We start from the raw sequence: 72,089 nt of genomic DNA, 5'->3' as shown, positions 1-72,089 counted from the left end.
GGGGGAACAGTGGATAAGACGCTGAGCTTGTCGATCAGAAAGATCAGCAGTTCAGCGGTTCGAATCCCTAGTGCCGCATAACGGAGTGAGCTCCCGTTACTTGTCCCAGCTTTTGCCAACTTAGCAGTTTGAAAGCATGTAAAAAATGCAAGTAGAAAAATAAGGACCACCTTTGGTGGGAAGGTAACAGTGTTCCATGCGCCTTTGGTGTTTAGTCATGTCAGCCACATGACTACAGAAACGTCTTCGGACTGCGCTGGCTCTTCGGCTTTTAAATCAAGAGGAGCCCCCTAGAATTGGGAATGACTAGCACATATGTACGAGGGGAACCTTTACCTTTTAAATCATTATTCAGATCTGTGAGGATTCTGATACATTTCTGATGGTTTGGGGGCAACTCATTACAGGTAGTCCTTGACTTACAACAGTTCACTTAGTGACCATTTGAAGTTACAGTTGCGCTGTAAAAAGTGACATGACCATTTTTGACATGACTGTTGCAGCATCCCCATGGTCACATGGTTTACATTCGGTTGCTTGACGACTAACATTTATGACGGTTGCAGGTCCTGGGATCATGCAATCACCTTGTGCGACCTTCTGACCAGCAAAATCAATGGGAAAACCAGATTCACTTAACAACCACCTTACCAATTTTAACAACTGCAGTGATTCACTTAACAAATGTGGCAAGAAAAGTCGTAAAATGGGTCAAAACTCTCTTAACACATTTCTCACTTCGCAACATAAAATTCCGGGCTCAATTGTGGTCCTAAGTGAAGGAGTACCAACAATTCCCTCAAGCGTAGCCAAGTTTATCTTCCCTTCAACAGCCTATATCCACGCCACTCTTAATTTACAAAAAATAGAAATGGATGGCCTGATTGTGAAATGGTTATTTGGACTATGCATATAGGTCGTTTATTACTTGCACCCTTGGCGAGTGGCGTTCTCATGGGCGAACAGACAACAACGAACAGCACTTCTGTGACGTTCCCCCGTCACAAAACGAGAGGCGCTCTTATTTGCCTCTATTAATGTCTGCTAAAGCGAGCTAGTTTAGGACTACAGCCTGAAATTGGCAAACGCTGCTGAACCTGCAAGGAAGTCCTCGCCAGAAGAGATTCCTCGCAAAGGGCAGGCCCGGAGGCCAGAGGATTCGGAGTTGCCAAACCCTGCCTCGGCCCGCCCCCGGTTCGGCTGAGAGCGGCGGTGCTTTGTGAAGCCGGTGGTAGAGCGCAGGGCAGCCAAAGCCGGCGGCCCGAGTGCCATCGCCGCTCCACCCCGAGCCCAGGGGAGGTTCACACGCGGCAGCCGCCGCTCATGCACGCCCCGCTCAGCGCCGTCGCCGCCGCCAGCCCCGTTTGGCCGCCAGCCGGGTACAGAGCAACTTTCCCACGGCCGCCCAGCCACGCGTGTGGCTCTGCAAGCGCCCAACTGGCCTCCGGCCCAGCCAATTGCAGAAGAAGAGGCGGCGGGTACACAAGAGAGCGGGGGGAGAGAGAGAGAGAGAGAGAGAGAGAGAGAGGACAGAGGGCTCCCGAATTCGGCCGCGGAGTCAATCCGAACGCTGTCAGCCAATCAGAATCTGGAGTAGGAGAGGGCGTGTCGTTGAGTGACTTTCGGGTTGACGGGGATTGGGCGGCCAAGGCAGGGTTTAACCAATCAGATGAGGCAGGAGAGCGAAGGGCTACACAAGAAGTCGTACGCGGCCGGGAGCGCCTGGCGCGCCTCTCTGACTGCCCACCCCTCCCTCGGGTAAGAAGCGAAGCGTGGGAACGGGATGGGGGAGACGGAGCCGGAGGGAGCGCGGTGGCGGCTGCAAGGAGCGCACTGAGCTGGCACCAGGGAACCGCCACCCACTCGCTCATTCACACGGACGGGAAGCGGAACTCGTCTCCCCCGTCCTAATCTTTCTGTTTGGACTGGCATCTGGAGGGTCCCGGCAGCATGAAGCGGGCACACCCGGACTACAGCTCCTCCGACAGCGAACTGGACGAACCCATTGAAGTGGAGAAGGAGAGCGCGGACGAGAACGGGTGAGGGCGCCGGGAAAAATCGGTCGCACATGTAGGCAGGCTGGCAGGCTGGCAGGCAAGCAAGCAGGGTGGCTCCCTGGTTCTTGGACTTGCCGCCGCCGAGGCATTAGCTCCAAGGTGGCGTGGATGTTGCGTGACACCTCGGCTCCGGGTAGGCAACACCGCCTACACCCATGGAGGCATGCGGAAGAGCCCCCCTCGCTCTGATCATAAAGCTAAAGTTATGCCCACATGCCTTAAACCCAGCCGAACCCAGCGAAACTCGCTTCCGAATCAATCGGTTTCGAGTCGGGTACCTCTACTAGAAAGCCGGCTAGCGCTGTACAGGTTGGAGTTAAGATTTTGTTTCTGAATGAACTTAATATGTAAAGCGAGAAACAGCTGCTTGTGGGTATCCAGTTTCACTTAGAAGTTATCGCCAAGAAAGAGCACTCTGCACATGCTTGAGGCAGCCTTTCTGGGTTTTAAGGCTTTTCCCCAGGACTTAACCGCTGACTAATACATGCTGGTATGTATTATACATACTGGAAAGCAGATCTTGGCTCTCAGAGCAGGAAGAAATGGATGGTGTTGGGTATCAGAGTTACCTGGAAATAACATCAGCATATTCTGCACCCATTTGCACACTTACATGTGGGTCTGGTGTAGGGGTGGGAATTGTGTTCCATTTTCTGGGTTGGATCTGTACTCACTTCTTCCTTCTTGCTGTTTTTAGAAATTTGAGCTCTGCTCCGGGTTCAATGTCACCAAACACCACTTCCCAGATCTTGGCAAGAAAAAGACGTAGAGGCGTAAGTCCCTTTGAATTGCTCTGATATGTGAAAACTCCCCCCCCCCATCCCCACACTGCCCAGTATTGCCTCTGGGTGGGGAAAAATAACACATCCTTTCCTTTCAGATTATTGAGAAGCGTCGGCGTGATCGGATCAACAATAGCCTATCTGAGTTGAGGAGGCTGGTGCCTAGTGCTTTTGAAAAGCAGGTAAGCTTGGGAACCCCAGTGTTGCAATTTAGTCTTATTCTCTGGTTCTTTTTGTGCTTAGCTGGAGCCCAACTCCCTTTGCACTGACATTTGTCTTTGCCTTCTTAGGGCTCAGCCAAATTGGAGAAAGCTGAAATCTTGCAGATGACAGTAGATCATCTGAAAATGCTGCACACAGCAGGAGGGAAAGGTAAGATTTTTTTTTTGGTGTGTGTGTGTGTATAGCATTGAAAGGCTGCCTTGGCGGTTAATTATAGGAACTGCAGATCAACAGGATTAGTTGGAAGCTGAGACTGAGAAAGTAGTTGTGTTCTCCCAAGGGTATCCCTGATATTGTTTAAGCAATGCTATTGTAATTGTGGGAGCTCAAGAGATTTCTCAGAAGTACAATACCTTTTGTATGGAAAGAGGTTGGTGGGAGAACTCCCAAAAGAGGCCAGTGAGGATCGAGTGCTGCCTTTGTGGGTGGGGAGAATGCAAAATTTCAGTAATGAAAAATGAAAATGGAATGGAATCTTCTTTGAAAAGAACATTAATGGTTGGAAACTTGAAAAGAAGAAACCATATTGGAGCATTTTATAGTATGGTTACTTAGTACTGCATTGCACAGTACAATAGGGCTACTTTAGCATAATGTGATGAGAGTCTAAACAGAAACATATGCAGTGTTTGCACTTAACAAGTGAAATATTCATGCTATTCAGTGGCTTTAAGTTCCATTCTAAATAAAGAGACATACTTTCAATTTAATGTGTGTGCGTGTGTGTGGATATAAAATTTACATAAAGTGCCTTTGAAACAAATAGATAATTAGATTGTAGGAAAGGAGAAATCACACACACACAAACATTAAATTGAAAGTATGTCTTTTTATATAGATTGGGGATAGATAGAGAGAGGGGGGGAGGGAAAGAGAGAGAGAAACAGAAACAGAGAAATTTCTCCTTTTCTACAATCTAATAACTTATTTGTGCCAAAGGTACTTTATTTAAATGTACAATTTCTTATTTATTTCTTGGTTACATTTTAGGTAGGGGCAAGTAAGAAAATAAGTGTAGTCATGTAATGATGCAAGTCCTGTGACTTATATACTTGGATCTACTGTTTAGATGCAAGTGTGAAAGAATAAGATTTAGACTCTGATGTCTCAAATACACATTTTGTGGTTTTTACTAAATGCCTTTATTTTAAGTTATCTCTGTGCTGATAACTGCTATAGTTTTATCCTGTGAGTTTCTTAACCAGTCCAAAAAAACCCCCAATGCAGGATACAGATATACAGTAATAGATGTATAGTTACAAATCATAGAAAAGCATGGATACAAGAAAGTGATGTAATTTCTTAACAATAATGTACTGTTTACTGATGCATCCTTATAATAAGGTGGTACACAGTAGTGCAATTTACAGGCTGTAATTTGCATCCTATTAACTGGAGAATACTCTTATTAAAAATCAGAGTTGTTGCTTCAGAGTGTTCGGATGAGAGCCTCTCATTTGGCAACATCCAGAAATGTAAGAGTAAAATTTCCATACAGGTTAGAGTATGGGAATTATAATCCAATTTATTTGAGGCTCTAGATTGTGGATTATAAGTGGTGATTGCATTTTTTTGCTGACCATAAATGTTTGTTAATTATATTGTGATAATACAGTAGCCAGTTCATCATGATTTTCTGAAGATAAAATTGCAGTTACTTGAGGCCCCTTTATCGGAGTGAGGCTGGAATTGAACTGTACATTGTGACTCCTTAGAGATTATGGCCTTTGTGTTGTGTGAACCCAAGGGATAGGGATAATTCAGCAAACAATGATTAATTAAATAGTTGGTGTGCTGGGTGAACTCAAGTTGGGTTTACTCATTTCTGAGTAAACATGGATAGTAAAAATGCATGACATTCAAGGTTCACTTACTTGGACGAAAGATTTATTAGGATCAATGGCCTTTTTTTTCTGGCAGAAGCATGGAATTTCATTAAGACACAGATCAAATTCCTACCTTGAATCTCATCATCACTTAACTGGAAAATTTTAAGCCCTGGCTACTTTTCTTCTTAGCTTTGTTATGTAGCTTATTAGAAATGCACTAAATTACAGGAATTTTTTTTAAAGGGTCATGTGCCATTTTTTAATCTCAGTAATATTCACAGTACTCCTGTAAAGGAATCAAACACTATCATCTTCCACTCACTTCTATAATAAGATAAGATCTGTTCTGCTAATGAGTTTGTTTCTGTGGACATTTAAGTTGGGCTTGGGGTTAAGAGTAGGAAACAGAGAAGAGACAGATGAGATTCATAGTTCAGAAGACACGTTCTATAGTTCGAAGTGGGGAATATTTTTCTTTTCTGTCTTTACCTATAGTTGTTATACTCCAGGTACATGTGCAGCATGTAATTGCTATAACTGCTAAAACCTATTTGTCATGCAGCACATCTGTATGCATTCAGGACTCATTTATTTGGGTGCACAGCAGTTCCTGCAGTTTTATTCTGATTTTTAATGGTATTTTATTTAGGGAAAGCGATTGTTATTTGAATGAAATGAATGTTCAAGAGACAAATGAACCTGTGCCTACGTTGCCCTAAGATGAACGTGATGTGTTAAGGTTTGGGCATAATACAATATGGAAGACAGCTATTGCAACTTATTAATCAATCTGTAGTTAAAACAAAAGCACAGGAGAACGTTAGCTGTGAACCCAGCCAATGGACAGGAACCTCCTTCTAATGACCCCCCTCTTTAATCCTTTCTTCTAGGTTATTTTGACGCCCATGCTCTCGCGATGGACTACCGGAGCCTAGGTTTTCGTGAGTGCTTGGCTGAAGTAGCCCGCTATCTTAGCATTATAGAGGGGCTGGACAGCTCTGATCCTCTTCGTGTCCGCCTTGTGTCTCACCTGAATAATTACGCCTCTCAGCGGGAAGCAGCAAGTAGCTCACACAGTGGGCTTGGACAGATTCCTTGGGGCGGTGCGTTTGGACATCACCCTCACATCTCCCATCCTTTATTGCTGCCTCAGAATGGGCGTACCACTTCAAATGGTGCAGCAGCTTCTTCAGAAGGCCATCACCAGAGCAGAAATGTGCCTCCCCATGCCGAGTCCTCTTCCTTGAGACTGCCCCCTAATGGCTCCATTGGACCAGTGCTCCCTGTGGTCACTTCTACTTCTAAGCTCTCCCCTCCTTTACTTTCTTCCATGGCCTCCTTATCTGCATTCCCCTTTTCCTTTGGTTCGTTCCACCTATTGTCTCCTAATGCTCTCAGCCCGCCAGCCTCAGCACAGTCAGCCAGTCTGGGCAAACCCTACAGACCATGGGGGACTGAGATTGGAGCATTTTAAGAACCAGAGTTATGTATGTGTGTATGGGACTGTAAATATCCATCTGAACTGTGGAGCTTTCAACTTTGAACAAGTTTGAATACTTTTAACAGTTTGGTGTCAAAGGTACAGTTTCAGTTTTAACAGGATGTGTACAAAAAGAGTTTTTCTTTTTCCCTTCATTTATTAGGGCAGACTGAGAGGCTTATCTAAATCTTTGAATTATAATAGATATTAATTTTAAAGAATTATGCTGTCTACTGTATGATGTTAGTCATGTTTTCAAATGATCCTATTTGTCTGAAAACACTGGTTTAAAACAACTAGAATTTCTGTCTATATTATATATTATTTTTCTTTGTCAGGACTTCAACACACCTATGTTGCTCTGCATTGTTTGATAGTAGTTCTGAGATATTTTTAAACAAAATATTTTCTTAGCCATGTTCTGACTTCTATATTTCTGAACAAAACCATTGACAAATTAGATGAAGCCACTGTACTGATTCCAAAATACATGCATTGTTGGCTTGTTGTATTTCCCAGGATAATCCATGCTTTGGACTTTTTTGGTGCTGAATTATTCCACTTTTCATTGGAACAAATTATTGCAAGAGTCACAAAAAGTTTATAGACTGAAGTTTTTATCCTCTGCCCATTTTCTGCTTCTGCAGTTAAAGTCATTAAATGAATCATATTTGGTGCCTAACTTCAAATAATTTATTTTCCATTCGATTTGGTGTGCCTTTTATTCAGTGAGTTGGAATTAAGATCACTAATTTAATTTGAAGCCATTACAGTTACTTTCCTAGTTTTTATAAACAGAATGTTTCTAACGTTAAAGGTCCCCCCCCTTAATTTTGGGTTTTTGAGAAAGACGTTCTGGTGCTGCATTATCTAAGTCCTATTTCCCATTTATTTATGAAAATATCTTAATGAGATATTGCAATTAACATTGCTAGATTCAGCCCAGCTATCTAATGGTTAAGAGATTGGTGGCCACTTCATCATTTTAGTGTGAATAATTTAGGTAGCATCTTACTCCATATGATTATTTTTAACATGTTGATAAAGCAGGACATGAGGTCATTCCAGTAACTTTTTTCTGTTCTTCCCAAATTCCTTTTGTTTGTCTCATATCTTGAAGTCCTACTTATGACTCCCAAAACTAAGATGGTTTGATGAACAGAGAAGAACTCAGTTACTTGGCTCCTGTCTCACTAGTGTAAAAATAAAACATAATCTCTATGTTACAGTGTGTCATATAAAGTCTCGGATATAACAATGGGAACTATGCAAGGATACTGTCATGTTGGCTTCTCTTCAACATGCAATTGATCTCCCTTGGAAAGGATATAAGAAAAAAAATAAGGATTTTCACTGATAGGGTAGTTCTGCTGGTGATGAGAGAAAGTTGGAGACCACCAGTTGTAAATTACAGAACAAAAAAGTTTGAGAGCATCCATGGAAATTTAGTCATTCCTGAAAAAGATAGGATAGGGCATAAGGTATAATTAGCCAGTTTTGAGAAAGTTGAAGACTTTCCTTAATCTTTCAGTAATTCAGAACTAAAGCTTTATTCGGCAGTGTTACAGGGCTTTCCATGTTTATAGTTCATGGTTATTTATACATATAGTGCTCCCTAACATCTTGAATTTGAAGTTTTTAGTCCATAACAAAATATACAGAGAAATGTGACATATATCCATTTAAAAGTACTAGCAAAATGAATACTGTGAATAATTTAAAAGAGATTATTTGTTTAAAGCTGTATAATTTATCCTTTTCACATAACCAAAGCTTTTGCAAAATAGAATTTGAGAATTTTACTTTGGGATCACAAAGCAGATGAACCTTAACATCATCAACAAAAATAGTTACTCTATAGCGCAGATACTTTTTTCTTATACAAAATGTATTCACTGAACTTTGGAAAGAGGAGTTGGAAAGAGGAAACAAAATAAAACTGAGGGTATTAAAAATGATTTTCTCAGTTTGGAAAGGACTGTTGTATATATTTTGGGCTGGTTTTATAAGAATCTATTATGTTCCTTAAAGATGCTCAACAGTTTCACCCAGTTGGACCTGAATACTTTTATACTTGTGTTGTGCCTAAATAAAAGAATAAGAACAATCAAGTTGATGGAAGGTTTATTTCATTAAACAAGGGGAAAAACTTTTCAACCTGTTACACCATTACTGTAATTACTGTTTGGGGTTGCTTTGTGTGTTATTTTCTACTGCATTTTGTGCCCTTACTTCGCCAGAGCTTACAAAGAAAATATGTATCGTGAACCATTTTTAAAGCGATTTGAATTGTTTATGCACCAATGTTTTAATTGTTTGGTTAAGAAGTGTATTTAATGTGAGTTCTCTACAATAACAACAATTTATTTTTTACAGATTGCATATTAAATAATGTAAACTCTAAATCAGATGTGTTCAACCTTGTGTTACTGGGACCTTGGTTAAATAAAATAGTCGTATGCAAGGAGTATTGCAGCAGGCAAGGCAAGCATGCAATTTTTGAGTTGCTAACAAGATTTCAGTTAAAATGTGTAAATTGAGTTCTGAGTTGCTTCCTTTCCAGTACAGGAACTTGGAATGCACATCCATAATTAGAAATAAATGGCATTAATGTCTGCATTAACATTCATTTGAAAGAAAGGGATCACAAGAGAGTAAGAGAGCCGAGGTGGCGCAGTGGTTAAATGCAGCACTGCAGGCTACTGCTAGATCAGCAGTTCAGCGGTTCAAATCTCACCGGCTCAGGGTTGACTCAGCCTTCCATCCTTCCGAGGTGGGTAAAATGAGGACCCGGATTGTTGGGGGCAATATGCTGATTCTCTGTAAACTGCTTAGAGAGGGCTGAAAGCCCTATGAAGCGGTATATAAGTCTACTGCTATTGCTATTGCTATTAAAAGAGGGAAACAGTGAGCCCTACACATGGACCACAATGAGCTGACACTGGTTGTTTACCTAATGTGCTTGCTTCTGGGAACCAGAAGCATGGTAGCAAACAGTCAGCACTAGGTCATATCTTTTCATGTGTATCCATCATAGCGTTCCTACATACTTATTCCCTTTCCTCCTCTCACCACCTCTGCTGGCCAGTCCACATAGCTGAAAAGGTTGGGGACCACTAGCTTAAAGGGATTGTGCTTGTTTAAGCAATCTCTCTGCTCTGGAAAGGGATAAAAAAGATCAGGCCAGGCACAGAAAAATCCATGCTAAATGATTAATGCTGAAGAGAGAGAGGGAGAGAGATTGTGAAGGTTGGAAATGTGTGCATTGGTCACAAAGTTATTTTTTCAGCACCGTTGTAACTGCACAAGGCAGTTGATAAACAAGGTCTATAATTAAAGAAAAACAACAAAACACTAACAAACATCGATCATGTTTGGACAATTGCAATGAATGAGGATAATCTTGTATTGAAACTATTATCTATATCAACTCTATCCTATCATCCATCCAACTCTCTATCATCTCCATCTATCATCTGACAATCTATCTTTTCACCTATCTTGTTACTGCAGTCACTGATGTAATAAAAAAAAGATTCCCAGACAATTAATTGTTCCAGTATTAGATCCCCAATAGTATCTGAAAATTCTAAGCCACTATATTTTATATTTAAGCTTGTATTCTGCCTTTTGTACAGGAGCTCAAGATGACATACTAGCAACACAACAAGAATTCTGTGAGAGAGGGCTGCTATGTGCTGAAAACTACGCTGTTTCCCTGAAAATAAGACCTCCCCAGAAGATAAGCCCTCCCTGAAAATATTGCAACATGGCAGCAGCCATGAGGTGACCACACTCGCCGCCACCTGCACCTCAAAAATAATAAGACCTCCCTAAAAATAAGACCAAGTGCTTATTTCAGGGGTCAAAAGAAAATAAGACTGTCTTGTTTTCAGGGAAACCCGGTAGCAGCATGGTGTTTCACCATTTTTAGGCAGGGAACACATAAAAGATATTGTGTATTAAAATAGCTTTTAAAGGAAATAAAAGTTATAACCTCCCAACTTTCCCTCAAAGCAATCCCGTTTATGTGTTTGAATCAGCCATTGCTACTTCCCATCAATCAATTTATTCCTGTAGCCTGGCTCTGCAAAAACATTGACAATATAATGGTGCATTATAAACTTGTGAAAGATTCACATCTTAAACATCTGGACATTCTTCCTTTATCAATTAAGAAAATAACTTCCTCACAAGTTCACACAGGGTGAATTAAGGGGAGTGAGAAAGCATTAACCTTGGGACCCTGGTGGAGAAATTGGATTCTAAATGGAAAACAATCCATTTGCTGAGATTTCCCGAACCTTAATGTATTTTATAATAGTAAATCTTGTTACAGAAAATTGCTTTATGTAGAAGCAGAAAATCTGGATTATTCCCATCCTTGTTTTAAGAGAAAAAAACTACTATTGAATTCTGATAGTAGGACACAGTAAAATGATATTATGCACATTTCCCAGATTTAATAAATGAGTAGTACTGTAGCAAGTTTTTTGTGTTATATAAGATATAAATTAAGACACTTTCCTATCCCAACATTTATGTTCCCTAAACGTTTATAGAGATTCCCAATCTCCAGGTTATAGTTGTCCCAAAGGTGCTTTTTCAGGAGGCAACTGGATTTTCTTGCTTTTTCTTTGAAGATGTTGCACTTCTCATCCAAGAAGCTTCTTCAGCTGTGGTAGGATAGTGGGGAATGGAAGGATTTATATTCCTTGCAGACAGCTGGTCATTTACATCCTTTTAGAGCAGGGGTGTCAAACTCAAGGCCCATGGGGCCACCCTGGAAACAGCAAAGGACTGGCCCACAGTGCCTCTGCCAGCAAAAACAGAGTTCGGAAGGGCCGTGTGTGGCCCACCTGAGCTCCATTTTTGGCTGCAGCATCCTCTCTCAACCCTCTTCCAGTGAAAACGGAGCTCGGGAGAACCACATGTTGCCCTTCCCAACTCCATTTTCACTGGTAGAGCGCTTGGGCCAACATAGGCACCTCCAACATGAGTAATGTCAAGCTGGCCACATTCCCCCCCCCCCCCGTCAAACACAACCCTTATGTGGCACTCAATGAAATTGAGTTTGACACCGCTGTTTTAAGAAGGTCGTTGAAGCACTTGGAGGTTTATCTGTGTCTTAAGGGTCACCTGAGTAGTGCTCGTGGTTCCTGTAGTCTGCAATTTTTCCTCTGGAAATCCATTCCTACTCCCACCCCTTTCAAAGGGTGTTCATCCCAAATTGTACAGCTAAAAGTCTATAGAGATTCTCAGTCATCCAGGACATGATTGTCCCAAAGGTGCTTTTACAGGAGGCAACCGGACTTTCTTGTTTTATGTTCCTTATATTTCTGTTACAAATGGAAGATGCTCCTGAGGACAAATGAATGGACAGAAGATGTAAGTGATGACTGAAGACAAGAACTGTAAAGTATGGGTATTAATGAAGATTAGTTATTGTTTGGGTAAAATAACCCAATACAGATACGTTTCTGTTTTGCTTAATAGGCCATTGTTAAACAATGGCTAAGAATGATATTTAAATCCAGTCTTAAAGTTGGTTGAAATATGTAAGACTGATTTGGGATTAGTTCAATTACTTCTCTGAGTAACTTAAGTCTCATTGATTTTGGTCTAGTTTTAAACCACTAAGGATAAACTTGTGCTTAGGGGAGATGACAAGTGAAAGGCAGTATACTATACAGATAGTCCTCATCTAACAAATGCTCGTTTAGTGGCCATTTGCAGTTATAATAGTAATGAAAAAAAACACTTTATGACCAATCCTTACATTTATGATCTTCGCAGGTCTGTAAAGCAATGCAAAGTAAAGCTGAAGTAAGGCCATAAGCACAGTTGTAATTTTACTTAGTGATCCGTTTGCTTAATAACCCAGTTGCCAGTCCCAATAGTGATTGTTAAACTAGCTACAACAGTTTTTTTTTAAAGTCACTTTGCTTGAAACTACATTTCTGATAGGTTAAAGGATTAAGGAATTCATCTCCGAAAATAATATGATAAATAGTAGGTAGAAACATGAATTTAGTGACAGAAAGTTGTGCGTTTCATTAGCCCTTTCCTGTTACTTCTTACAAACTTGGCACTAGCAATAATTTTCTGTCTGCTGTTCTTTACGTTTTTTAAAAAAATATTGTCTACCTTTACCACAGGTGAACTCCAAGCATGAAAATTATAGAAAACATACCCAATAATAAAAAGAGAGATTTGATTTATCTGCTACTTGATTTATGGTACCTACCACTTGATTTAGCTACTATTTATAACAATAAGCTGTTTAAAACTATTTCTGTAGTATCAAGTTTTTGTTGAACTGTAAATACCTGAGTTTGATGAATGTCCTTCAAGAAACCAGTCTACAAAATAGAGCCTCTTACTGAAGAGGTTCTGCTTCGTCAGCCACAACTGAACAAGAACTTTATTGAAAGCAAGTGCTACTTTGGAGGAAAAGAATGACATTCTTCCTCTACATAACTGTATTTCAATTAATTATCTAACGTACATCCCTCAGATGCAATTTGCATTTTAAAAGTCCTGCACGGTAAATGCAAATATATATTTATTATCTGAGGCAGATGCTCTAATATCTATGGTGCATTAGTTCATGGACATAGGACATATACAGCAAGGCTGAGGGAAATTGCAAATGTACCAAGCATTCTTTAAACAGTTTAAAAATAGCTGTTCCCTGTATTACTTTGCAAGGAAAACAGCAGTTAAGTTAAACAATGTCCCTCGCCTCATATTGATGCCTTACTGTCTGTAGATTCTCCCTTTGAATTTTCTTTAGGCATTATTGCATCATCGTTTTAAAGGAAACTATCAACAACAAGAGGAAATCCTCTACTAGTCCTGAATAGTCCTTATTCAAAAGGTCCTTCCGTTCTGTTGGGAAGTGTATGTAGTCAGAATAACACTCTATGAAACATGTGAATTACTGCAGCAAGAAAAATAACCATTCCCCACCCAATGGACAATAATTGTGGACAAGAGTAAGCAAAAAATCATTTACCTGGAGACGTTCTAGCTTCTTCCACCTAAAATTAAATTTGATAATGAATATTGCATAGTTTATATATTGTAGTTAGGTTTGTACAGAAACAAAAACTATTTTAATATCTATTGCAGTGGTGGGATTCAACATTTTTTACTGCCGGTTCTATAGGCGTGGCTTGGTGGGTGTGGCTCGGTGGGCGAGGCAAGGGAAGGTTGCTGCAAAATCTCCATTCCCTCCCGATCAGCTGGGACTCGGGAGACAGATAATAGATTGGGGTGGGGCCAGTCAGAGGTGGCATTTACCAGTTCTCTGAACTACTCAAAATTTCCGCTACCGGTTTTCCAAAACTGACTGGTCAGAATCTGCTGAATAGATTACCTCTGATCTATAGCAGAAAATTCCCAAACAATATATGGGAATTGTGAATATTAAAGCAGTGGCATATCTTGATCATGACTGTTTCACAATAAAATGTAAAAAAGAATGGATGAGAATCCATGTCTAACTTGTAAGTTTTCCTCAGATCCAAAACAGTGGCTGTGCTGCAAGCATTGGGGGTTGTAAGTGGGTGATATTCTCATCATCATTAACAATTTCCTATGCAACAATGGTTTTGCATGTTCAAATCTTATATACCATTTAAATGAAATAGTCTGCAATGAAAAAATGTATCACTGGGTATCTGCCCAAAAGCCTCCTTCCTAGAATTGCACTGTCCTGGATACAGAATTTGAATGTTGTTCCTGGATTCTGTTGGAGCTACTCTTCCATCTTAGGAGTTAAAGCCCTAAGTATTTTTACCAGGACCGGGACCACTTTGGCCTTTAATTTACACATCAGTTGAGACACACATACTGTACATGCATACATTCTTATTTCCTTTCCCCACTCATTCCATGTCTCTACTTGATACAGACAACACAATCATTGTTATCCCTCCCAACTGACTGTCCCAAATGTGCTTTTCCAAAAGACAACTGGGCTTTCTTATTTTTTTTTCCTTTGAAGCAACATTTCAAAGGAACTGGAACTAAGAAGCGTCTTGGATGAGAAGTGAAACATTTTCAAAGGAAAAAAAAAACCAAGAAAGTCCAGTTGCTTTTTGGAAAAGCACCTTTGGGACTGGATTCAGTTGGTTGGGATTTCTGGCAATTGTAATCCCAGTTCATCTGTAAGGTACCAGATTGTGAAGTGTATCAATATAACTTTATCAATCTTTGATATGATGATATTCCCAAGAACAGCAGTTATCAATCGGAAATCTAAAGTTTACTACTTCTAGCCTGATGACACTTTCTAGACCCATGATGGCGAACGTATGACACACGTGCCACAGGTGGCATGCGGAGCCATATTTGCTAACACGGCAACTCTCAGCTCCAGACCACATATGTGCGCTGACCAGCTGATTTTCAGCCTTCCAGAGGGCCGCGGGAAGCCATTTTTTGCCCTCCCCAGGCTTCAGGAAAGCCTCCTGAGCATGGTAAGAGTGAAAAACAGGGAGTTCCAGTTGGGCCAACGGGCTGTTGGGCTGTTTTTCACCCTCCCCAAGCTCCAAAGGTTTTCCTGAAGCCTGGGGAGGGCAAAAACCAGCCCAACGGCCCAACTGGAAGTTCAGGAACAAATTTCCAGTTGGCCCATTGTGCCTGTTTTTCACCCTCCCCAGGCTCCAGAGGCTTTCCTGAAGCCTGGGGAGGGCAACCCCCCTATGAGGGTGCGCACACATGTTTAGGAGTCATGTGCGCATGCTCAGGGGTCTTGTGCGCTTTTGCAGGTGGGTGGGCATGCATGCATGCATGATACTGTGCATGTGCACAATTTTGGCATACCTTTAGAAAAAGATTAGCCATCAATGTTCTAGACCATCAAAGCTCTCTATGATCATAACTCCTGAAACTGACTGCACAATTTTCCGTGATTGTTAGATGAGAACGATATGAAAACTAATGTAATAAAATAGCCAAAACAAATTAAGAGAAGATCCTTTAACCCCATCCACTTGTTGGACGATGTACTTCACCAACTTTATGCCCTAAAAGAATGATGTTGAATGAAATCCTTGGTAAATACAGTATCATATGCCATATAGATAATTTCCTATCTCATATATATAATATCTTATTACTTGGGAAGTCCTTATATGGTGCAAATATGAGCCAAGCTTTTATTCAAGTCAAGTTTGAAGCCATTGATGCTGATGTATGTTGAACTAACATACACTGAAATGTTCACCTAGACAATTTTTGTTGTTGTTGTTCTTCAAAGACCCACATGCTACAGGATTGTTTCAGCTTTTGTTAGTGATTTAAATTGGAGATGCAGAGACAGATTGCATGGCAAGTGCTCTTCTTATAAGCTACGCCTGCCTTTTTTTGTTCTCCTGCTTTCCCAGTTCATAATTTGGTGGTTGCTATTAAGCATTCAGTGCAAGTAAAAAGTGTCACAGTTACAGAGTGCAATGCCCTGAAAGATACAGAGGCCAAATGTTCATTTGATTCATTTCTTTTTCTTCTTGTATCCTGGTATGTCAATGTATTTTTTCTTCTTGTTTAAACATGTTCTAAGGATGAGTTTCACCAAACACATAGCTTAAATTTTTGTTCTTCATTCCTTCATTCAATTACTATTGGATATCGGACTCTTATATTGAACATTAAAGTAGTTGTGGTAAAGAATAGTTTTCTCCTAGTTACCCATTAACCCATAACCTAGATCAGGTCTACTCCCTTCACATTCTTGGAAAAACACGTTGGTTGGACAAGCTGAAAGTCTGTGTAACATTTATACAGAATTTTATGGTCAGTTCCCACCAATTAAATACATGATGTCCATTTTTAGAAACAATAGTCTTTAGGAACAATAGTTCAGCATGGAAAAAGAATGGATTCTAAAATGTTTGTTTTGCAAAGCAGGATTTTTCACCCAAAGAATGACATAAAATATTTGTGCTCAGTTTCACAAGAATTGGCTATTGTACAATTTTGTCTGTGTGGCTTACACATATTTAATAATACATGTAGTGTAGTTTTAAAGAATAACTCAAGCTGCAGAGAAAAATAAACTATTACTCCTGACATGATCATTTGCATTATTCCCATATAAATTTCAGTGCTGAAGTAGCCCCTCCTAATGTGACATTTGGTGGTCTTTAAAATAGACAATGCTAAATGGTAACTGAATAAAAAAATAATTATTTTCAATGCCAACTTCTTTTTCTTTTCTTCCACTTTCCTTTCTATCAGCTTTAAGCCCCTTTTGGTCCCCAAAAATCTTCTTATAAAAGAAATACGTTTCTTACGAGCAGATTGCTTACAGCTCTTCAAATAAAAACAAACGGGCTATTTTACAGCAGTTACAAAAAGGTCGATAAGCACCAAGATTCATAAAGTGACTACTTCTTATTGGCACAGTAGTTCAGTTGGGGATGGAAGTTGCATTGTGGGTTTTTCTTTTTTTCTTTTCCTCGCCTTACAGTAAATAGTATCACCGTTGACCCTTTCTGATTTTGAAAAAAGAGGAACTAAATTAGAACTGATTGCTAATTTAAAAGGAGAACATCAGCAAATATCAGGTCTGAAGGCTAGGCTGAGAAGTAAAAAACAACAACAAACCAACACAACAACTCAGAAGAGGGCAATGGACAATAAGTATGTCCATGTGTTCAGGATGTCCCAAAGGTGGTCTTTTTAAGGAGGCAACTGGACTTTCGTGTTTTTTTTCTTTTGAAGACATTTCCCTTTTCCATCCAAAAGCTTCTTCAGCTCTGTCAGGATAGAGGGGAATGGAAGGATTCTGTCAGAGATGAAGCAGCTTTTTAGATGAGAAGTGAAACATCTTCAAAAGAAAAAAAAACATGAAAGTTTTTCTGTTAAAGTAAGAAAAAGTAAAAGAAAGAAATCAAAGAGAAAGCTAAAAGTACAATAAAAGAGAAAAGAAAAGCGGAACTTTCAGGAGAAAGTTGCCTCCTGAAAAAAAGCACTTTTGGGACAACCATGACCTGGATGACTGAAAATCTCTACAGATTTTTATGTGTTCAGAATATCAATTCAAAGTGAAGAAATCTCTACTTTTATCTATTTTTATTTTTCTAATAAAAGGTGGAACCAAACAACTCTTGTTTATTTGTTACTTCTTATCTTATTAACTTCACAGAATAATTTAAATCCAGTCTAGACTTAGAGTAATGATGGCAAGAGATTTTAGCGAAGAGCAACCACAGGGTTGATATCTTCTTAAATTGTTAAAAAATGTGGTGGGGCCATTTAGGGTCAGATCTAAAGTAAGGCTACCATATTCAGATTGCAAATGTGAAGAAGAATGTTTCACAATATTGACAACATGAAATATTCTGAGAGCTGAAGTTCATATATCTTAAAGATGCTGAACTTGAGAAACACTGAGATAGAAGATCACAAAATGATAGCAAAGAAATGTAGGCAACTCTCTCTTTGCTGACATCTCATGGCCATATGGATTTTTGCAATCCAGGTATGGTAATCCTAACTATCTACTGGTATCTCATGTGTCTAAAAGCATGTTGCCCCAAGATCAGGGAGAATAATTGTTTTTTTAAACTTTGTTTACTTTTTAAAGTAAAGCCCTGATAATTATAATTGGAACAAGAAGAGTTCTTAATCCTGTTCTGCTAAGGAAGGTCACTGAAATTCTGTTTGCTTGTTTCTTTGTTTAAACTATTGATCCTGCTCTCTTATGAGTCAAGTAACACTTGCTAAATATACAGAGTAACTCATGGATTCAGTCTGCTTATTTAGACACTTCTATCAACAGTGCCATAAGTGCCACACTCTGAAGAAAGCTTTTGAAAACACTCTTTACTGCTAGAGGGTGGATAAAGGTAACTAATTTTCTCTTCCTTACCAGTATTTTACAAGGAAAAAAAACTGATATTAAGTAAGAAAAAGTAAAAGAAATAAATCAAAGAGAAAGCTAAAAGTACAATAAAAAAGAAAAACAGAACTAGAAAAACAGAAAAAATACAAAGAAATGACTAAGTACAATTATAAATGTATCTCTTTCTTTAGGTTTACAACCTAATATTCTTCTTTATTTAATATATCCTGTCCAATCACCAAAGCCTAACTCATAAGTGTATTTTTTCTGTTTTATGCAAAAGGTCCTTAAGAGGTTTGCATCCAGCAATAAATGTAGATGTTGTCTCTTTTCTGATCAAATTATCCCGTTCAGCAAGTTCCATCATTGTCACTAACCATTCCTCCAGGGTGGGTAATATCAATCTTTCCATTTTTGATACTTCTGATCTTCCAATGGTGCACCCATTACTACTACAATTAAGTCCATCTATCTAGCTGTTGATAACCTTTTTCTTGGATATTCTTTTTCCCTGATACTCTCAGGAGTGTTCTCCAACATCAAAGTTTAAGAACACCAATGATATTTTTATTTTGCTTCTTTAAAGTCCAACTTTTGCTTCCACAAGAGAAAACCATTGTCTATACAATTCTGTTAGGTATACATTACAATATATGAATATTCTTTTTCTAAGGACTTTGTTTCTATTTTACACAGTAGTAACTTGCAGCATATCTCTTGATTGCTCATATCTTTACTGTTGATAGTTGCTTTTTAAAAGGCAGAAATTAGTCATTGTTTCAGTACCATCATTGTTACTTTTGAGGCTGGTTATTATCTTTGTTTATCTTTGTTATCTTTGGTCTTCTCTATATTCAATTATTCCAGTTTTTTTCACTGTGGTCTTTGATGTTCATATCAAAGCTTACATATCATATGCATTGTTAGCTATCAAATTAATGCCATCAGCATAACATGATTTGTTGATATTTCATCCTCCAATTTTAAAACCACTATTATCTTCTTCCAGTTCCTCAATTTACATATATTCAGCATGGAATCTGAATAGATAAGGATATATAGCCTTTCTAATTCCTTTGTCAACCTAAAAGTAATTTCTTTGTCTTTTAAATCTGTATGTAGGTTTATCTTACAGGAGATTGAGAAACAAGGTTCAGGAAATTTTCCTAAATGCATTTTACCACTTGGCACAATCAAAGTCCTTTCTATAATCAATGGGTTATATATTGATATTATTTTTTGCTTTCTCAGTTAGTTGCGTGAAACACCAATAATATGTCCTGTTTCTCTGTCTTTTCTATGAACATTATGAATATCTATTTCTATATAGGGCTCTAATCTTTGTTGGCTATTCCAAACCATTATTTTTTAAGTATGTGAGATTGTGGAGATTGTATGATACTTTGCTCTCAATTGTCCCCTGTCTTTGGTAGTAGCAATAGCAATAGCACTTAGACTTAGACAAAAGCACTTCATAGTGCTTTACAGTTCTCTCTAAGTGGTTTACAGAGTCAGCATATTGCCCCCAACAATCTGGGTCCTCATTTTACTCACCTAGGAAGGATAAAAGACTGAGACAACCTTGAGCCAGTGAGATTTGAACTGCTGAACTACAGCTAGCAGTCACCTCGGCTCTTAAACTGATCTCTTCCAATCTATTAGCCATATTTTCCAAATTTGCTGACATAATTTGGTTAGAAACTTTGTGAATTCTACATCTTGCCATATCAGGGGTGGGTTCCTGCCAGTTCTAACCTCCACAAATCTACAGTGCCGTTTAGAACCGGTTCCAGTTCCCTCCCCCCTGCCCATCCACACATCATAAAGATGAAGAACAAGAGGAGGAATTCTGGGAGTTGAAGTCCACAAGTCTTAAAGCTGTCAAGTTTGAACACCCCTGCGGGTTTTTTTCTAAAGGGTTAGGAGGCGCAAGGGGCTTGTAACTTGACAGTTTTAAGACTTGCGTGCTTCAAATGCCAGAGTTTCTGAGCCAACATTTTGGTTGCTAAGAAAGAGTGTTGTTAAATGAGTTTCACCACATTTTACAAGTTGGCCACACCCACCCAGTCACATGGCTGGCAAGCCACTCCCACCTGGTCACATGGTCAGCAAGCCACTCCCATCATCACATGGCCAGCAAGCCACTCCCACAAAGCAGGCCACACCTTCAGAAGAGGTTCTAAAATTTTTTGAAACCCACCACTGTGCCATATGCAGAGAGTAGAAAACAAAGAACGGTTAACAAAGTAATGAGGAGCGAAACATAGTGCTTGAGTCCAAAACAAAAGGATATTATTTAGTAAAATTACATTTTACTCTAATTGCACTTCAGTTTAAATAGACTGATTGCCAATTGAGTTTTGATCTTGATTTTTTCTCCTTTGGAGAATTTCTTTTGAGAATGCATGCCATCACAGGTAAAATGAAATCCTTGGTTCACAATACGTTGTATCTCCTTGATCTGGATACTTGGGGTGAGAACAAACCAGGACATCTATAGGTGTACTAAGAATCATAGGGCAAAAAGATTTGAAGCTTAAAATCATAATATTTTCTGGTTGGTATGTTTCCTGAATGGAGATCATCTCCTCAGGGAAGACAAGATCTTCCATATTGGGAACAAGCCTATTTGTAACCTAGGTCTAACATCATATGGTCAAATAGTATGAAGAGCAGAAGGGAAGCTTTGCAGGACGAGTTATCTAGAACAGATTTCTTCTCCTTTGAGTCCCATCCTAAATATGTGATCTAACTGAATGTGGCCAGTTGACATAGGAAACAAATTTTTCCAAACAGTTTTTTCAACCTTGTTAAAATGATTCACACTGGATGTGAGTATACGTTGTTAATCCACTTCCAGAAACTTCTCCACTTTCAGTGCACGCTTCTCTTTTTCCACTAGTCTTATAAGAAAACATCCAAAGAAGCGACTGTTTTCCAAAGTGGTATAGGAAAAAACCAATATATAACCATAGCAGACTGACGCTAGGTAGCTCGGGAAGCATGCACTGAAGTCCACTTAGCACACAACATTTAATGAGCTGGAACACTGTCTTATTGTAATCATGGTCTCTAAGGAGTGCTATAAATGGCAGGTTTATTTTGTTCCCCATCAGTTCTTTTATAAGAATGTTGCTGGTGCTTTATGCTGAATTGTAAGCGCAATTTTATCATTCAGATAGCCTATAATAGCATGCTTGCTTCTGAACTGGTTGATTAGGAAACAAGAAAAGAAGGTTAAACAGGGTGGTAGCACTAAACACTTCTTTATTGAACTGCATGTAATTATGGTTAGTTGCATAGTCCAGTCCTCTGGGCCAATCATAATAGAGCAAAGATTGAATGATTAAAATACGTCACTTAGTTCCTTCCCACAGAGACATCAGAATTTCACGATATGTGCAGTTTCTTGAGTCATGAAAGCAAAATTTCCAGTATCACTCTGAAATTATGTTTTTTCTATATTTACACTTTTCAATTTGTGTCCAACCTCTTCCTCTTTCTTTGTTTTTTTTTAAAAAAACTTTTGTTCTTTTAATATAACATAACATCCAAACTTAAGGTACCCTTTCTGTTAGTTGACTTGAGCATTCTGAAGAAAAAGGAAGGTGAGAAAACTTTCAATAAGTTGTATTCTAAAATTGGTCTTTGGAAACTGCGTCCTTCATAGAAGGAAACAATAAATAGTTTCTCTACTGAGAATAACTGAAGAAGCAATCAGAGAGAGAGCCCATCAAGAGAAGTACAATGCCTCTCTAAGAAAGACATTTGAGATGTGGTGGAGACACTTCAAGGCAGCCAATAGTTATTTGTTATATAACTGATCCATTTAAGAACAGCTTTCTTTTTCTCTCTCTTTTCTTTCTTTTTTAGGTAGGCAACATGATTAGAAGTTAGTTAGTTAGGACAGAAAGAAAATGTCTTTTAATAAAAGGGTGACATGATTAAAAGTTAGAATAAGAGATAGAAATAAGAGAAAGGGAGAATATTAGCATTTATTAATAAAATAAAACTAATAACAAGAGAAAACTTTCAGACCTGGAAGCTATCTTTTCAATTGGGCCTTCAGGCCTGCCACATTTTCTATATGGAGTATGGGTGATTATATATACATTCTTTTCTCAGGGAGCCAAAGACACTGGGAAGCACCTCCAGTTTTGGATGGTGCCTGATTGTCCATGTGATAGACATGTGGGTGCTGGGCAAGGTCTTGAACTTTCAACTGGGTGAGGAAAACCTGGAAGCTTTCAGATTCGGGTTTTCCCAGATGTGCCTATTGGAAGAAATGTCCTTCTGGGTTCAGCTCCAAGTGGGGAAAAAGACACTGGAAACATAGAGGCAGCTTGGAAAGATGGTTTAATGGTGGACAGGACCACATGGCTTGAGGTTCTGGGGGAAAAGGTGATCACATGCTTCTAGATATTGGGTGAAGAAAAAAAGAGGAAGAAGGGCTGAAAGTTCCTGGCTTTATATTCTCTGTTCGCCCTCACCTCCCTGTTTCCTGTTCCTGTGTAAGAAATGTATTGTGATTGGTTGTTAGACTCCCATGGGACCATGCAGGGGCAACTCTTTAGGTTGTGCTTTGAGTCCAGGTTTGGTTGAGCATTGCTTTTTCCCAGATGCCCTGTAGTGAGATGGATAAAGGGCTAATACTATCATACCTTAATCCCATCACCCTGGAGCTGAGTTGTTATGTAGAATAGACTGGCCCAGGCTTTTTAAATGGCCCATTAGCAAAGGTGGGGGTTATTAAGAGTGAGTCTGTTTCCTGCCTGAAAACATGTTTCCCTATTTCTTATCCAGGGAAATATAATATTCTACCTTTTCAATATTTTCCAAGATATTTCATTTTTCTAGGAAAGGGGTGGATGCTAACTTCCTACATGCCAATATGACATCTCTAATAAAATGAGAGTTTGAGGAAACACAAGCCTTGGAGTCTTCTTTTGTTAGGGGTGTTACTTGGAACCCTGACAAAAACATGGAATAATTAAATAATGACAGATTATGACTTAATATTAATGTATTATTACTAGAAATATATACATTGGTTGGTTGAATACAATAACTACGATCATTTCTAATAGTTTTATTTGCATTAGAATGTATGACACCCAGGTGCCACACTGTTCATGCATTTCCCCCCCCCCTCTCTCTCTCTCACACACACACACACACAACAAAATAAGGAACTTGTGGAAAAAAAGAACAAATGACAGAGCTAGGAACAGCCTTCAAAATACTGCAGGGGATTATTAAATTTTGAGCAGGAAGGTAAAGATAAAAGAGCTGAAGGCACAGGCAGTATTTTCTGTACAGAGTAAGGAAGATGATCTTGACTAAAGTAGCTCAGATCCATTATCAAAAGAACAAGGAGAAAACACGGTTTAAGTCCCAAACAAGAAGCAATTTAGTGCAAGTGACTCGGCAGACACCTCCTTAATTCACATGAGTAAAAGGAAGAGAAGTGAGAAGTAAAGCAGAGTTAGATCTGCAAGATTCTGTCATTATAACTAGTGTTGATTAAAATATTATGGGGATCAATCTCTCTCTCTTCCTTGGATTTCTGTAGATCTGAAATGTGCCGTTCATGAAAAAGCACACCATACATGAAAACACAAATCTGTTTTTCAAATGAAAAGTTCTATTTAACTGCAGCTGCAAAGTCTGTGTATTTTCTGCCAACCCACCTTGTTATCCTCCAAAAATTTTGGATTGCAAGGGTTAAATTTAGTGCACTAGATTTTTAAAAGTGTTTTAATCTTGAACACTATTTAGAACATTTAAAATTTATGATTTTAATGTTCTTGAACTTTAATCCTGGACCTTGTAACCCAAGTAGCTACTAATAACAGTGCTGGGATACTAGCAAATATTTAAAATTTAAATTTATTTTAACAAATTATATTGTAGATGTGAGGGTTTTTTTTAAAAAAAAAACACCTTAAAACATGTTTGGATTTTACACCCGAAAATAGTGCTTCCTCCCAAGTAATGCATGTTCCTATCCAATGGAACATGCCCTCCCCACTTTACCATTCTACAGCTGGTGCCCAGAGTCACCGGGTGATCTGGGCAGCTACAGAAATCAAGGAATAATTAAATGAAAGCAGAATCTAAAAATGACCTAGTTGTACCATTAAAGGAGGAATTTCTAAAGCAGCAGAATCGGCAGGGTTAGTTAGTCCTTACTGGATGATAAAACATCACTAAAGATTTCTTCTGTATTCATTACATTCATATGTAAGAGTTGAGCATGCTAAAGACTTATTCACTTGTGGGGGCAGATGGCAAATTAATGTTAAAAAGTTCAATTAGGTATGTTTGCCATCTTGAGTTATATATAAAATAATAAAGGTATGCAATAAATAAACAAATAAAAATAAAAGTTCTGCATCCATGATTCAACCAAATGGTAACTCTCTGTCCCATTTGCTTTAGAACTACTACTTCTCTTTGCTTCATGGTCCAATGTCGCCCCCTGGTGATGAGCTTCTATTTTACAGATGTTTTTTAAAAAAAATCCAATGTGACATTAGATAAAATATGTATGTTGAGATGGAGGTACTTGTTTCTAACAACTGTTAATACATCCTGTATCTCTACAGACTTTCAGGGTGGGAATAGCTTCCCTCATCCAGTGAGATTACTCCGTGAGTCTCCCATTGACACCTTCGGCCTACTGTGCTTACTTGCCTACCAAAGAGATAGTCAATGAATCAAAAGCAATGGTAACTCCTGTGACTCTTTCTCCAAGTTGCAGTTGCTCTTTTTCTGGGTGGGTGGGCGGAGCCTCCTGTTGCTACTACCGGTTTGCCTGACCCAGGCCGAAACCAGCAGCAACTCACCTCTGCTGTGACAAGGTCTCAGTATCACTTCCCTCATATGAATTTTTCGCCTTTCTTGCATGCCTGATGGTGCCTACCTCTGACACCTCAAGTATGGGTACTTTAATAGCCTGCAGGGGGCTGCTGTTGATCATGGCACAGTGGCTGCAGCTAAGTCATATGACTTGGTTACAGAAAGGCTAGTAATATACTTTAGCATTTATTCTTCACAAGTTGTACCAGCTACCCAATTGCTTCTTGGCATATCTCAATGGTTTGTTGTTGTCTTATAAGACCCAGCAAACTCACCCAGTTTGAGACAAAGAATTTGATGGAAAGCATCTTCTGATATGCACCAGCCCAGGCAAATTGTTTTTGAATGGGACTTGCTTATGATCATTTTATCTCAACTTAGGTTTACTCAGATGTGGTGCCCTGGGTATGAAATTTCCTATCTTTGGAGGAATGTCCAGTGTCTTGTGATTCCACCAGTTTCTTAAATAAATCTGCCTTTGATTTTCATTTGTGCTAATGCTGCTCTTGCTGCCAATTGTTTTATCTTTTGGTTTTCACTTTTGATACATTGTATGTTGTTCTAAATTTGTCAATCTAATAATCATTGTTATTTTTCTATGGAATAACTTGAATATTGCTTTCCAAACAATCCTGTTTATTCAGAGATAAATCCTGGTTATGTATTGTGCCTCCTTGTAACTTGACAGAGAAGCAAATTTTGCTGAATTCTATTGTCCCACTTCTCTAAATTCTCTAAATCAAAATTCTGATTTGAAGGAAAAACTACTGCATGTATTAGAACACACGCTTGCGCTTTATATTCGGACTTACTTTAGGAAAAGTTCTTTATCTCATTGCTTCCTTCCAGTCCAGAAATTTACATGCCCCGACTTGGTAGCCCCACCCTCTTTCAAAATGGGTGAAAAGAAGACTCTCTTGGGACTACTGTATGTAAAGGTATGCATCTTCCTGGACAGAGGTGGGTTTCACATAATTTTACCACCAGTTCGCCACACACAGAAACTGAATGTGTGCCTTCTGCGCATGCACTTCGTTCTCTCTCACAGCTTGCAAGCGTGCACACAGCTTAGAAAATGTGGCTAAATAGGATGGCATAGCATCAGGGCAGGTGGGTTGGTCCACCCACAGGTCGCCACTATCGGTTCTCCTGAACCGGTTCAAACTGGCTGGATATCACCAGTCCCTGGAGGATTACCATAGCCTAAAATCCTCTTCAGAATGTTTCTCTGGTTGCTCTTTTATCCTGAGATGCAGTGAATGGCTACTAGGAGATTGACCGTCAGTGGTACCTCTCTCAATTCTGGAATTCCTTCCCTGGAGACTGGTAACCAGACTGGTATCTGGTTCATTAGCTTTCCGATACCTGGTAATGAGGAATGATGTTCCAGAAGAGGAATGATATTCCAGAAGTTGGGTGCCACATCAGAAAAGGCTTTTCTTTGGGGCCTTGGAAGCCAGCACACCTTGGTCAATGCCACCAACAATAAGCTTCTCCTGTCCGCTTGGATAGGTAGAAACAGTCAGAAAGAGATGTCTCAAAAGCTAAAGCTGTAATTGTATTACTTTTATTCTACTGCACTGAAAAGAGTTGAAAGTTAATGCTCCCCCTCTTTTCCTTTACCCTACTTCTCTCCCCCCTTCTTTTCCTCCCCCACTTCCCTACTATCTTTATTTTCACTTGTATTCTACATGTTGATAATTTCAATATACACACACACACACATGAAAGAGATGGCTTCATAAGTAACCTGGATCTATGTTGTGGGGCTACCAGCACCTTGAAAGGAACTCAAAAGCAAACTGGTGTCACATGCGCCTATTAACCACCCATGGGACTGCATTCTGTGCCATTGGAACAATCTGAATGCTCTTCAAGAGCAGCCCCATGTAGTGTGCATTGCAATAACCCAAGTAAGAGGTCACAAAATATAATTTCTTCTTCCATTAATAGATTTTTGCAGTAGTTTCAATAGAGTGTCCAGTGATTTGCAGGTGGTATAGTATGAATTTAGAAGGATGAAGTTACCTTGAAGTAAGATGGGCAGCCTATAAAATAAATAAATAAATAAATAAATAAATGATGTTGTTCAAAAATGATTCAGCTACTGAGAAGAGATACATATTTGATGACTCCTGACTTGTGCAATAATCTTTTGACCACACTTCTTCTGTATCAAATAGACATTTCTATTATTTATCAGCTTTACAATCATGTAATAGAAATATAAAAGATCAACCTGGCAGCACTATGCAGAATTTGCAAAAGTAATTTCAACCATCAAAACTGAATCAGTTGTATCTTTCCTCTGCCTACAAAAATATTTCCAATATTCGGGGTTTGTTACCAAATGTTTTAAATTGTTCTACATCTGCTCAACGGTTCTTAGTTGAGATTTTACATATACCAAATTTTATGCTGAAATTGATAACTCACATTTTATGACAGTGAATTTTAGAAAAGTAGTAGAAAGTTAACAACACCTCCATCCCAGTGGTCCAATTCAGTCGGTTCTATCCGGTTCAGGCAAACCAGTAGCGGTGGTGGCGGGAGGCTCTGCCCACCCGCTTGGACGTCATCGAGTCCTGTTTTTGATGGAGGTGGTGCGTACATTCACATTTGTGAACCAGTAGCAAAGGTAAGTTGATGTCACCCCACCCCATGCCTAATATTTAATATAAGAATAACAGTGTCATTCCAATAACGCTAGTTATTAGTATTATGCTGACGAAAGGCATCAAGTGAGACAACAGATGACTCTCTTTTTTCAGTTCACAGAACTCCAATTCTTTATTAATCACATCTTGCTCACAATGACATACAGGAAAATAGCACTAATGAAGAGTAAAATACGCAGGCAGCAATTTCCAGGAGAGTTTGGGATACCTTCAAGCTGGCAGCTGTTTCAGACAATATGTGTGTTGAGTTTGGTGATATTATTTGACACAAGCACCTTGGCTAGCCATCCTGAATGCTTCAGCCCTCATCATTTAGATAGTGTTTTAAAAGTAGGCAGGACAGACTAACACTATAGAGCAGAAGTTAGTAGGATTAAGACCAGCTCACTGTTTTGGGATGAAAAATAGCACACGGAACATCTTACAGTGTTATGAAATCACAAAGCTTAAGACTGGAATTCTGTCTGCAAAGATGCTCTTAGTCTCTTCACAGATTTTAGCAACTGGAGACAAGACAATATGCCTATTTCCCAAATGGATATTCTTCAGACACTGTGGGTTATGAAACTTTGGGAACTGCAATCTAGGAATTGTAGTGCCAACACAAGAGGGTGCACCAGGTTTTGAAAAGCTAGAGCAGTGCTTCTCAATCTCAGCAACTTTAAGGCATGTCCACCAACTCCCAGAATTTTCCAGCCAGCATTGGTGGCTGGGGAATTCTGGGAGTTGAGGTCCACACATTTGTCAAGTTGCCAGGTTTGAAAAACATTGGACTAGAGCCTTAGAAAATGAAACTGACTGCAGTTTTTATACCTATAAATTCCATGAATTTTTCTGGCAGTGAATCTGAAACTTGGAAATTTTGGAATCTGGCCAAATATGGTGGTTCACTCCCTGCTGCATACAACGCCTTTTTAAAAAGTATCCATGATCTATTTCGCTTCTTGTTGAGAAAATTCTTTTTTGTTTCTAAACTTAAGATGTGCAGCTTTACTGAATACTGTTTTATACCACAATAAATCCTGATGTGTTCTAAAGGCTTTCTCCTTTAGATGTCTACGGGGGTTACATTTCCCTGACCCCCATGGAGCTGGTTTCTGTCCAGCACGGCTCTGTTTTCTCTATGGAAGAACACTGGGGTTGTAAATAAATTATGATTTCTTAATGTTCTATGACTTCATTTTTCTAGACCATTTAATCAAATAGGAATGCCTACCTGTAATTGGCTTATTGACTTAAGCTTATTGATTGCAAAGCTTTCCATGTTATTAAGTGATGACGCGACAGTAGCACCATAGACCTTCTGCTGACTTGGTTTTCCGTTAGAACGAGTATACAGTTTGGCATGGATTTTGCTGCAAAGAACTTCATAGCAAAGTTCTAACAAATTTAACTGAATGAAAACAGACAACATCAAAAGCCTGTTACAGGACGTGTAAAGATTATGAAATAACTTGCATAATGCAATACTTGTATTTTTTAACAAAAATGTAAGTATTTACAAAATAAGATCCAAGTTTTAATTTTAAACATCAAGCAAATCATTCTGCAAAGACTGCATTGTTTTAATTTTTTTTGTTTCATTTTTATTGAGTTCTTGATTCATTTTTTTTAAACCATGTCATACATTTCCTATACTAATATTTCATGATCTGTAATAATATAGGCAGGGGAGTTATCCGACTCCCTCTACTGCTGGGCTCAGCCAGACAGTTCCACCTGGAGCTCCTTGTTTCTGCGGACCTCTGCAGCATGCCTTTCCTGGAAATAAAGGGGCAAAATAGAGACAAGTTGAACATCTGCTTTCCTCTCTTTCTTCAGGAAGAATGTTAAATGGCAACAAGATATGGCCATCAACTTTAGCTTGAATAAGGTTATAAAAGAAGCATTCTTAATGAAGTGGAACACAACTCTTGTTCTTTGATTCATGATAGCAGAAAAAGAGAAGAACTGAGTTGAAAGGAACCTTGGAAATCTTGTAGTCCAGGGGTCTCAAAACTCCCAGAGTTCTTCAGCCACCAATTTTGGAATTTGGGGAGTTGAAGTCCACAAGTCTTAAAGTTGCCAAGGTTGGAGACCCCTGTTCTAGTCCAATCCCCTGCACAAGCAGGAAGTCCTAGACCATTTAAGACAACAGATTGCCAGGAAAAGGAAAAACAGAATAAGGAGATTGCCTTCCTACCCTTTTCTTTCAGGACAAGTGCTATTCTGAATCTGGTTCATAATGCATTCTGCAGTCAATCTGAAATTGTTTTATTCACAAACTGAATAAAAGAAAAACTTAATAGAACAGTTTGGACTAGGCATCTAGTGCCCACTGGAATGCTGAAGACTTGTGGACTGCAACTTCACAACACAAAACTACGCCTTGTGTGCCTGTCTCACGAGATAATAGAGTAGAGTAGAATAGAATAGAATAACAGAGTTGGAAAGGACCTTGGAGGTCTTGTAGTCCAACCCCCTGCTTAGGCAGGAAACCCTTTCACTTCAGACAAATGGCTATCCAACATCTTCTTTAAAACTTCCAGTGTTGAAGCATTCACAACTTCTGGAGGCAAGCTGTTCCACTGATTAATTGTTCTAACTGTCAGGAAATTTCTCCTTAGTTCTAAGTTGCTTCTCTCCTTGATTAGTTTCCACCCATGCAGATGGGGGTCTGTGTTGCCATGTGATAGTTGCTCATCCGCCCCACCCCTCTGCAGATACCTAAGAGTTTGAATAAGCCATTGTGTGTGAAAAATCTATATTGTTTGAAATCATGTGCCCACATCTTTCCCCAGAATCAGAAGTTAGCCAAACATTTTGGTAGATAAATGAAAACATCATTTGTGCCAATAAATTTATACATCTGCCCTATTCTGGTATTCACAGAAATGACTGAGAGCTAAAAGGAAAAGTACAAGATCTACAAATGAGACATCACATCAATTCAGTCCTGAACCTAATGTACTTAGTGTGAATATGCTTGGAAATGTCCTGCAATCACATAATTGATTTATGAAAATTGCTAATCTGGAAGGAGCTTCCAAGCATATTCACTTTAATGTTAATAAAGGTTTGCTTCAAGCCAAATTCATGAAAGTCAAGGACAAAGTGTGTGCAATGAATACACACACACACACACACACACACACACAACTGAAACTAGTGTGCAGTTTTAGCACTCAGACATCCAAACAGGGCTAGGCTATATGAAGTATGTTGAAAGGTAAGAGAACCATAGGTGGGAGGGTTATATTGCTTGCATGGTCTTACTTCCATGCCAGACAAAATCTCTATATATTTGTGATCCCTTTTGTCCACCTGAAGGGGAAGGTTGACATATTTATGCATTTTAAAACATGAAGCTTTTCATATATTTCAGCTGTGCCTCGCCTGGTGCTCTCCACATGTGTTCTATTTCAATTCCAAGATTTTTCAGAATTTTGCAGGCTGAAAGCCAAAATACAAGGTGACTGTCTGGGGAAGAGTGCATAGATTAGTTAAGGCATTATTCTGAATTCAATATAGGAAAGGGACAAACCTCATTATGCATCATATTGAATCAACAGGGGGCTGGTTCAGAAGGGGGTCATGTCAGGGGTGGGCTTCAAAAATTTTAACAAGAGGTTCTCTGCCCTTGTTGCTGGGGGTGTGTGGCCATGGTGTACGTGGTCTAGTCGGCCTCCTACACCACGGTCCAGGGGGGTGTTTTTTCCCTCCCCAGGCTCCAGAGGCTTGCCTCAAGCCTCTGGGAGGGCAAAAATGGCTTCCCCAGCTCTGTAGGGCCTCTGGAGCTGGAAACAGCCCCAAACTTCCAGTAGGCCCATTTTTTGTCTCCCTTGAGCCTCCGCGTATGCCCTGTACTTACCTGCATCCAAAATGAGCCACGTGGGGACTCCTGCAAAGGGTGGGGTGGGCGGGGCAAACCAGGAGTGGGATTTAGGGGTTCTTCCAAACTGCACAGAATCTTAGCTAGAGGTTCTCCTGAACCCCTGAAAACCCCCAGCAGCCCACCCCTGGGTCATGTACAAGAAAGTGACAGGACATTGATTGAATAGTCAGAATGTTCATCTTCAGTTTTTTAAAAACCTGCTGGCAGGGAGTTTACTTCCACATTCACTTGAGCATAAATAAAAATCTTACCTAACTCGAACATTACTACTTAGACATCCCTACTCAACATCTGAGGAGGACTGCTTTATCAGCTCTGTTAGGCTGAATCTCAGTTTACTTTTTGTATGTTGGTTTGCTCCCAGCTTGGTTACCTTCTCCTGAAGACGTTCAACAAGAGCAGCTAAGTTAGCTTCACGGTTTTCTTTGATCTGTTCCATTTTCAGTATCAGTTTTTCCTCTGCCATTTTGCTGAAGTTATTGTTCTCCTCCAAAGCCTTCTGAAGGACTTCTCGTTCATGTTCTCTCTTTTCTGCCAGTTGTTTCAGCACCTGGGCCTCCTGGGACTGTATAAAGTTGAGAAATAAAAAAACGAGCCAGTCAATTATAAAAATATGGAAAGAGAATAGATTCAGTATATGTCTAATGTTCAGAGACAAAGGATGACTAATTTGCCAAAGTAAAAAAATTGGCAAGTACAAATTCTTATTCCTGTGTCTTCTTTGGACCATAAGGATGGGGAGGGGAAGATTAAACAGTTTTTTCCTTTAAATTTGGGACCGCTCAAAAAGATCTGGACTGAATATAAAACTGATACAATCTCTTGTGGGTAAATTTGCAGAATACAGAATAACAAAGTTGGTAGGGATCATGGAAGTTTTCTAGTCCAACCCCCTGCTCAAGCATGAGATCCTATACCATTCTGGACAAATGGCTGTCCAATCTCTTCTTAAAAACCTCCAGTGATCCACAACTTCTGAAGGCAAACTGTTCCACTAATAAATTTTTCTCTTAGGAAATGTCTCCTTAATTCTATATTGGATCTCTCTTTGGTAATTTTCCATCTCTTCTTGTCCTACCTTCAGGTGCTTTGGAGAAATAGGGCTACCCTTTTCTTCTTTATGCCAAATATTAGAAGACTGCTATAATTTCATTGAGTTTGAGTTAGAGACATCAGCAAACCAGTCAAAAATTAATACCTTTCATAGAACTTTCTTAAATAGAAAGTTTATCTTAAATAAATCAGTGGATCTGGATACTTGAGAGACCGCCTTCTGCCAATTACATCCCTGCGACCAATAAGATCACATAGATTAGGCCTCCTCTGTATACCATCGGCCAGCCAGTGTCGGCTGGCAACTACAAGGAGGAGGGCCTTCTCAGTAGTAGCCCCGACCCTTTGGAACGAGCTCCCCGTAGAGATTCGCACCCTCGCCACCGTCCAGGCCTTCCGCACAGCCTTGAAGAACTGGCTCGCCCGTCAGGCCTGGGGACAAGGATAGTTCCCCTCCCGAATGATGAATGTATGTTGTTTACTATTTTATTATATGTCTTATCTTAATGTCTGTATTCCCCTTCCCCGATTTTATGTGAGCCGCCCTGAGTCCCCTCAGGGAAAAGGGCGGCCTACAAATATTAATAAAATCTACAAATCTACAAAATAGAATTTCCCTACCACAAAGATGTCTGGGTAACAACCAGTAGTATTTCTCAAGAGTAGCAAAATTCGGTGACATCCCCCCTGCCTCAACAGTGAAAATAATCATGAGCAATAGCCATTGGCACAGGGACAAATTAGAAGGAAGTTGGAAGAATAATGCATTTTAGGAGTCCTTGGTGTTCTCTGAGCTTGGTTGTTTTCTTGCATTTCATTACCCAAACTATATAACACCATCAGTACTAGTAGGGAGTGGGGTTTGCTTTCATTTTATATTCTAGTGACATGCCCTATCAGTGTTGGTGCGAGTGGATTTGGTGGTTCTTTAGTTGGTCTGTTGATTGGACATGAACAGATTCACCCATAGTTTCATCTGGGGAACTATGACCATACTAGGTCAAGTCCAAAAATGCTAAAGAATTCATGGAAGCCTGGCAGTCTGACAAATCATGACAAATCATGATTGCAGAAAATACGACTTCAGCAACAGTGGTCAACGCCTGGAATGCTCTACCTGACTCCATTGTTACATCATCTAACCCTCACAGCTTCAACATTAAATTGTCTACCGTGGACCTCACTCCATTCCTAAGAGGTCCATAAAGGGGGCGTGCATGCATGCACCAGCATGCCTACCGTCCCTGTCGTACTGTCCCCATTTATTTGTATTCATTTCCTTGTTCATGTCCATGTTTATACTTATATCTTGTTTATACATGTTATCCTGTATATGTTCAACAAACTAACAATAAATAAAATTAATAAATCAGACATCAACAAGCACATAGACATAAACAACATCTATATACCATTCAAAAGAGACAATCAACAAATCAAAGAGGAAGCAAAAAATATCAAAACACCTCCTCACCAGCAATCAACACCTAAATGAGCAGAGATTAACACCAAGATTAACATTAGATCAACAATCAAGAAGCAAACAATGCCCCAAAGGAACTGCCAGACAAGTAACAATAAACAGCCCAACCAGAGAACCACCAAGACTATTCCCACCAGCTCTGACAAGACAAGTCACTAGACTAGAATATAAAATGAGAGCAAACCCCACTCCCCATTAAACTGATGATGTTACTTTGTTTGAGTAATGAACCATCTGCAAGAAGGCAACCAAGCTCAGACAGCACCAAGGACCCCTCATTTCAACCATGAACTACAAATATTCTCCATTATCCATACCCTTTTAGGCTTTATCCCAGAACCAATGAAGCCAAAATTGTTTGTCCTACCTACCCGGTGGCTACAAAGCAGTATTGAGAAAAAGTTTTGGGGTGTGTTGAAATTTTGAGAGACCAAAAGTTAGACGAGGAAAGGAGTGGAATGGCAAATGCTACACTGTTATACACCATTATCAAAATTACTTTCCATTAATATTATTTATCCTGAATAAATTACTGTCTATTCTCAGATGTCTATGTATAGAACAATGATTTATGTCAAATCAAACACTTTTATTACGATCATAGATCAGAAAATATGATTTATGTCTGAAATATGAAATAACATGAAAACAGTTAAAAAGGGAGAAAAGGGAGAATTTAACAACCCTAGATGATAAATGGCCATAGAACTAGGAGCATAATTGGATTCTCAATTATATAATTTCCTTGACACTTGTGCATGAGGCTGACACTACTGATTAACAAACACTAATGTAATTACTAGGGAGAGGTTTAATTCTAAGGCTGTGTGAAATCAATTAAGAAGTTTAAAGCTATTTTCTTTGATAAGATGTTCCTGTAGGTTTTTGCTAGTTTAATTCTGTCCTACAATTTCAGTAACTTGGTCATGCTTCTAAACTACAGGCAGATATAACAAAGAACATGTTTCTGGTAATCTGTTGATTTTTTTATTTGTGAAGTACAAGTCAAAAAACCTGTATCTATGTGATTAGCAATCCTGTTTCTTAACACTGAAACTCAGGTATTTGGCTGATCTTAAGTTACAATTTCTTACATTTGCAAACATGGATCTCATTGTACACATCTTAAATGAAACAGATGTGGATTCAGTTCTGAACACTCAAGGATGAGCTTTAAGATGCAATTTTTCACATCAGTTCAATAACACACGTGTTATAGATTGCAAATGTAATCTTAAAATAGCAATAGCACTTAGACTTATATACTGCTTCACAGTGCTTTACAGCCCTCTTTAAGTGGTTTAAAGAGTCAGTCTTTTGTCCCCAACAATCTGAGTCCTCATTTTACCAACCTCAGAAGGATAGAAGGCTGAGTCAACCTTGAGCCTGGTGAGTTTTGAACTGCTAAATTGCAGTCAGCTGGCAGTCAACAGAAGTAGTCTGCAGTACTGCTTTCTAACCACTGCATTGGCTCTTATTATAAAATAACCCAAGAAATATCACCATGCATCCACTCTATTGTATATATGGTTAGATACCCTTCTCCTTTCTTCTGCAGCTTCCAGCTTTTTCTGGATCTCTCCAAGGGACACATCTTTCTTCTTTGGAGAGGCTACAGTTCGTGGTGCTTCAGAGATAGGAGATGGCGGCTTTAAGATGAGTTCAAAAGCTTGGCCAGAGGCACGTTTGTTGATATGTTTGACTTCCATATCTGTGAAGGTAAAGTTAAAATATCTAATTCAAATGGTATATCAATAATAGATAATTTGTGGAAGTATAATGACCAGAGGTGGTATTCAATTGGTTCTGATGAACCGGTAGTGGAAATTTTGAGTAGTTCGGAGAACCAGCAAATACCACCTGACTGGCAGTCTGACATCTATTCGCTGTTTCCCGAGTCCCATCTGATTGGAGTCCCATCTGATCAGCTGGATCTTCTTTTGTTCCCCTGCACAGAATGGAGCTGGAAAGCAGGTTAGTGGGGTGGGCAGGGAATGGGAATTTTACAGTATCCTTTCCCAGGAGTGGGGTGGAAATGGAAATTTTACAGTATCCTTCCCCCAGGTGTGGGAATGGGAATTTTATAGTATCCTTCCCCAGGAGCAGAGTGGAAATGGGAATTTTATAGTATCCTTCCCCAGGAGCAGAGTGGAAATGGAGATTTTACAGTACACTTCCCCTGGTGTGGGGTGGAAATGGAGATTTTACAGTATACTTCCCCCAGGTATGGGGTGGAAATGGAGATTTTACAGTATATTTCTCTCAGGTGTGGGGTGGAAATGGAGATTTTACAGTATATTTCCCTCAGGTGTGTGGTGGAAATGGAGATTTTACAGTATATTTTCCCCTGGAGTGGGGTGGAAATGGAGATTTTACAGTATACTTTCCCCTGGAATGGGGTGAAAATGGAGATTTTACAGTATACTTCCCTCAGGTGTGGGGTGGAAATGGAGATTTTACAGTATACTTCCCTCAGGTGTGGGGTGGAAATGGAGATTTTACAGTATACTTCCCTCAGGTGTGGGGTGGAAATGGAGATTTTACAGTATCATTCCCCTGCCATGCCCACCAAACCACATCCACCAAGCCATGCCCATCACTGGTAATGACCATAATTAAGCAATATGGGTAATTTTCACTAAAATAGATGCTAGAGAAAAAGCAGTACACTATACAGACATCAGAGAGGCAACATCAACGTGGCAGCGTTAGTGGCATGTAAACATGGCCGAGCGGGCATGGTGATGGAGCAGTATCCTCTATAGGTTTATCAGGATATCAACAATGGAACCGGGCACGCACCTCAGATGACCTCATTCACGATGCGTTTGTAAACGGGTATCCCTTCCAAACTACTAAATACTGTAAAGTGCCATGGCGATGACGGGAATCAGAGCTGCCATCCAGGGGGAACCTATGCATCACCATGCCTGCTCTGATGTCGATTGAGCCTGTAGCTGCATGTGGCTCTTCTACTCGGGTGCAACTGCTACTCTAACTCTTGCTCGGATGTGGCTAACCAGGAAAGAGGCTATGATGACACTGAGTGGGAGGGTGGCTGAGGTTGTGGGTCATGGTGATTGGTGATGGTGGGTGGGTGTCATCCAATATATATGGGTGATGGTGTTAACTTGGTTAGAACTGACTTGGATTTGTTTACCTTTGTATTATTGTCATTTAGTGCTGGTTATTACGTAGTTTCTTAGATAGAAATAAAAGTTTTTCACCAAACAAACTGAATCTCTGTTTGTGTGCAATGTGAACACCAGAATGTGACAGATGGCTTATATTAATAACAGGGTACTACATAATTTTATTTTGGGCTTGCAAGGATGTACTTTGATTGCTTAGGAGCCACAAAAAGAAATTGATACCATTAGTTTTAAATCATTGCAATAGGCTGAATTTTTTGGGTGGGGGAAAGAGTTAAAGTATAAAATTGGTATCCTCGCAGGAGTTTAACACACCCATTCAGTCACTTAAACCTCTCTCAGAATGAGAGAGAATTGCCAAGAGTCTTAATTTACCTCAAACCCATTAAGTAAAAATCAAAATAAAAGGATTATTGGAACTCTAGGAATGTAAATAGGTCTTTGATTATTACAGTAATGAAATCAGTAATAAAATATACATCTTTTAATGAATTAATGAATTAATATTTCTAAATTAATGTTTTAGGAATAAGTCACATTATACCCTCTGCTTTCCTAATATAACATGGTACTATTAAGAAAAAAGAAATGTTAAAGCTTTTCATACTTTAATGAGACTAATAATATAAAATTTTGAATATGCATTAAGAATATATTTTCCATCTCTGGAAATTGCATGATCAACTAATGTAATAGATTGTGATCTATTGATGGCAACTAATGTAATAGATTGTAGACATTTTACAATTATAGTAAAAACTAAGACTTCTCTAAATGACTATAAGCTATCTTGCGTTACTGAATGTAATGTATTTAATATATTTATATTTATATATCATGATTTAGTTGAATGGCAATAATATTAAAATATTACTTTTAATAATAATATTAAAGTTCTCTTAGGACAAGGGTCAGCAACCTTAAAGAGCCACAAAAATCCTAACCAGAAGCCACCCACTCAATTCTGGAGCCGACCAGAAGTCTAGTTCCCCCACCATAGAGTCTTCTCCTAGCGCGTTATCCTTCCTCCTCTACCTGTCCTATCTGAAAGCCCTATCAATTGTAGAGCTGTAGACCAGAAAACCTGCCCCTTGCCATAGAGTGTCTTTCTGGTGCACTGTGCTTCCCCGTTCCCAAATGGAAGCTCCTCTCAAAATTGTGGCACTGACCGGCAACTGGGAGCCACAGCAGAGAGATGAAAGAGCCACATGCGGCTCCAGAGCTGCAGGTTGCCAACCCCTGTCTTAGGACAAATGGTCAGTATTATTAACTCCTGTTATAATACTGTCAGAGGTATCTCTACTGGCTTCCTCTATCAAGCTCTCTGTTCCTTTGATTCTAAACCCAACAATTACATAGGAAATTAATGTGCTGAAAAGCAAAAGTCACCTTTTAGCATACTTTTTACTTACAATAAGGTCTCTAAATGGTGAATGGGTACTAATCAGTTCTTTGTAAAACATTTCTATATGCAAGGATACACCAGGAGGATAAGAACATGTGAATGATCAGAACTACACAAGCTGTTTTTCTATTAAGTGGAATTTTATAATCATAACATGACAGTCATTTTTTGGGAGTTTTCATGACATGCTCTCAATTTCCGAACATGATCATAGTTTTCCAACATGGTGCTTTCTAAAATATTTGACTTCAGAATCCGTAATCCTGTGCTGTTTTGCAGCATGGGAAGAGAAGTCAATGTATCTTGTAGGTTCCAGGTTGGAAATCATTGTTAAATAACAAAACAAGAGGAAAATGTGCATCTCCCATGGAAGAACACATAAACACTTCACTAAGGAAAACAATTGCTGCTGAAAACTACTTACCATCATATGTGTATATATTAAGGTTGCGAGATTCTGGGTAAAAACAGGAGCAGATCAAAGAAAGCATGGACAGCTCCTTCATCTTTTCTTTATAAGCTGAAAGGGAAGAGAATGGATTAGTCCTTTCATCTTTTCTGTTTACAGGATGTTTTGATTTAATTAATTAATCTGCTCAGACTCCAGGCAGTGAACTTAGATGGCAAATTTTAAGTCTGGTACCTTTGGGAAATTAATTGCTACTTGACAAAAGTATGACTTAAAAAAAGGTTGCTTCTTTATCATTGAAGTATGCAAGAATAGAATAGGATAGGATAGGATAACTTTATTGTCACTTTGAATGTAGACTAATCAGCATATATTAAAATGAAATTTCATTGCATATAGCTCTCAGAGTCACCACCTGCAATATACACCACATAACCATGACAAATAAATAAATAAATGAATAAATAAATATATAAATACTGTACATACACACATGCATAATACGTACATAATTATGCATATACCCACATATATTATTTTACAATGAGAAACAACACAGTTTAGTTCGGATATATACATGCACATGGCAAGAAAAATGAATCTTATGAGTTTACCAGACAGTTGGCCATATCTGCTCTTTCTGCTACATTCCCACACACACATCCTCATTTCAAGCCCACAGCAGTAAAGAAGGGTAAATCTTTCTTTTGTAGGTTCCCTCTACCATTACCGACATTGAGTTAAGTTCTCCAGCTAGCAAATGTTGTGATGGAAGGAAGCCAATAATTGCAACAAAGCCCTGGATCTCTGTGTCACAACTGTTTGCCATATTATCTCTCTTGAGTCTTCCAAACTATTGTCAAAAGTGCCCTGAGCTACCCTGGTTGCCAGCTTTAAAGGAAATTCAGAGGAAGGAATGCCTTTTGGCCTTTCACTCAGACAGTGACTTGACTGGCTCAGCTCCTATTCACTGTCATAAAGTTGTTTTATATTTGAGATGACAAGCTGCTAATATTTCCAGAGACAGGAGAGAGAAAACAGAAGACTTCAATTGACCCACACAAACAGAAAGCTTCTGGTGGACTAAGGGAATTAAGCCTTACTTCAGCCTCACTCTCTCACACAGATTTCTCTGAAGCCGTATTTCTCTAGCTGTCTACTGAGAACACAGGAAGAAATGAAATACCTAATGATTATTAAAAAGTAGCTTATGCACATGAAGTTTTCTTCCCAGATGAGAAGTGGCTTCCAGCTCTTCACTACCTATTTTGTGGAACATGAAATTACATCCATATCATATCTGCATGTAGCCAGGCACAAGTAATATGCTTTGTTTGATATGCAAATAATTACATTGGGTATGTATTTCTGATTAATTTTTATTTTGAGAGAATTTTATCACTCCTTTCCTGCTGTATGAGAAAGTGTTTCAGAAATTCCTCTCAGCTATAACATGGAGAAGTTCAAATACATGTTCAGTTACACATATAAAGACATTAATAATTATTGTGGCATCAGAGATATAAAAAAATAGGTGTACACCCCTCCCCCCAAAGCTCTTCTGCCTTCTTGTACTAATAATATATCAGCTTCTGCACACTCTGTCTTGTGATATCTATGTACAGTAGATAGCAGTGATGGATAACTTTTTTGGCACCGAGTACAGAAAACACGCGCAAAAGAGCTGGATCCCAGAAGAGAGCAGCTGACCAGTGTGCATGTGTGCAGCGGCCAGCTGCTCTTCCAGGTTCCGTTGCATGCATGCACACCGGACCCTGAAAGAGCAGCTGGCAACAACGCCCGTGCCCACAGAGAGGGTTCTGTGCATGTTCATCATCACAGGTATAAAGGCATCACTTTGGTTGTTTGAAGTATGTGTTAGTTATAAAACAAATTGAATTGGCAGAAAGGGATAAGTCTTTCTCTTGCTTTGGTTCAGTCCGGCTATGTTGTCCTCCTTACTATTTCCAACTTTGGCTTCCAAGTCTCCGGTAAGGTTTGGCACATCTTGCTTGCATATTTTGTTGGTTTCAGATTGAAGTTAATTACAAAATTATCAACTTGTTCTTCTTCATCACTGTTTGGAGCATAAATTTGGATAATTGCCAAATGACAGGATTCTCCATGAGGTAAAAATTGTGTTTGTTGGTCGTTAACTGTACTGTAGCTTAGTACTGTCCTTGCTATATTCTTTATGATTATGAAAAACAGCACCATTTCTTTCCTTTTTTTAGTCTTTAGTTGTAAACAGCATAATCCTCTGGCTGAACATGGCCAATTCAACAGCATTGCAATTCTCTGATGCCTAAAATGCTAATTTCATTCATTTATCTTCCATTGAGCTTTCCCATGTTTATTTCATCTTCCATCTGCATTTATATCTTTGCATCTTTAAATTGTGTTTTCTTGTATGTACACCTCAGTAGCAGGATATCCTGATTTTAATTAGCCACATCTTAAACACTATTAGTATTCCAAAAGATCTTAACATTTTTCTTCAGTAGCATACTGAGTGCCATCCAAAACAGTTGAAATGAAGCCTTTGCCATTGTTACTAAATTCACCAGCCATGTCTGGCTTCACTGCTGCTTAATATTTTAAATTTTTTAAAGATAATACTTTAATTATTAAAATATAGGAGAAAATATAGGAGGCACTAAAGGGGGACCTGCTAACTATTTTCAATCTACTAGTTTACAGAATGTGGTCACTTGAAGAGTTTCCACCCAGCTTGAATGAGAAAAAATTGTTTTCCTACTGGAGAAGATTGTTTTCTCAGTGACTGAGATCACTGAATGGTTTCATTAGAAGAAGTCAGATAATGCTCACATTCTTTTATGCAAAGGAATGGAATCTATGCTCATTTGAAAGATGCATTATTTATTTGTTTTCTTTATTAATCATATTTGCTATTCAGAGACTCATGATAGCTCAGATTTTCTAAAGAGGTCTGATTATATCTTCTTCCACAATTAGCACTAGTTGAGAAGATTGCATAATTCATGAGGTGATGGATGTATTAATTTGTATACATTTACTAACCCAAATAAAAGTTTCAGAGAGAAATCCCACCTCCCACCTTAATTGGACCTAAATGTTTGCAAGGTTTTTTTATTATTGTTGTCAAGAAGCATCTTTCATTAATTGTAGATACTTTGTGCTCACTATTGCACTTTTACTTTGTGATAAAACCACAAACGCATGCGTGGGAAATAGAATGGCTGCCGAATTCCACCGCTCCGAATGCTTGCGACCAAGAAGATATTAACCGTGGCGACCAGGACCCCTAATATGGTAACGGAGGGGTTCCTTTTGGACACCAGCCTTCAGCCTTCCCAGGGAGGTGGTCGTTTAGGGAGGGGGCCGCCCTTAAGCGGCTCCAGGAACAGCTCCGGAACGACGAGATCCTCCCTGGCGTGGCTTTTTACATCGGACTTTTTAAACAGCTGGGAAGCGGCGGCGACGGCTCTGTGCGAGAGGCGGAGGCTTTGGCCCTGCCGTTTGGAGAAGTGCCGAACCCCCTCACTGATTGACCAACATCGTGGGGCTGGCCTATGCCCCGAAGAGGAGGTGGGAGGCCCAGGAGAGATGTCTAGACTGGACTGGGACTGGGACCGGGAGGCAGAGGAATTGATTCCCTGTCTCCGTTACAGCTTCACTCCTATCCCCCCCTGCATTTTAAAAGGGCGTTTTGCCACGATTTCATCGCTGTGCCTGCAGGACCTTAAAAGTTCTGACCATCTATCGGCTTGGCTTAGGAGAAAAACTGGAAGAACCAACTTACGGACTCCCGGTGGCAGCCATTACCATCAGCTGCCTCCATTACAATTAGCACTGCCTCAAGAGTGCTGTGTTGGCCGGGAAACTGAACTCCCTCTAGTGGCCATTACGGGTATTTATTTGAAACCTTTACCATTACCCAGCACTATTACATCAGGGAGGCAGTGTGTTAAGAACTTAGACGCCCTCCAGTGGACATTGTTAGTATTTCTTTTTGGACATATACTTTTCTGGACCATTTACAGCTTCCTATTGGACTCCCACTAGACTTTATTAATTAACTTTGCGCAATTTATAATTTCTCTCTTTTCTTTCATCTTTTTCTTCTCCCTTTGTATGGGTTATATATGAGGTACGCATGAGATGAATGAATGTCCCACTTTTATGACCATATTGTTGTAAATTTTGTGTTTTTTTAACTTTCACGTGGGGACTGTTTGGGGGAGTGTTTGAGTATGTATGATTCGGAGGACCTGCCGGGAGTTGCGGGGGCTATGGGGGTGGCTGAGGGGACCAGAGACACGGGAGAGGGTCGGGGTATTGCGGTCGTAACAGGGAGGGGCAGATACGGCGGGGACTTTAGGGCAGGCCATTACCGGGGAAGGAGGGTTCGCTACATTGCAGAGATCCCTCCTTCCGGCCCTAGGAGTCCCACTCCAAGACCAGATGGCGGAAGTAGTCAGGACCCTGGTCTCAGGCTGTTGTCGCTAAATGCCAGGTCTGTTGTTCATAAAGCTCCTCTCGTCCGGGACTTAATTTTAGACGAGAGGGCAGACCTGGCATGTATTACTGAAACCTGGCTGGGCCCAGAGGGAGGAGTCCCCCTTGTAGAGCTGTGCCCAGAAGGATTTCAGGTGCTGCATCAGCCGAGAGCCCAGGGAAGGGGTGGGGGTGTGGCCGCCGTTATCCGGGAGTCGTTAGTCCCTCGTAGGGTCCCTGCTCCGGAGATTGTCGGGTGTGAGTCTTTGCTGTTAAAGTTGGACCTCAAGGGTCAAGTGGGTCTGCTGCTAACGTACCTGCCTCCCAACAGCGTTGCAGCAGCCCTCCCCTCGCTCCTCGAGTCGGTAGCCGAGCTGGCAATTGAGTTCCCTAGGTTGATGGTCCTGGGGGACTTCAATTTGCCGTCGCTCGGTGAAAACTCTGATGGGGCGCAGGAGTTCATGGCCTCCATGACAGCCATGGGCTTGACCCAAGTAATTCGAGGCCCAACCCACTCAGCGGGACACATGCTTGACCTTGTATTTCTCTCGGAGCAGTGGATTTGTGATCTTGGTCTGAGGGGGAGCGACATCATACCCCTGTCGTGGTCAGACCACTGCCTACTGAGGCTCGACTTCCGGAGGCCAAACCCCCACTGTAGGGAGGAGGAACCGACCAGGTGGTTCCGCCCCAGGCGCCTTATGGAGCCGTCAAGGTTCCAGACAGAGCTTAGGGTTATTCCTGACACTCTCGCCCACAGTCCGGTGGAGACTCTGGCTGCTGCGTGGCACTCGGCAGCGTCGGAGGCCCTCGACCGGATTGCGCCACTGCGGCTCCTCCGAGGCAGCGGATCCCGGAGACCCCCTTGGTTTACCGAGGAACTCCGGGAGATGAAGCGCCGGAGGAGATGCCTAGAGCACCGTTGGAGGTCCGATAAGTCCGAATCGAACCGAGCAATGGTAACCACCTGCACCAGGGAATACACCAGAGCACTTAGGGCAGCAAAAAGATCGCACATAGCTACCCTGGTTGCATCCGCTGAGTCCCGTCCAGCCGCCCTGTTTAGGATAACCCGCTCCCTATTGAACAAAAGGGAGGCGGGGGAACCCTTGCAGGGCAGGGCTGAAGAGTATGCCCAATTCTTAGCGGACAAAATTGCTCGGTTTCGGTCGGACTTGGACTCCACCCCCGCAGTTCCAGCCGAGGCACAGGGGGACCAAGTAGAACAGCTCTGGGTTGAGTTTCAGGACGTTACCCCCGGGGATGTGGACAAGGCCATGAGAGCTGTAAGTACCTCCACCTGTGTTCTGGATCCGTGTCCCTCATGGCTGGTTACGAACTGCAGTGAGGTGACACGAGGCTGGATCCAGGCGGTCGTGACCGCCTCCCTTCGGGAGGGGAACTTCCCCGCCGCACTGAAAGCGGCGGTGGTGAGACCCCTCCTGAAGAAACCATCTTTGGATCCAGCTGTTCTTAATAGCTATCGTCCTGTCTCCAACCTTCCCTTTTTGGGGAAGGTTGTTGAGAAGGTGGTGGCCTTTCAGCTCCAACGGTCCTTGGAGGAAGCAAACTACCTAGACCCCTTCCAGTCAGGCTTCAGACCCGGTTACAGCACAGAAACCGCTTTGGTCGCATTGATTGATGATCTCTGGAGAGCCAGAGATGAAGGACATTCCTCCATCCTGGTCCTCCTTGACCTCTCAGCGGCTTTCGATATCATCGACCATGGTATCCTTCTGCGACGACTGCGGGGGGTGGGAGTGGGAGGCACCGTGCTACGGTGGTTCTCCTCCTACCTCTCGGACAGGTCGCAGTCGGTGTTAGTGGGGGGGCAGAGATCGTCCCCTAGGCCCCTAAATTATGGGGTGCCTCAGGGTTCGGTCTTATCCCCCCTGCTATTCAACATCTACATGAAACCGCTGGGAGAGATCATCCGCAGGCACGGGATTAGATACCATCAATATGCGGACGATACTCAATTGTATCTGTCCGCCCCGTGCCAACTCAATGAAGCGGCAGATGTGATGAGCCGGGGTCTTGAGGCCGTTATGGACTGGATGAGGGTTAACAAGCTTGTGCTCAACCCAGAAAAGACCGAGTGGCTGTTGTGTTTTCCTCCCAAAGATTTGACTAATATTCCAACACTCAGGCTGGGGGGTCAAATTTTGCACCCCTCAGAGAGGGTTCGCAACTTGGGAGTCCTCCTGGATCCACAGCTGTCATTTGACCACCACCTAACGGCTGTGACCAGGGGGGCATTCGCCCAGGTTCGCCTGGTGCGCCAGTTGCGACCCTACCTGAATCGGGAGGCTCTCACAACAGTCACTCGGGCCCTTGTGATCTCTAGGCTGGAATACTGCAATGTGCTCTACATGGGGCTGCCCTTGAAGAGCATCCGGCGGCTTCAGCTAGTTCAGAACGCAGCCGCGCGAGTGATTGCGGGTGCACCTCGATTCACCCGCATAACACCCATCCTCCGCGAGCTGCGCTGGCTGCCTGTCGATCTCCGGATGCGCTTCAAGGTGCTATTAATCACCCATAAAGCCCTACATGGCAGTGGATCTGGATACTTGAGAGACCGCCTTCTGCCAATTACCTCCCTGCGACCAATAAGATCCCATAGACTAGGCCTCCTCCGTATTCCATCGGCCAGCCAGTGTCGGCTGGCAACCACAAGGAGGAGGGCCTTCTCAGCAGTAGCCCCGGCCCTTTGGAACGAGCTCCCCGTGGAGATTCGTACCCTCTCCACCGTCCAAGCCTTCCGCATAGCCTTGAAGAACTGGCTCGCCCGTCAGGCCTGGGGATAAGGATAGTTACCGCTCCCGAATGATGAATGTATGTTGCCTACCATTTTATTACATGTCTTCTATCTTGATGTTTGTGTTCCCCCCTTCCCAGTTTTATGTGAGCCGCCCTGAGTCCCCTCAGGGAAAAGGGCGGCCTACAAATTCTAATAAAACTCAAACTCAAAACTCAAACAAACAATAGGCTCCTGCAACCAAATCAGGGGTGCTTACATTCCAATGGCCACTGTAGGACAGTGGCTGTATGAACTGTTGCAGACCAAATCTAGTATCCAATAAGACACTCTCTTTATCTATCAGTCAGAAAATGGAGCATAAAGCAGAAATTATTTTCCATCCCCATTTTCCATTCTTCCAGGAGGTATTTCAATATTTCCAGGCTGATACTGTCAAATAGCCTGATCATCTATTTTAAGAACTCAAGATATCATGCAAACAAAATGAGCAGCAAATGCAGACCTGGGCTACAGCTGCCAGCCAGGTGAATTGGCCCCTGTAAATTGACTTATTTTCCATGTTTAGGATACCTCATCTAACACTGGGACTAACCCAGAAAAACCAGAATGTCTAGTCTCCTAATTATTCACACAAAACCAACAGAAATGGAAGATATGGGATTTAGTGCTCTACAACAGTGTTTTTCAACCTTTTTTGTGCAAAGGCACACTTTTTTCATGAAAAAAATCACGAGGCACACCACCATTAGAAAATGTTAAAATTTTTTAACTCTGTGCCTATATTGACTATAGGCAGGTGTTTTTCCCACGGCACACCTTAAACTATGTCATGGCACACTAGTGTGCCGCGGCACAGTGGTTGAAAAACACTGCTCTACAACATGAGAACTGGTCTATATCTCTGTTTTTCCCATAGTGGCTTGAGGTTTTGCACAGTTGCTACAGATAGACAATTAAAGTTCTGCTCAGGTGCATCTATGGAATAGTCAAAAAGTCAAGATGGTGGTTGTAACCACGCAATCAAACCTTACCCCTTTCATATATGCATTAATATTCCATGCCCATAAAAAGGCCCATGGCTTTGATTGTGTTGCTGTGACTGCTTGCTTCTATGTTTTGATTCTTCCTTGGTGGATGATCCTGTTTCCTGTGCTACAAGAATTGAGTGCTACAGAACTTTTTCCAGACCTTCAGAGGAAAGGATGTAATAGGTTGGCTGCAATTACACTAGTCCAGCCACTTCATAAGTTCAGCTGAGCCTCTACAACTCTTATGGCCATAAAGTGTTTGTTCTATTTCTTGTTTGGCCAACAAAATTATATTCATTTCTCCCCCCCCCACTTATTTTAATTTTAGAGATTTATTTTGCCCTTCAAAACAAGTAATGAATTAGATTGTACATTTAAACATAAATACATGCATTAAATCCATAGACTTAAATATCTATCATGCCATTCCTTTTACAATGCTATGCAAAATGAAGGAAAGGAAAGGAGGGGAGAGGAAAGGAAAAAGCTATTCATTAGACTTCTCCACATCTTTTTGTCCTTTTAAAGCTTCTGTGCTCTCATTCATAATATCCTTCATACATTCCCTTTTATTCTTTAGATTTCTCACTTTCTTTTTGAGAATAGCACTTAGACTTACCGTATATGTCGCTTCATATATCTATTATTCTTCATTATTCTTCTTCATTATTATTATTCATATATCTATTATAATAATATTATTATGAATATATATATATATATATATATATATATATATATATATATATATATATATATATATATATATATATATATATATATATATATTCATATATATATTACCCCCAAAATCTAGGTTCTCATTTTTACCCACCTCGGAAGGATGGAAGGTTGGGTCAACCTTGAGCCTGGTGAGATTTGATCTACCAAATTGCAGCAGTGAGTAGAAGTAGTCTGCAGTACTGCATTGTAAGCACTATGCCATCGCCGCTCTTATCATGTGAACCCAATTCAAACATGACTTTTCCCATCTTCTGCTTCCTCTTGACACAATCACTGTTATTTCACATATTTGTTTTGGGATTTATTCTCTCCATATAATCAAACTGCCTTAGTGTAACCCTTTTCTTAACCATCCATTTATTCTTGATCCAATCTCTACTTATGTTACTATACATACTTCTCATTACCACATTATTCAATTTATATGTCATCTAACATTCTTACCTTTCAAAATTGGGGAAAAGCACATTTTTGCACTCAGCTTTCCCCTTTCGTCTTTCCACAATCATTCATTCCTCACACAGACCATATACAACCGGTATCTTTCCCTCTTAAAATGTCCTCCTCTTATTTCCCAAAATTCTACCAAGGTGATATCATCATCATCATTCTCCTCGTCCTCTAGTTTTTAGCTACTAAAATTGTTCATTTCATGTTTTTGTCAAATACAACTACATTAATTTTCAGATCCATGCTCATCAATGCATCAGGCAATCTAACATTTGTTGCAAATTATTTAGATTCTCAGTCAATAGCACACCATCATCTGCATACAAATGTACATGAACATTCACATCCCCAGACACGCATTCACTAAACATTATTCACACTTATGTTTTATTTTTATCCTACATATGTGTTATCATACTCAGAATTGTTCTAAACAAATTTATGTTATCATATGCTTTCTCCTTCTAACAACTCCTCAATTTAATTTAGTCTCAAATCATTTAATCACCTTTATAATTTAAAATAACTGTGATTCTTCTGGAGGGCTCTAGTTCAGTCCTCTTTACCCAGTCCCAGGATATTTTAAATCTATATTTCAGAATTATTCTGTTTTATTTAATCTTAACCACCCCTTCTGTCTTTAATTACATGCTATGTATCCATCTTTTACTTCCTATGCATATTATGAAGTACCTTTCTTTCCATCCTGTTTCTTCTCAAAAATTATTCTATATCATTTTTTTCTTACCCTCAACCTCTTTCAACTGTTCCTTCCTCCAAGCATTTTTTTCTCATTAGTGTGACTCTGCACACCTCTGTGGCATTCTATAACATAATTCTTCACTCTTTGTTCCAAGTGCTTCTGCACTCTTGTTGCTTATATTCATGTATTATTCTTTCTGTTGAAGGATTAATCTATCATTTAATATTGCTTTCATAAAGGCTTCATATCTAATCATTCAGCAATCACACTACTTTCACATTAATTTCTTTCACTAGTTTGTTGGTTCCATATCTATTTTTTTTCAATTCACTTTTGGCTCTATCCAAAATGAATCTCATATCATCCTTTTTTCAGCATGGTTCTCTTATTTTTTTATCATAAAAATATTAATCAGTTTTGCTTTTTGATTAATTTCTTTGCCATCTCTGTATATGAATAAAATTATACTTATCTGAAACACATTCTTTATTTTTTAAGCAGATACTCACTAAGTAGTCCACATTCTCCTTCATTCTTGAATGAATAGTCTCTGAATATCCAATTTATTTTGTCTTCTCTCATCTCACCCTCACCCAATTTAACAGAGTAATTCCCCAGATCACATTTATTCAGAATGTTGCAGTTTTTTCTCAAAACTCATACTATTTTTGTCTATTATCATCACTCACTAAACATAACATGCTTGCCACCAACCTATAGATTTCTATTTTGATATGCATGCAGAAAAACCCACGACTCTGATTCAGATATTCGGACATCCATGTTAGCTCTTAGAATTAAATCTACACTGGCACATCTTTTCATGGATTCATAATCCAATCTTCTTTTAGCTCTATTTATTTCCTTTCTTTCTTTTAGTTTACCAAACTCAAACATATTTTTATTTCTTTAATTTCATTCAATTAATTCATAGTATCCCTCATTTATTCTTCATAATTGTAAGTTGTATTCTTGATATCAGGTTGGCCATAAATATTGATCTGAGAAGTTCTTGGTGCTCATTGAATGTGGTCATTTTCTTACAGATGTTTCATTACCTAAACTTGCTAATATCTTCAGTGCTAGTCTAGGTAACATAATCTGCAAGAAAACAACCAAGCTCAGAGAATAGCAAGGACTCTTCATTTCAATCTTGAATTACAAATATTCTCCTTTATTGGTAAATATTGATGTCTGCAGATATCTTGACTTTGGTCAATGGAGGCTTTTGGATAATTGAATCTTTCACATTATCACTTTCTGTGATAAAAGGTGTAGATTTAAGTTATCAGATGTACCTGCATCATATGAAATATTCTCTGCTAACAGTAAGGACAACACCAGTCATGGGGAAATATTTCACAAACATAACTAAAATCTAGATTTACACCAAGCATACTCACATTATTCTATACCTAGAGATTAATTTGCTAGTCAATACTGTGTTGTTAGCATTCCACCAATTTGGAGGTAATACATATTCAAAATACCTTACTTTAACATTAAAATAAAACAAATGTACTCTAATTTTTAGAGTTTATATTAAACTTTAGTTTAAACCTCAGTATTCATTAATTATTATAAAAGATCACTTCAACAAAGGTAAAACACATTAGGTAAAAGTCAAAGTACAGAAAGACTTGATCGGTGCTTGACTCATGTTTAAATATAAGGTCAAAATCACACTATTTTCTTTGCAGTAGTACGAAAATAATTTCCATGGACTTTTCAGTTAACGTGCAACCATTCAATTCCCTGGGCATCTTCCAACCAAATAGCTCATGAAGCCCAGATAAGTCTACATGTTATCACCTATCCTGGCTAAGAAAAAGGAAAATCAAGAAAAAGTATATAAGTATCAAATATAAAAACAATCAATTCATTAAAGAAAATGAATATATTGAGTTACATTGATTTTTCCTTCAAACAAGAATATTAAAATATTCTTCAAGAGATTCTGGTCTGATATCTTTTAAATATGTGTGTGTGTGTGTGTGTGTGTGTGTGTGTATGTATGTATGTATGTATGTATGTATGTATGTATGTATGTATGTATACAGAGTTTAATCTAAGAGATACATAAACAAATGACATCAGTGATGATTATAACATCAATCTTTTAAAGTAAAATTTAAAAAAGCCATCATTGGCCTTTGATTTTCAATGATCTAGTCTGTTTCTTCCTCTGCTTCTATTGTATTAGTTTGTTTTATTGTTGTCCTTTAGGCAACCTTTCCATATGTGTTTGCATTCCAGATGAATGTTCTGTTTTGTGAGAGACACCACAAAGGAAACAATGAGATTGAATTCTTATGAAGCATGAAATGCAGGCCACCGAAAGGTTGTCTTTCTTTTAGCCTCCCATAAATGTATTTACATTGATCTTTCAGTGATTTCATTACCAAGAGCAGTCTCATAAAGTTTGAAGGTTAAGTGATCTGGCTATGCAGGGTGCTTTTAGTTTTATTCTAACCACGCTGGCAGTTTATAGCCTTTTTCTCTTTCATTGTTGAAGAGACTGTTAGGGGTATTCATTAAGTTAATAAGGTTGGATTCAGCTGACCCTCTTTTAACAACAACAAAAAGAGAGATAAGTACAATGGCCACAAACATATGTATGTACTGGGTTCTACCTTCTTTCTAAAATCCCCCTAAAATCTAAAAGAAAAATATGCATTCTATTGATGGGTAAGGATAAATAATTCTTCCTTGTTTGTTGATTTAAAAAAACCTTCAGCAATGTCAAACAGAGAGGAAAGTTAACAAGGCAAAATAGAGGCTGATTGCACAGGGATATTAAGAAAGTAAAGTTTAGATCCGTGACCATGAAATTGAAGCCCCATTTTTTCTTTATGTCTTCCATGCATATTGAAAAGTGACAGGGATTTGATCATATGGTAATTTTTTTGATACTCCATTACACAGATTTAATTTACTTAGTTTGTCAAACATGTAGGAGATAACAGGTATAAGTATAAACATTGACATGAACACAGGAAATAGGTACAAATAAATGGGGAAAATAGGACAGGGATGGTAGGCACGCTGGTGCGCTTACGCATGTCCCCTTACAGACCTCTTAGGAAAGGGGTGAGGTCCACGCTAGACAGTTTAAGTTTAAAGTTATGGGGGTTTGAAGATGTAACAATGGAGTCATGTAGTGCATTCCAGGCATTGACCACTCTGTTGCTGAAGTCATATTTTCTGCAATTGAGTTTGGAGTAGTTTAACTTGAGTTTGTATCTTTTGTTTGCTGTGTATTATTGCGGTTGAAGCTGAAGTAGTCATTAACAGATAGGATGCTGTAGCGGATAATTTTGTGTACTATGCTTAGGTCAGACCTCAATTGGCGTAGTTCTAAGTTGTCCAAGCCCGAAATTTCAAGCCTGGTGGCAGGAGGTATTCTATTATGAGTAGTGGAGTAGTCTTCTCGTGAAATATCTCTGGACTCGTTCAATTGTATTACATATACAGTGTGGATTCCAGGCAGATGAGCTATATTTGAGAATAAGTCTGGCAAAAGTTTTGTATGCTATAGTTTGCAGTATAATGTTACCAGAGAAGAAGCTTTGCAAAATTAGGTTAACAACTCTTGATGCTTTTTTGGGAATGCTGTTATAGTGAGCTCTGGGGCTTAGATCAGATGTCCCTAGTCTATCTAATGTTGTCTTCTTGCACTCATGTGTTCTCAAACTTCAAATACCTGACAGTTGGGAATTTTAAAAAAAATCATTTTCCAGAATGATAAGAACTTCTAAGGGATGAATAAGTTTCAAAGAAATGTCTTGTCTTTAATTCCAAATAAGTGTGTGGAACCAAGAATTCTTTTTTTTCTATATGCAGTATGTTTAATGAATATGTATCTATGCTCCCATGAAAGAGTCTATTGAAGAAGAAAATAATTCCTCATTTTTAAATGTTAATGATTCAAGTTTCTAACAAATTAAGGGCTTTAAATATTTATTACCCTGTTCAATCCCACCCTCTTTCAAAAATTCAATAATGTACATATTTATGAATCTTGTCTTTTCTGTGAAAGAAATTAGTCTAAAAAAACATTGATTACTGCAGGACCACCTACTGTCTTTGGGTTAAGTCTGGATGGAAGTGCTTTCACTGATCCTGGTATTTTAAGTTATTGAAAAACAGTCATTCAGGTGGTCACCAAAGATCCTGATATATTAGCATCAACTCTGATTTCAATCTGTTGTCTTCCAACAAGACTCTGACAGCCTCTAAGCACTGGGAGAAGAGTTGACACCACAGCCTAGAGTGCTGATGTGCTATTGGATATTATTGATAATGCCACACCCTGAACTATTAAATGGCCTCTTTCAGCAGCTTCGTATAGAGTTTAAAAAGCAGACAAAAGACTTCTATAACTAGTGGTGGATTAAGGCTCATTGGTGCCCTAAGCACCGACAAATCTTGGTGCCCCTACTTTGTACATATTGTATAAATCTTCATTGATTTTTTTTTCTTTCTCAGCTTTGTGGTGCTCCCTTTGGGCCTGGTGCCCTAAGCACGTGCTAAGCACGTGCTTAGTCTATTTAATGGTTAATACACCACTGTCTGTAACACCATACAAGTCAGGAGCAATCAGGCTGAGATTTTTCCACTACCAAAACATATCATAACTACTCATTAAGGAAGTATTTGAACCCTTGTAAGAAAATAACTCCAACCAACAATCCTCATAGGTGGGGTACCATACCCAAAAGTACCATACCATGGTTGATGGTATCAAGAACTGTTGAGGGATCTGAAAAGACAAGGGGGGGGGGGACACTTCCTCCATTAGGTCCAAATGCAGGTCATCCAGGAGAATTACCAATGCTGTATCCATTCAAAAAATTGGCCTGAACATTTATATCCTTTCCCTTCAAATCCAGATTCCAAAATATTCATAATGTATACAGTTTTTTCCTCATATATTATAACCCCATAACAATTTCCACTATTAAATGTAAATATTTGCACTATTAAAATAAAAGCACTATTGAAAAAGCAAAACTGGCACATTAACTGGTATTAGTTAATGTGCCTGTCACATTACATACTAGGAGACTGTAAGCAGATTTTCTGTAACTCATTTTACTTTAACAAATGGAATTGTATAAATGAAATTGGTTTTAAATCGCAAAGTAGTTCAAGCTCTCCAGAATATTGCCCTTTTGTCATCAAAATATCAAGGGAATAATTATCATTCATTTTTAAGTACATTTATCTTACTTTTGTATATGCACATATTATTTAAGTTGAGAAGAGTACTATACAAAAGACTGGCCATTTATGAGTCGGACTGCCCCTTAAGAAAGAACAAATCCTCTGAAGTGTTTTAAGTTTTTTCAATAACTATCTTGTCTTTGGCTTCCAATAGGATTTTGTTTCCTTTTCTCAAAATGCAACTTCTGAAGCTTCCTCTTGAAGTTCTTTGTCATATTTTTTTAAAACCAGATTTCAAAGTAGTCCTTGTTCTACACAGGGTAAAGCAAAATGCACACATGTTTGACACTGTTTCTTATGGGAATATATTCATCCAACAGCCAGTCTGTATCACATTATTGAGCAATCTCTTGACTAATTTCTTTAGTCACTGTTTCTCAAATGGTTTAGTCAACTTGTAATTGACAGCTCAGTTTAAAGGATGCAATGGTTGTCAAATTAAAGACAAAGGTAGCTGTAGTAGAGGGAGAATGCTTGGATTCTTAATAACCAATATTTCATCTCGTTTGTTTGTTAACAATTTGTGAAGTTTCAGGTGGCAGCACTGAGAATTTTCAGATTACAGAGTTCTAATCATAGGATAACTGAAAACTACCAACTGTACATATAGAAAAATGCTCTGATTCACCACCAGGTAAAAAGCTATTTTATATAACCTTTTTTGGCAAAGAGGAATGTATCGCTAAAGAAAAGTAACAGTTCAGTAATGCCCTATCTTTACTCTTCAGGCAATGTTAATTGCAATGATAATTGGCAAGTAGGCAATATTAAGATCAAAAAGGTCCAGATTGCCTTCAACGTCCCTAATTTGTAGCCAAAGATGATCAAATATTACGATGATTGCAGTTTATAGCATTTAAGTCCATTGAACCAGAACTTGCCAAGTTGGGGAAGACTGGCTTATGCACACTGATGTTGCTGTTGTATTGTTGTTGTTGATGTTCTTAGTTTGATAATGAAACTTCTGTAAGAAAAGCACCAAGCTCAGAGAGCACCAAGACTCCAAGACATGCAGTTGGCACACAACAAAATTGACAAAGAGACAATTAAGGGGTCTACGTGCAGGCATACCCCATCTCTGAAAATTTGTATTATGAAGTAGTGGTTTGGGCAATCTCTTTGCATAGACCATGGAACTGACCTCACTTACGGAATGAATGTAGTCGTGCTGGTGAAAGCTTGTGCATGGTAACTTATCCATGATTTTTTGTGAGAGAGAATTCACAATCAGAAGGGTGTCTGTAGGGAATTGTCCAAAAAAAGTCAAGATAGTAATTCCAATGTAAAATGACAGGCAGAGCAACACACATCACAAGTAGAATAGCTAGAACTGCCAGGTTGACATATTTGATCACCCCTGTGGACACTCCTGCTTTGCAGGCTAACTGAAATAAATAAACTAAACACCTGTTTCACAGCAGCATTAAAGATCTCCTTATAAAATAAATCCCACAGTATGATATTCTATTCCAGTGACATTTTTAGTATTCTGTGTGAATACTAAATTAAAAAATATTCATGATCCATGCCATTGTTCTGCTTTCAGATTCTATTATCTTCTGACACAATAGCATAATAATGATGATGAGTAAGAAATGGCACCAGCAGAGATGAAAAAGAATCCTGGTTTTGTTTCTGGATTGCCTTGGGATACCCTAACAAAACATGTCTTATCAGCCTTAAACCTCTTTGAGGTAGGAAATAAGTGTGGGCTTCTGGATTTCATATGCAAATAGCAGACAAAGCTTATCATTATAATTCTCCACTTCACCAAAATATGGTTTCTTAGAAAGGTTGTAAGTTCAGCCTGAAGCTGTGATGCATAAATTATTGAGTAGGTGTATAACACTTTGTACTTTAGCATTACTGTACATTATAGGAGAATTAAATTTCAGAGATCATCAGCAGAACAATTTGACTTAAATCTGAAGCTGGATAATGATAGTAGAGGGGTGTGTGTGTGTGTGTTTGTGCATGCGTGCGTATGTGTGTGTGTGTATGTATGTGTGTGTGTGTATGTGCATATATCTATATCTATCTCTATCTATCTATCTATCTATCTATCTATCTATCTATCTATCTATCTATCTATCTATCTATCTATCTATCTATCTATCTATCTATCTATCTATCTATCTATCTATCATCTATCTATATATGTAATTAGTGTCACAACCCCTGGTATGCCCAAATATGGGAGGAAGCTAACTGCTCACTTATTTATCAGCACAAATACAACATATATATCTATATCTATATCTATATCTATACATACATACACACACACACACACACACACACACACACACACACACACATATATGAATGATATACAATTTAGATATATGTACTGAATATAAAATCTGGCTCTGTATTGTTTATTCAATACACATTCATACTGTATTCATCTGGACTGTTCTCTCTGTCTCTCACAATCTCTCTGTCTCTGTCTCTTCTTCCTCCTCCCTCCCCCCCTCTCCCCATGCCTTTGAATCAATGTGGACTCCTGGAGACTGGCTTAACCAATCACTGCAGTTTTCTTGGCAAGATGTCTGAAGTGTTTTGCCATTGCCTCTTTCCTAAGGATGAGAGAGAGTAACTGGGTCAAGGTTACCCAGCTGTAGCAGATCCACAACTCAGTTTCCCAGTTTCTAGTCTGATGCCCTTGTCATTGCATTAAACTGGCTCTCCTTTCCACTTTAATAAACAATTTAAAGCAATAAGACAGAAATATTGTTTTCTATAGGGACACATGCTCATACTAAGGATGACAAGGAATAAATGAATACAAATGGATACACTTTGTTCAAACTGATTTTTTTTTCCAAAATGGTTTTTCATTATAAGAATATCAGTCTATATCTTGGTAAGACAAAAATATATAAAAGTGCTTGCTTCTCAGGCTTTATTGGTAAATAAAATGGAACAAGAAAATAAAAAGGTGCCATTATTACATCTCTTGGACAGTTTTTTTAAGAAATGCTATAAATGGAGGCATAAATCTACCAAGTTTAGCATGTAATCCTGAAGTGAAAAAGGTCAATTTACATTGCTTTAATGAGGAATGATCTAGATTCAAACCTTGACATATGTAGCAGACATTAATAAAATATCTGCAGAGGCTGGATAGGTAGAGACTTCCTATTCACAAAATGGGTCTAGGACAATTTGCCACGGCCATGGCAAGTGGCCATGGCAAGTTGTTCCATTCTGTCACAAAATAGCTTGTGATACTAGCCAAGGCTAGTCCCAAGGAATCCATTCATCAGGAAGCAAACTGATGAAGTTGTTTGCCTATTTTCATTAATCCTCCAGGATGGTCTTTAACATTCCATTTTATCTTTTAAAAAAAATCCAAACAAACAAACAACCACTTGAAAATGAACACTACCAGGTTGCAGGAAAGAGTGTATTTTCAGTAAAGATAGTGAAATGATTCTCAATTCCTTGATGCCCCCCTTTTATTGCATTTTTGAAACCCTCTTTTTTATTCCTTCTATATAAAAGATACCCTAATGAAATATTTTATACAGAAGATTCATCTAAAAATGAATATCTTAGATCAGGCCTATAGAATAATGCAGCTCTTAATGTGCTTTGCTTTAGATTGAACATCATGAAACCTCAAAGCGTCTAAATCCCATGGATTCCTCTCTGTTTTGATAGATTTCTTACAGACACAATTGTCAAAAATTAAACATTTAGAATAAATCCTAAAACAATTAAAACACAAACACAATAATCTCCCCAATCCTTGGGAGAAAAAAAGATCCAGAAAACCTTCATGCTACTTAAACAATTGGATTATCTGGGCTCTTTCAGTTAGGATTCAAACCTTGTTATTGCACTGAGGTGCCATTGGCATATTGGTTGATCATTTCTGCAGGAACTGGGGTGGTGGAGGAGGATCTCTCTTGGATCTCTCAGTGGCCTTCAGCATGATCAATCTTCTAATTCTTATGGACCAATCTATAGAATTACAGAAACTTATCTTTGGTTCTGGATGGAACTGTACTTCCCACGAGAGTTGATGCACAATTTAGGAGTCTTTCTAGACTCCCAATTCCTACACAAAAACAGATGGTAGCTATTAATAGGAGGGGTATTTGTCCAGGTCCATTTTGTATGCTAGTTGCCAGGAGATCCTAATCAGCGTCACTCATGTTTTAGCCACCTTTAATCTGGTTTCATCAATGTCTTTTACATTGGGCTGCCCATGAAAGTGATTAGGAAAACAAATCATGTTCCAGAAGGCAGCAGCATGAGTAGCCTTTCTTGGTATGTGTAACTCCTATAACTATGAATTGGCTCCTGGTGAGTTTCCTGGTGCAATTTAAGATGCCGATTACCACCTTTAAAACTGTTTATGATATGGGACCAGGTTATTGGCCTGTTATAATAATTTTTGCTCATCCCATGAGCCAGGATGGATGCAGTACACATCCTTTATATTACACAAAGATGTTAATAGGATCCAAGCTGTGGGTCCTCTCTTGTCATGGTGTATGTAAAACCATACTGCTTGAAATTTAGATATCATTGTCTTTGTTGGCCTATTGTAAACACCTGGTTCTTCTCCTGGTATTTGGCTACATTGTAGGATGTGGCCATCCTCATTTTTTGTTTATATGTTGGTTGACTTGCTCTGTGCATGTGAAATGGTTTTTAAATGATTTTAATTTGTTTTCTTATTAGTGGTTTCCTAGAGTTGTGTGTTGAGCAGGCATACATTTAAAGGTATGTAAATAAATACATAAACCTACAGAAGGGGCACAATCCTATCCTTTCTGTATAACTTCCTCCACATAGCCCTTCTTCTATTGTTAGGTCTGGCTCCTATCCACCCTATTCTAACAAAATTGTAAACATTTTATGTCATTAGCATTTCTTATATGCTTTGGAGAGAAACCAAAGAAGTAAAATAAAATAGAAGTGATATCTTTTTCTGCATTTTCTCTTTCACACAAGAAGAAACAATATATAACTCCTTGCGCATAAAATGAAAAGAACATTATGGAATGTAGCTACTGGATTGTTATAAACCAGCATCTGGAGAGTATATTCTGCCCACTGTATAAAGAGGAGGCTATATTATTAATGAATAATGAACAATTATTATATTTATAATTATTATTAATAATATAGTAGGTTCTATTTTAATAAATAATTGTAATGATTGCCTAATGAACAAATGTCAAATTAATTAACAATTAATTCTTATTGAATAAACTTACTACTTGTAGTTCTTAGTATATTATGGGGTGAGATTGAGGAACAGCTAATATGAAATGGCTAAAATGTTAAATTAGGATTGTGGAACCTCAGGTACAAATCTATTCCCATTATGGGAGGTCACAATCCAATGCTGTGGGATGTTGCTGTGAAGGAAAAGTGGAGAAGGAGGTACCGTGTTTTCCCGAAAATAAGACAGGGTTTTGTTTTCTTTTGACCCCCAAAATAAGCGCTTAGCCTTATTTTCGGTGAGATCTTATTATTTTTGAGGTGCAGAAGGCGATGAGTGTGATCACCTCAGGCTGCTGCTGTGTTGCAATATTTTCAGGAAGGGCTTATTTTTTGGGGAGGGCTTATTTTAGCGCATGCACTCAAAAGCCCAATTGCGCTTATTATCCAGGGAGGTCTTATTTTCAGGGAAACAGGGTGTTCAGTATGCCACCTTGAGTTCCTGAAGGAAAGAAACACAGAACTCTAAGAAATAAATAAAATAATGGATTGCCAAGCTAATTATCTTTTGAAAGAATTTACATGTATATTTACAACCATATAACTGTAGCTTGAGAGATTTTATTACCAATAAAATTTGTAGGTATGAGATTATTCCTCAAAAGTTGAATCTGTGTCAACTTCCTCAACCAGATGTTTATCAACATGTAGAACTTTAAGTCCTGTAAAATCCCCACCTCAGTCAGATTTTTAAAAATTCTTAAATGCTAAATTGCAAAAAGTCAATAAAATTATTTATTGCTTATGAAGTATTTAGGATGGATCTAATGTAAATATGAGTGAATGGGCACCAAACCTCCCTTTATTCACATGCTCTCCAACTATTGTTCTTTTGGATTTAAAACTGAAGCAAGGTTTACTGGGAAAAATATACTTTCTGTCTGAAACATTTCAGGGAAAAGACTCTTAATTATAGGACTCTAAGGAAATACTCCTGACCAAGCTTTATTGTTATTGTGATTGGATAATTGATAATGTGAACAACTAAGGTTTTATTAAATAATCATTTGGACTCTTTTAAAAGCAATCAATATGCTTTTTATATGTTTGAAAATGGGAAGGAGTGGCAATTTGAAAGAAGTAGAAAGCATATCTGATTTATTATAACAATATGTCAGCATATTTTTCTTTGGTGGGTGATTGCTTTGATTTTACATTGGGATAGTTTAGATTTAATTTACCAGCACTGATCAATTATTTTATTTTCTGTTGAAAAATTTTCTCAATGTCAATGAGGTGACCTGAACAGAGCATAACTGTAACTGGTGCCTTCACTTCCTGCAAGGCCTCCTGCTTTGCCTTGTTCTAAAGTGAGCTTCTCCGAGGAGAAAGAAAAAAATATGGGGGTATCCTGCTTGAGAATGGTTTGTGATCTCTGGGATACGCTTTCTGTAGTTGTTAAATTTAAATCCATCCCCTTCATGCAATTGGAGCAGATCTGGGGTTAAACAAACATTTGATATCCATTGCTATAGCAATTTGGTCTACTATAAATCACAGTAGAAATAATGCCTATGTGGTTTAGAAGAAATGGGAAGATAAAAATGCAATCAATTTGTTGCCTTATAGATTAGAATTCAGTTATATGTAGAGCTGAAAGAAATTTCAAAATGTTTCAAAATCAATGTCATAATTTTTAAGACTTATCACATGTTATAAATATGAATTTCAGAGAGCAGCATAGGAAAACAGTAATTACATCAGCCTTGCCCATTTGATAGTTTTCTAGTGAGATTGAATTATGGTATCATACTTTTCAAATTGCTGGAGGACCCAGCTACCTGCAGAAGGTTCTTGAAATTAGATGGAAGACCCTGTGAAATTGAGTCGAGGACCTTCATTGTTCTACCCTAAAGCACCAAATGTTTTATCAAATGACTCAAGCTTTTGAAATCTAGTTTATTTCGATTAAAAGTAAAGCACACATTTAAATCTCTCCTCTTTTCAGTACATCAGTGGATGAAAATAAAAGTGCATTTTTGTTAGAGCTTGTTTATTATATATATTAGGACAGTCTGGAAGAAAATATGAATATGCAATTAGGATCTCAAAAAATTGGAAAACAATAATACAAATGACCAAAATCAGAAACAAAATGTAACATGGCACATAAAACCTTTTTCAAATAGGAACTCCCATTTCATAACCTTAAAGGTTTCCAATAGTGAAAAATATACATGAACAAAAGATAAAAACATCACAATTTAACCAATACAGACACATTATCCCATTCTCTTTATTGCTTAATAAAAAGGTGCTGAAACAATAATGGGTTAACCTGCCTTAGAAGATCAAAAATGACTTTTTCTAAGAAGGGAATCTCATTCAACCTGGTTCTGAACATCTGTTACTGATGTTTCATGATACGAGCTTTTGAAGTAATCACAATTTTGCTCACCCAGCAAGCACTCCTGAAGAAGGTGCAAAGTAATTCTAGGTAACTGATAGCTAAATTGAGAGACTTTATAACAAATCTTTTGTTGGCAGTAAAATGTTAAGTTAGCTAAATCTGGCTCTAATTAGATGCTTCCTCCCTTTTATTTCACAAAGAAATGCCTCTAAGGATGTACAGGTCCTTTCCCTCCCACTACTTAAATATTAGGGATGTGGAAGAGTTCTTTGCACAAATTGTTCCATGGAAAATTTAGTGTTGAGATGTCCATGCCTAAACTGCAATGTAACTGTGTCTGGAATTTTGATCCATGAATTGGAGGAAATAGGGCTGTTTTGTTCTGCCTAGAAATGGTTGTTGCAGAGTGAAGGAAAGCTAAGGATATTGGTGGGTGGTGGAGGATGAATAAGCATGTGTGATATATTCCCTGGGACACTGGTGGTAATGACTGAGGGATAGAAAAAAAGGTGAGGAACAGATAGGAGTATGCTGCACTGAGTATTATGGGAGAGAAAGAAGACACATAGGACGTTACCATTCTCACTTTATCTGGGTTTTGTTTTGTCTGAAATCTGAAACTAGTGAGATGTTCTGGTTTTGGTTTAACCAAACCATGACTGACCTGAAATGGTTCAGCAGAACTTCTGGAATATGATGGTTTGTTGCACGGATTCCAAGCAAAGCATTCCCATTTCATGGACACACATAGCTTTAACCGAAATAGCTCCAGGGGACAATATTTCCATCTTTAAGAATAATGCACCAAAACATTTTCATTCATTGGAGGATTTCATTGCAAAAGTGAGAAATCACACAGCTGGCATGGCAAACAGTTGCCCTGCATCATGAATGAGGTAAAATCTATTATAAATTCTATATCTATCTCTTTATCAGTTCATTACTCGATTTTTTCTAGAAGCACATTTTGTTTATTGTAGTAATTGCTTTTAGATGCATTAATTACAGACTTCCATCTTCATGAAAATCAACCTCCCTCTGTTTTGTCTAATCCCTAACACTCATTATCCGGTTGCCTTAGATTGAATACCACGTCTTTGCTCTTATCCCAATAGATTTTCCAAAGATTTTAATTATAATTTAACGGATTCTTCCTTATCCTTTTTCAGGAGAAAAGTCCTAGACCCACCCAACCACCATCAAGGGAAGAAAAAAGCATTAGTCATCCCTATATGAAAGAGAGGGAACAGCAGAATGTTGCTTGTAAATAGGAAAAAAAAGTTATTTCAGATTTAGATGAGTTAGATAATAAGATTTTCCCCCCTAAGAAGCCTCCCCACAGTTGAGACCAAAGAATGAAGTGTTATTAATGGAATGGGGAAAAATGGAAACTGTTGTTTATATGAAATGCAATTAATTATCCAAGGGACAAATGGCTGCTTTTACATATAATAGCAAGAGGACGGAATAACTGGATCTATTAATCGGTAGACCTCTGGATGCCTCTCATCAGTATTCCAGGAGTCTTTTTAACTATGGTGCCCAAATTCAGAAAAGGGGCCTCTTGCAGCGATCAGTCTTTGACCAACGAGGCCAAATTATCAATACTGATTTCCGGATTGCTGCATTGGGGAGGGAAGGGAATGGGTGTGAGCAAGCACTGCGGGGCTGGCCAGACCCTGATGGCTCCTGACTGCTTGTATTAGCATATGCAGCTGTCTGATGCCCTACCCTCAGGAATAACAAAGCCCTCTTCCACCAGGTTGGAAAACAGAGCAATTTTGAATGAAAGGGATCTGTGGGCATCCAGATCAATTCTGAATGCGTCTAGGAGGACAACATATGTGCCAAGGCTTTTGTTTCCTGGAAGCAAGTGCAGGAAAACTGATGTTTTCTTCAATCGTGCCCTGATGAGTTATGGGTGGACCAACTTAGTAAGTTAGTATTCTGAGATAACATCACTTTCCTTTTATTTTCTTAATGCTTAAGGAGGAAGGGGTGTAATTTTATTTTATTTTTAAAAGTCTGCCAAGTGTTTGATGTTATGGTAGCCAGTGCATTTCTCAGTGCTTTCTGAGAATCACCACACCCTTTACTGCAGTATCACTTTTCTCCACGGGCTTTATTGCAGACTCAGGGAAAAATAAAAAAAATAAAGACTAAAGAGAAAGGGGTTGGAGGGAGGAGTGGGGGGGGGGAAGAGGCCGTTTCAGCCATTTGCACTTTGTAAAACTCGGCTGAATCGGAGGATTCGAGGTAGGATCTTGATCCCCATGGGGAAAGCAAAGTGTATTTTGACACTCCCAGGACTGCAGTCCCGATTCCTGGAGAACACTCCGGCGCACCGCAACCTTTCCCTGCTAAGATGCAAAGGGCGGGGAGCGTGCAGTCCAGGGGTGTGGCGGAGGTTTATTGAGTCTGCATGGAAAAATAAAAAAAAAATAATAAAGGCGGGGCGGGAAGGAGGCGGGGGCGCGCCAGCTTTTGCTCTAGTCAGACAAAATAAGACCAAACTCGCGGGAGGCATTGTAATGAGTAGGCGATTGCTGTATAGAGAAGAGGAAGAGGAGGCTAATCTAAGTGACCTACTTCAGGGCGCACACAAACACACACACACACACACACACACACACACACACACACACACACACAGAGGCTGCACACCGGCATCAATGGATCAATGGATGCAGCAAACCATCAAGAGCATTCGGGGTAAAAAATCAGCGACGGTGCCACGGAAGACATCTAGGGGAAGGCGGAGTATTTGCTTTCATGTCCTCCGCTCCCTTCGTGTGTCTTTCTCGCTACCCGCGGAGGGGGGGGGGGACAGAGAAAGAAGGGAGGGGCGAGTTCCCCCGGGGCTCCTGCGAGGCGGCGGCGCGCCGGCGGCGGCGGCGGCGAGATGGGTGGGGTCGGTCTGCATTGTGCTCGGCTGCCTGAACGGGTGGCGTCCAACTCTGCAGGTGCGCCCTCACCGGGAACGCCCGGACTCAGCCCTAGCCTTACACAAAAGCCCTGCCTGCCAGCGCCGCCCCAGCCCTGTCTTTGCTGCCGAAAAACAAACGCGCTCGCGTGCACACACACCCAGACACACAGCTCAAGTACCACACAAACGCACGCCTCGCTTCCACCTTCCACCCCGCCGCACAAAGGCGCTCGAAAGCAACGCGCCTACTACATTCGGGTCCCGACCTCTCTTGCAACAACCCTCGCCAAAGGAAATGTTGTCTGTCTTCATTGCATCCACGTGGCGTGCGGGATGGCTAGGGAAAGACGACTGGCCGGCTTCCCCCCGGCACACCCGGTGCAAAAGTCGCTCGCCCTGGTTTTCTGAGCAAAGGCGGCGGAGACCCGAGCGACTGGCAGAATCGGAGGTCAGAGCGAGCAATGGGGAGCTAGAAACGAGACAGCCCCAAAGACACAATAAGTTCTCGCTCTACCTTCCCCCCCGTCTGCTGCCACAGGGGTCCTCCAGAAGAGCATTTTTCTGAAGCCCCCAAAGGGACCCTGGTTTATCCGACGTTAAATCGGAGAAAAACAGGACTCAGATTTAAGTCGGACGAAACCCAAGGAAATGATTTGGGAATCAGGCTATTAAAAAGATTGAAATTAAAATAATAATAATCTTCAAGTAAGATCACGACTGCTTAGCCCTCTCCCGATATGGCTTTTAGAAAAACCCAGGCTAATCACAATCATAATATAATATAATAATAATGATATTTCTCCCTTTTAGAAATACAATGCAGCACCAAGGACAGCAGAAAGGGGGAAAGGGTTGAAGAGAGAGAAAGAGGCTTCAAGAAACGTTCGGTTTGCCTTACCCATTGCAGTTTTAGCCATTGTAGGTGCTACAGAAGCTCCGAGCTTGCGAAGGCAAAGAGGTCCAGCTACAGCAGTGGAGAGAGCGCGCGCGCGAGGAGACTAAGGCACTGAGTCAGCAGAGCGGGGCTGAGCACAAGAAGGAGCGAGAGGCAGGAGCCCATGAATAATTATCACCCCTCAGCCTAAGCAGATTGGCTCGAGGGGTCCCCTGACATGACTCCCGCAGAAACAGATTCTCTGAGCATTAAATATTGATCTGCCTGTGGTGCTGGAGTACAAAGTGCCAGAATGCAGTTTGAAATGGAAATTGGCTCTGGAGTGCTGTGTTCCCCCTTTACTTTCGCTTTTATAGTACATTCCATGTCAAGAGCTTAATATCCTAGCAGAAAAACCTATTGGTCTTGAAATCTCTGGCTGTTGCTAGATGTAAAACAGGCACAAATGCATTCTAAGAGAATTTTGTGGCACTAACAGAAATAGGAGGGAAAGTGGGACAATTTAAAGGCTATTTGTTTTCCTTTTATCCACTTTGCATAATGCTGATGCTTAATACACTATCTATATATAAGGATCTTATATAATTGTGGCTGAAATGATGGGCATGGTTTTCTATGAGTAGGGCCTACTGAGCCCAGTCATGCAAAATTTAATTAAGATTGGATATAAACTGATCACATTTTTTCTTAAAACAAGCATTCAGTGCTTTTGTCTTCTCTTTCTTGTATCACTAAAGAATGCCATAAAACAGGTTTTTGAAAAAGACATGGGGGACTTACACTTTCAGTAATTTAGATCTATAACAAAATTCAGAATAATTGCTTGGCTTAACTTTCCCATTTTGTCTGTATGTGACAGTGACAAGTTGGTATTCTTTCATCTGGAGTACAGAGAAGTAGGCTGATTATCATCCAGCTAGACTAGCTGGGTATGAATTTGAAATATTCCTTCTTGCCCTCTCCTTTCAACATTCAGCCAATAAGGGCTTATTATAGAGAGGAGTAAGATGGTGCTGACGTGACCTAAATTGTCTTTTTCTTTGAGACCCATACATGTCTAATATATTATCTGATTTAACATGTTCTCCAGCTTAATAAAATAGAAAGATACTTTGTCACAACTATCTACAACGAAATACAAGACCAAAATGGGAAATCTTTCACTTTTTGTCAAAGGACCTGGTTTGGGTTATATATTGAGAGTTGATGAAGCTGAAACCAAATAGGGCTGAAATAACTTCAGCCTTGCTGTCCAATGTGATATTTTCATCACTTTTTTTCTGGTACTGTCTCATTTCTTCTCTTCCCTCTTGAGATAAGATTTCTTCAGAGTAAACACATCATTTCTGACCATTGAAAAGAAATGTTGGATTCATAGATGCTTCCAAATGCAAGCCTCAAAGAAATAAACTACAATTCCCAGACAAAATATGTTAGCTATGCATCCTCTTTCCTATTAAATATTGCCTCCATCTTGAGTGGATTATATTTTCAAATATAAGACCTGGATTAAATGATCCTATTATACATTACTCAAGAAGTTTTGAAGATAGGGAATCTCTATTGGGATCTTTAAAAAATTGGAATGCATGACCCTTACATTGTCTGAAGAAATTTATCATAATGTGTCCATAACTGGAAATTTGACATCCATAGATACTTCACATGTTTTTTTTTCCTTTTTACGACCTTATACTCCTTTAATTCAGGGTAGAGTCAGAGCGACTGGCCACCCTTCCTGACATCTATGTGGAGTTCACAGCGGATATTTTATCTTTGCACCCTGTGAACAGAAAAAACCATCTGTTGCTGTCTATGACTGAATCTCAATCTTCCAATCACCTAGGCCACCATGCTGCTCAGCTATTTCACAGAAGTTGCCATAAATCTACTCACATTTAAATTTGCATGATCTAAACTAATCCTTGCTTCTACTTTTACAAACACACAGTTGGATGAGGAAAATATTTGACAGAGCTTAGACCGGGCTTCCCAGTTTGATAGCGTTCAGATCACTAGGAGTAGAATTCACAAAGCATTAATTATTAGAATTGTAATCCCTAAACATCTGAAAGGCATTCAGTTGGATTAGGCTAACTTTGATAGTTAAGGTCCAACATTACAAGGTGATGCAGCAAGTGTCCATCACTTCAATAGGAGCTTACATCTTTGCACCCCTCTATGTTATACACAGAGTTCTCTTTGAATCAGTAGGGGAAACCCCAGTGTTGTTCATTGTAGAATATTGATGTGCAAACAGGCTTCTGGTGATAAAACCTGTTATAGTTAATAGGGGCTTTTTACTGGCAAAGCCCATTGTGGTAAAAAGAGAACAATAAGCAGGAAAGATAGGGGTTTCTATTTAGTCCATGGTGAGTAATGTATAAGCTCAGTAGTAGTTTGTACTTTGTAGTTCAAAACATCTGAATGCTTCCTATCTCTAATTTAAGCAAATGGAATCAAAATTGGCTTTGAAGAATAAAATTGTTGCTACAGTGTAATGAATGTAGTCTTAATGTTTATGAAAGAAATCTGAATTCATATCTTCACACATTTTGAGGCAATTTTAAAGTTACACTATAACAAGTTCCTTGGATATAAGAAAAAAAAGAGAAGTTGCTGAGAAATTACAGTAGGATTAAAATCCAAATAGAATATTTTGAAATGGGCAATATTTCAGTTGGAATGACACCACCTTTTACTTAATTGTGATATTGGCAAAGTAGCTCACTAAATTTTCTTTGAGTTCTTTTGTCAAATTCTGCTGCTAAAATACAAGGTAAGAATCCAATCATCAAATAAAATAGTCATAGTAATTTATTTGTAATTAGGAATTGCCATGCAGAAAGCCAGCATCCTGGAACTGTCCTTGGTACTGAAAGACCATGTATATTTTTCACCTGTTACAATGCCAATTGAACTACTTAGCTGAAGTGGTTACTAACAGGAAATAAGAAAGCCTTTCTCACCCTACTAACCTAAAACTGGCAATAAAATGATGAATTGGGGTTTGAGTGTGAAATATATGTTACAGATAATTAAGAAAGCAATAGTAAATAAAAGTCTATAATGTCTATAAAACTGTAATATCATGATACAGATTCATTTGAAATAATATATTCAATTCTGGTCAACACAAAAAGAACAATGTAAAGTGGGAAAATGCAAATAAAGAAAATAAAATAATTAAGTAGTTAAACTAATTCTTTATAAGTAAAGGATACAAAAATGGAAGATTTTAAATGTGTTAATGAAGTCCTTCCACAAGATGAATTGGGTGCAGCTAGCAATGTCTTTTTTTAAAAATTTAAAAGTAGTGACAAATAGGGAGAAATAACTGAAGTGAACAACATTCAGATGCAAGGAAAGTGAACAGGCATTCCTTCCATCCTGGAATACTAGAACTGAAGGTCATCTAGTGAAGTTCTACTATGGTAGATTTAGAACAGACAAAAAGATGTGTACATCTTCACCTATATAAAAAACTGCTGCCACAAAATATAGGAATGATTGACAAATTGGATGACTTAAAAAGTATTTAAAGAGATATTGATGGAGTCATGACAATGAGTCATAATAGCAACATATAACTTTTACATCTAAAACAATATTCTGTTGAATAAAGGTTGCCAGATAAGAAGCTCCTGTCTTATAGGCTTTCCATAAAACTGTGTTTAGTTTCTGTCAGGACAAAATTCAGACCTCAATGGGACTTTTTTAATGAATCTGTGGCACTCATTAGATCTCTTTATCAGCTATTTTAAAGTTGGGTCTTATTTGGATAAATATTGCAGCTTCTCATGTTCATATGATCTGTCATTTTTATACTTATGCCTCAGGAAAATGATACCTGAAAGTAGAAAAAAGAAATAAAATACAGAAGGTAATTCTCATAGTATTTGTTTATTATCAAATTGGAAAGGTTTTTTTTTTTTAAAAAATCTGAATATGTTGAAACATTGGTGTTATTACTATATGTCAAGATAATACATTTGATTGTTTAATTACTGTATATATTTTGTACTTTACATCCCCTGAGTATAGCAATATAAATATGAATATTAAAAATTAGGATATTCAATTTAAAGCCTTATAAAATATTAATCCCAACAAATTTTAATGCCAGTGTATGAAGATACATGAAATCCTATAACAGTTCTTTTCCTCTGTGATTTGGAGAATGGTGGTAATGGAAAGGACAATGTGAGACAAAAGGGAGAAGGGTGTCTCTCCCTGTGGCTCTTCCATAGTTCATTAAATTTCCATATTTGAAAAGAAAATGTGGCAGGATAACAGGCCACATTATTAACTTGTCAGATAGGGGGGAAAAAGCAGCTCCCTCAGGAAACAGGGAGGAGGTTGAGTAAGTGTCATAGAGATTTCCATCATCAAAAACGGTCCCAAGAAATTATATGACTATGCATCATTTCAAACCTTTAGTGTATCCATTATTTATGGGGAGTTGTTATTGGGCTGTCAATGGAGCACTCATACTGAATTTTTCTGTGTGGGGTTATGCAAATTGTAGAGGAAGAGTGAGTTAAATTTCAGAATTTGACATGTGAATTGCCCTGTTTTATAATGTTTTCTGTCAATGATTCTTTTTAAACTTGAAGTAATGCAAGTCCATCCATCCATCCATCCATCCATCCATCCATCCATCCATCCATCCATCCATCCATCCAATATTTTATAATATTTACTTCTTAACTCATTTTTTATTTAAAAAAATATATTAAAATATTGTAATTCTTGAAGCTAACTCAATCATGCAGCTCTTTGTAATCAGAACCCAAACATCCTTCCAAAAAGTAAGGTACATTCTTAATGGCCCAGAGGTTAAAGATATTCTGTATTTTGGGAGACAGAATATTTCAGAGACTGGAGCAACTTCTCACAGGATCTGTTGATAGCCCCATCGCTCACATTTTCTCTGGGTGGGAATTTCTACCATAGCCTTCCTCAGAGAATGCACAGTGAGGACCAAATTTAACCAAAGTTGACATCCAATTTCCAAAATTTTGAGTCATATTAAATATTAGGGTTTTGAACTGGACCTGGAAGCAAATATGTTACAGCCTCAAGCCCTCACAGCTTCAGTCCCAAACTGTCTACTGTGATCTTGCCCCATTCTTAAGAGGTCCATACTGTTCCCATTTATCTGTATTTACTTTGTTCATGTTTATGTTCATACCTATACTTGCTATCTTGTACATGTTTGACAAACAATCAAAATAAATAAATAAATACATAAATAAAACAAATAAATAAATAAATAAACAATAGAGCAATTCTGGCATTGGTGTAATATCAGAATATTAATACAAGTGAAGAAATGAGAGTTAAGATACTTTTTATGGAAGTAAATGGTTTAAGCACAGGATGATTCTTTATGTTTTGAAAAAAAAGAAAAAAAAGAAAAGAATCTGATGATTATGAATATGTGTTTGAACTAACAGTATAGTAGGCATTATTTTGTATGGTCATTTCAAATAACTGGAAATTTATTTTGTACAGGGTGATTGCAGTGAGATTATTAAATACATAAAGACTGAGGGGTTCTAAAATATTCATGATGGAGGAATGGCTGGTGGAGGTTAGCAGAGATGGCAAAATTAACCTTTGATCAGGAAAAAGACAATAACTTCATTTGTTAATGACTGAAAATCTTTTATGGACTTTTTGCTGAAAATGTTCAAATGTTAACATTTTGCTGGCCAAAACAAAAATGGGCCCAGTAATGAAAAGGTTAGCCATCACTGCCCTAAATTATATAGGAACCATGAAGATGTTTTTATTCCATGAGAACCTCTCTAAATATTGGTTTAATCAAAGGAGATCTTGCTTCATGTGCTAAAATAATTGGAATATGACACAAGACACTCTTTGTTATGATGCTTAGGATTATATCTTTGGAAAATTCAGTATGTTTTAAACATAAAATGAGTTGCAAAAAATTGTTTACACAACTTTTACTTTGCTTTTATCTTCATTCAGTTGTATCCTTGGAGATAGTGCAGAAGGCGAGAAAGAAAAGAATTATTTAATATTTTTCCTGATGCTATTCCCCACTCCTGAAGTTCAAAAATTTATTTGTTCATGTATAACATTTCATTTTAGTTTAATAAAGTATCATGCTTCTCTTAC

The 72,089-nt window shown here is 39.0% G+C and overlaps 2 protein-coding genes across 2 annotated transcripts; one reads left to right on the top strand and one right to left on the bottom strand.

Moving 5' to 3' along the window:
- Nucleotides 1–1,662: 1,662 nt before the first annotated feature.
- On the top strand, nt 1,663–8,248 carry HEY1 (hes related family bHLH transcription factor with YRPW motif 1). Its single transcript, XM_032223250.1, has 5 exons — nt 1,663–2,039; nt 2,755–2,830; nt 2,938–3,021; nt 3,130–3,211; nt 5,781–8,248. The coding sequence occupies exons 1-5, from the start codon at nt 1,951–1,953 to the stop codon at nt 6,362–6,364; spliced, it is 915 nt and encodes a 304-aa protein (XP_032079141.1). The 5' UTR covers nt 1,663–1,950; the 3' UTR covers nt 6,365–8,248.
- Nucleotides 8,249–29,352: 21,104 nt separating this feature from the next.
- On the bottom strand, nt 29,353–66,060 carry STMN2 (stathmin 2). The gene is made up of 5 exons (XM_032223093.1): nt 65,946–66,060; nt 39,155–39,250; nt 35,712–35,884; nt 32,011–32,202; nt 29,353–29,524 (listed from the first exon to the last, which is right to left on the bottom strand). Exons 1-5 carry the CDS (start codon nt 65,962–65,964, stop codon nt 29,465–29,467), a joined length of 540 nt encoding a protein of 179 aa, XP_032078984.1. The 5' UTR covers nt 65,965–66,060; the 3' UTR covers nt 29,353–29,464.
- Nucleotides 66,061–72,089: the final 6,029 nt, after the last annotated feature.

The sequence above is a fragment of the Thamnophis elegans genome, chromosome 8, assembly GCF_009769535.1.
Source record: "Thamnophis elegans isolate rThaEle1 chromosome 8, rThaEle1.pri, whole genome shotgun sequence".
Taxonomy (NCBI): Eukaryota; Metazoa; Chordata; class Lepidosauria; order Squamata; family Colubridae; genus Thamnophis; species Thamnophis elegans.
This window is presented reverse-complemented; position numbering and strand designations above follow the sequence as displayed.

What these genes read in the sequence shown, in the direction of transcription:
- HEY1 (XM_032223250.1), top strand. Translation starts at nt 1,951, where the DNA reads ATGAAGCGGGCACACCCGGACTACAGCTCCTCCGACAGCGAACTGGAC. An exon ending in GAGAGCGCGGACGAGAACGG is followed by an intron (nt 2,040 to 2,754) that starts GTGAGGGCGCCG and finishes TGCTGTTTTTAG; the next exon opens with AAATTTGAGCTCTGCTCCGG. An exon ending in CAAGAAAAAGACGTAGAGGC is followed by an intron (nt 2,831 to 2,937) that starts GTAAGTCCCTTT and finishes CTTTCCTTTCAG; the next exon opens with ATTATTGAGAAGCGTCGGCG.
- STMN2 (XM_032223093.1), bottom strand. An exon ending in TAATATATACACATATGATG is followed by an intron (nt 35,885 to 39,154) that starts GTAAGTAGTTTT and finishes TTACCTTCACAG; the next exon opens with ATATGGAAGTCAAACATATC. An exon ending in CTGCAGAAGAAAGGAGAAGG is followed by an intron (nt 32,203 to 35,711) that starts GTATCTAACCAT and finishes AACTTTATACAG; the next exon opens with TCCCAGGAGGCCCAGGTGCT.